The sequence below is a fragment of the Pinus tabuliformis genome, chromosome 9 (assembly GCF_031772625.1).
Source record: "Pinus tabuliformis cultivar Carrire ecotype Pingquan chromosome 9, CPIR1, whole genome shotgun sequence".
Classification (NCBI taxonomy): Eukaryota; Viridiplantae; Streptophyta; class Pinopsida; order Pinales; family Pinaceae; genus Pinus; species Pinus tabuliformis.
This window is the reverse complement of record NC_142307.1, coordinates 179,899,135-179,971,223: the sequence shown is the minus strand read 5'-3', so window position 1 is coordinate 179,971,223 and position 72,089 is coordinate 179,899,135. Positions and strand designations below refer to the sequence as shown.

At 35.2% G+C, this 72,089-nt stretch overlaps 2 protein-coding genes across 2 annotated transcripts; one reads left to right on the top strand and one right to left on the bottom strand.

The window, feature by feature from the left end:
• Window positions 1–18,423: 18,423 nt before the first annotated feature.
• On the bottom strand, window positions 18,424–19,110 carry LOC149147699 (protein EXORDIUM-like 2). Its single transcript, XM_089440981.1, has one exon. The coding sequence runs from the start codon at window positions 19,108–19,110 to the stop codon at window positions 18,424–18,426; it is 687 nt and encodes a 228-aa protein (XP_089297107.1).
• A 14,093-nt stretch (window positions 19,111–33,203) lies between these two features.
• On the top strand, window positions 33,204–34,417 carry LOC149147698 (uncharacterized). The gene is made up of 2 exons (XM_089441393.1): window positions 33,204–33,966; window positions 34,224–34,417. Exon 1 carries the CDS (start codon window positions 33,262–33,264, stop codon window positions 33,922–33,924), a length of 663 nt encoding a protein of 220 aa, XP_089297519.1. The 5' UTR covers window positions 33,204–33,261; the 3' UTR covers window positions 33,925–33,966; window positions 34,224–34,417.
• The last annotated feature ends 37,672 nt before the right edge of the window (window positions 34,418–72,089 follow it).

The following is a 72,089-nucleotide window of genomic DNA, read 5'->3' as shown; positions in this document are numbered from 1 at the left end:
TTGGTCAAAGATCGAATGGCACAGGTTCAGGGGGAGCATATCATGCATTGTTGGCATTATGGAGGAAGTACAGAATGAGATCATGGATGCTGGTCTGAATATTGCTGCAATACGTCTCTATCTCTTTCATGGTCATGGATTATGGCTCTTCTTTGCAGATCTAGTTTATAGTCAGGGGGACCATGTTCTTAGGGGGAGCATAACCCTTTGCCCTTGATGTCAAAGGGGGAGAGTGATTGGTTGTTGTTGCCATCAAGTCCAAAGGGGGAGATTGCTGGCATTATGATACATATGTTGTACTAGATGGCAACCCACTCATCTCAGATAATAAATTATAGTGTAGAGAAAAGTTCACGCACTTTTATGCAGAGAAAAGTTTATTTCATGTAGAGAAAAAGTTCACGCACTTTCATGCAAGGAAAAGCGCGTATATGTTGGAGAACTTACCTTTGGTCCATGGTAGTTAGTCCTTGGTATTTGAACCTATGAGGAAAAGCACGTATACGTTGGAGAACTTACCTTTGGTCCATGGTAGTTAGTCCTTGGTATTTGAACCTATGAGGAAAAGCGCGTATATGTTGGAGAACTTACCTTTGGTCCATGGTAGTTAGTCCTTGGTATTTGAACCTATGAGGAAAAGCGCGTATATGTTGGAGAACTTACCTTTGGTCCATGGTAGTTAGTCCTTGGTATTTGAACCTATGGTTTTGGACCATGGTACTTCATCAAAAGTGTTGATCTCACGTACTTTCATGGTTGGTTCATGGTATTAGTCCAACGGTTTTTTTGATCCTATGGTTTTGGCCCGTGATATTGTGAAAGGCCTAAGCCTATATAAAGCAAAGGAGATCACTTGGCTAATTCATTCTTGCAAATCGAATATCTTAAGATCTGAAATATTGGGTTATTGTTTTAAAAGTTTGATCTATGAAAGGGAAGTTGAAAGCGAATCTGTGAAGGGTGATCTCTCGAGCACTGCAGCTGTGGAAGTGCGGAGGCGCCACAGAAGGCGCAGTGCGGAGGCGCCACAGAAGGCGCAGTGCGGAGATGCCATAGAAGGCGCAGTGCGGAGACGCCACAGAAGGCGTAGTGCGGAGGCGCCACAGAAGGCGTAGTGCGGAGGCACCACAGAAGGCGTAGTGCGGAGGCGCCACAGAAGGCGTAGTGCAGAGGCACCACAGAAGGCACAGTGCAGAGATGCCACAGAGGCGCCACAGAAGGCGCAGTGCGTAGGCGCCACAGAAGGTGTAGTGCGGAGACGCCACAGAGGCGCCACAGAAGGCGCAGTGCGGAGGCGCCACAGAAGGTGCAGTGCAGAGGCGCCACAGAAGGCGTAGTGCGGAGATGCCACAGAGGCGTCACAGAAGGCACAGTGCGGAGGTGCCACAGAAGGCGCAGTGCAGAGGCGCCACAGAAGGCGCAGTGCGGAGGCGCCACAGAAGGCGCAGTGCGGAGGCGCCACAGAAGGCGCAGGTGCGGTGGTCGCGGCGCCACAGAAGGCGCAGGTGCGGAGGTAGTACAGATATCCGTAGATCTATACCATTTGAAAATTTATGAAAAGTGGTCCTTGAAAGAAAAGAAGTAGGGGGTTGTAGCTCCCTTCTAGGAGAGACTGGAAAACGAGAGAGAGTTGTAGCTCTCTGCAGGTTGCAGCCTGCGTACTGGTAAAGGACTGCACCAGTACAAAACCATTGTAAAAGGAGTTTCTAATTTGAAAGAAGATAGAGACATATTGCAGCAGGTGGTTTTCACCCACATTGGGTTTCCACCTTACATCTTGTGTTCTTTGGTGTGACTATCTATTTTCTTTGTTCATGCTCATTATTTTATGGTATTGACATGCAAAAATAATTCAAAGAATAAATAAGGAAGATTTATTAAAAGAACTTGATAATACTGATTCACCCCCCCTCTCAGTATTATTTCCAACAGTAATCATTTGAGGATATATTGATTGAGAACCTATGTTTGGATTGTGCAGTTATGGTGAGTGTATTTCCCAATTAATTACAAGTTAATTCTCTGAGGAACTGCGCTAGGAAATAGGAGCTTGGCAGGAAACATATTTGGCTAAGTATTGGCTTGAAATGGTTTGTGAAGTAGTGAGATAGATTGTACTTGTGTAGAGATTGTTCAGGCTGAAAAAACATTGTATTTTATTCCCAAATTTTCTGGTTAATTCAATATAGATAGTTAGGGTTTTTAGCAGTTTCTTTCCCCAAAGAAATATTGTGTTATGTGAGATTTTTATTCTTACTTTTGTGCTTATTATTTTCGTCGATCAATTTTGGTTTCCGCTGAAGAGTAGAGTAGATTCTTGTCTTGTGTTTTATAATATCACATATGTTGTTGAATCTACAAGTAAAAATCTACACCATTACATCTGTATCCTTTTTTACAGAGGAATTGAAGAACACATTATGGAGAGATTAAGAGCAATGTATCTTTAGTCAATTGGGAAATATTTGACGCAAAGGTATAATTAGGGATCAAATTCAAGAATTCCAAAATTTGAGTCTCAAGGTAAACAATGTTTCATAGGATTATTTGTTAGACATATTTATGAGAGCCATAAAGGAAGGCATCCAACATGAGTTGTGTCTATCTGAACCTAATCTCTAGAGTATTCTTTCACTTTGGCAAGGAAAGATGAAAACAAAAATATGGTCAATAGAAAATTAGTCTTTAATTATATAAAAGTCATGCTCCCTCCCCCAAACCGACAAGTATGGATTCTCAACAAATGGAAAAAAAATGAAGAGAAAGGGGACTATGATTCTATTCTAACAAAAATATAGTAAGGGGAATTTTCTGTAGTGAGAATAAATTATTCTACATAGATTGTGAAGAGGAAGAATATCAAGAAGTGGAAACCTCACAAGATATAGAGCTAGAAGAGACTAATCCAACAATCTCTTGTCAAGCATTGGATAGTATTAGTACTCTATAAACTCTCAATATAGAAGAATATATCAAAAAGAAAAAAGTAATAATATTGATTGATTTAGGTAGTTCCCATAATTTCATTAGTTACAAATTGGAAAAAATTATCAGTTTCTTTGTATATGCAACATCATAATTTTGTTTTAATGATTGTAGAGATAGGTACCATACATTAGTAGGAAGTTACATAATATTAGGTAAAATACGGGGGATTATTTGTTGGTTAGCCTCTTGATTTAAATCCAAATTAGTGGTATTGGTGTTGTATTAGCGTTCCAATGGTCACAATAATTCAGAATAGTGGCCTCTAACTTTCAAGATCCTTTCATAATATTTTTATCAGAAGGAAAGAAAATTGCTCTTAAATTTATCCAAGGGATTGTTAGTAAAGTTATTAGCTCTAACAACATGAAAACAATTCTAAAAAAGGGAGACCAATATGTAATTACACAGTTGTGTTCATTAGATGTTCAAACATTTATATCCTTTTCTCTAGTGGATCTAATCAATATTATCAATAATCATTCTAAGGTATTTGGAGATATGTTTAGGGGCCTTGTGCTTGTCTAAGATGATGATTATGCTTTTCATTTGTAACATGTAAATGTACCACCTAAATTTAGGCCTTACAGGTATCCACATGCATAGTAGAGTAAGAATGAATGTATGGTTCTAGAAATGTTAGAGGCTAACATCATTCAACCTAAACAAAGTGCTTTCTCTTCATTGGTGTTGATAGTTATAAAAAATTATGGTTCATAGTGTACATGTCGAGATTATAGAAAGATCAACAGAATGACAAGCAAAGATACGTTTCCTATTCCTTCTATCGATGAATTATTAGATTAATTTCATGGAGACAATTTCTATAATAAGTTGGATCTCCATTTTGGATATCATAAAATTAAAATTGAGGCAATAAGACATTACTTAAATAACCTTTAGGACACATTAAGGTCATTATGAGTTTTTAGTTGTCCTATCTAGACTTACAGATGCACCTTCAACATTTCAAATCTTGATGAATTATATTTTCAAACCCTCACAAAATTATGTTAGTATTTTTTGATGAGATACTAGTCTACAACAAATCTCGAGAATAACATATACAACATGGTGACAAGGTCTTAAAAATAATGAAAGAGAAAAACCTATATGAAAATCCTTCCTAGCGTGCCTTTGGGGTTCAAGAAGTGGAATATTTGGGTCATATTGTATCAAATGAAGGTGTGATCAAAACTATGAGGAAATTACCAATTCCAACAACCTTAAAGAAATGTCAGAGGATTATTATGATTTATAGGATATTACCAAAAAAAATTCAAGTATTATTACCAAGTAGAAGCACTCCTAACAAAATTACTGAAGAACATATATTTTCTTGGACTAAAGAAGCAACCAATGCTTTTGAATAACTTAAAGAGGCTACGTGTAAAAATACCATCTTAGTGACACCTGACTTCACAAAAGCATTCATTGTGGAGTGTGATGCCTCAAACCATATAATTGATGCAATTTTGATGCAAGAAGGAATGCCTCTTTCCTTTGAAATCAATGTACTTAAATGGAATAAGTTACTGAGACCAGTATATGAAAAATAAAGTTTGGTCATACCACATGCAATTGAGAAATGACATTCAAACAAAATAGGAAGACATTTCAAAGTAAAAGTTGAAAGTACTTCTTACAGAAAATAATATCATTAGAAGATAAACAAAGGGTCACAAATATGTTAGGTTATGACTTTAAAATTATCTACAAAAATGAAAAACAAGATATTGTGGCAAATACACTCTCAAGGAGAGAGGAAGACAAAAATGAATTACTATGTGTTATTTCCATTCAACAATATAACTAGGTGGAAGAAATATGAGAAGATATGTAATCTCATTCAACAACTACAAGAGGACCTAGATGATGTAGAAAACATTATGTGGAATTTTTTTCTTTTTTTTTTTTAATGGTATCACAATATTTTATACTTATGTCAGAATTCTCAAATCAAATAGGAGGTCCTTTTGTTGTTACCCACTTCTCCTGTAGTAGGGCATTTAGGGTTGTTGAAGACATGTCATAGGATCACGAAATATTATTTTGGGAAAATCTTAAAAAATATATGAAAAAGTTCGTGAAAAAATGTGTGGTGTGCCAAAAAAATAAGGGAGAGACAATGAAGATCACATGGCTCTTCCAACAATTATCCATACCAAGTCATCCTAGGGAATAGGTTTCAATAGATTTTATTCTGGGTTTTACCCAAAATATGAATGAAAGAGTGTCATTATGGTAGTGGTAAATCAGATGAAAAAGCATGAACATTTTTTTCTCTCTTTCTCATTATCTTAAAGCAATTACAATGGAATAAACATTCACAAAAAAAAAATCTAAAAGCTACATGAAATACCAAATATTATTGTAAGTGAATATGATCCAATTTTCATTGGAACCTTTTGGATTAATTTTTTATTTTTATTTTTTTTTTATACTCAGTTGGATCACAACTCATCTTACTATGTCCAATATAAAAGGAGAAGTGAGATTGTGAATACATAAGTATATTTAGTTTATTTTCATTTGATAAATAGACATAATGGTCCAAATGCCTTAATAGAATGGTGGTTCAATACATCCATCCATTCTTCATAAAAAAAGTTTCCATTTATAGAAATGTATGCATATAATCCCCCATCCATCATATCACCAATGAAAGTGACTATAGAGGCTTAAGAAGCAAAGGACCACATACGATACTGAAAATAGGTTCTCAAACTATTGAGGGACAACATGGTTATGGCATGAAATGGGATGAACCAACAAATAAATCAACATTGCAATGGAATGGAATTTGAGAATGGGGATTGCATATTTGTGAAACTAGAACCATATAAAGATATGTCCCTTAAGCAACAAAATAAGGACAATAAATTAACACTAAGGTATTATGGACCTATAAGGTGTTGTAGAGGATTGGAAGCATGGCTTAGAAATTGGAGCTTCCTCCATCTTCACATGTAGATCCAATATTCCATGTTTCTTGCTTAAAGAAGGTAATCAATGCCAAGATCCTAGTCCAAACCATTCTACCAAATATTAATGAAGAAGGGGAAATAATACTAGAAGAAGATTTATTTTGGAAATAAGGACTAACCGACTAAGAAATCAAAAAATTACTAAGTACCTCATCAAATGGAAGAAGCAACATGCAAAGATAGTTGTTCATGCAAATACACTCATATATATTCAAGTGTTGAGTACAAAACTTATTTGAAGGGACAAAAAATGTTAAGCCCTATATAAACCCCATGTTAACCCTAAAACAATTTATTAATCCCTAAAGGTTTCTAATAGTGAAACTTGGACCCTATCACAAAGGAATCTCGAGGAATTCTTTATTCAATTTTTTGAAGTTAGTTTAATACAATTTTAGAGTTATACCTTGTGGAAGTTAGGGTTTATGAATAGTCCAGAAATAATTTTTAAACAATCCAATTTGGTATTTTTCTCTATACATTTTTTATGAGACTTTGCAAACTATGAAATCTTTAAGGATTTGAGGAGAATTATTTGAGGTACCTCAAAAACAAATTTCTTAATTACATTTAAAAAATTATACATGTGGCATGCTATATATGTTTGCTCATCAGAAGAGGCAAAAAATCAACAAGTTTTGGAAAGTTACTATAATAATCACTTGGCACATATTATTCCATTCAAACTAGTGGAATTGAAAGAAAGGCATATTAGAGTATTACAGATCAAAAGTTCATGTCTAGAATGGTTTAAATTTCAAACTCATATGTCAATAAAACTTCAACCATTCATATATTCTCCAAATTAAGGTACGTTACTCACAAGTGACCTAACTATTGATTAGAAGAGGCCATTTTTTTTGGTGACTAGAATATGATAAAGAGAAGTATTGTTATTAGTTTCCAACATGCCTCTAAAGAAAGCTCCTACACTAATGAAATCTACTGGAGGATCATCCTTGATTGTTGAAGAAAGTGAAGATTTAGAAATTAGGCTATTTCAGTGAGAGAAGAAAGTTAATGAAAAAGATGGTAGAGTGCTAGAAAGGTGAATTTTGAAAGAGAAATGGAAAAGAATGTGAATGAAAATAAGAAATGAATAGAAAAAAGATGAACAAAAATAAGGAAGAATTAGAAAAGAAGATGAATAAAAATAGGAAGAAATGCAAAATCCCATTAAGGAAGAAATAAAAGAATAACAAAACATTATATTAAAAGATCCCCCTAAAAGAGATGCAGAGATACAAGGAAATGATGAACATAAAGAGAATTGTGGTGTTGTTGAATCAATCACATATGGGGAATATGGTATCACAATTATAGAGAACAAATTTTAAATGACAGAACCATAATCATGACCTTTCAATCTAAGATACCCATCATCACGCCTTCAAGTTAGTACCAAGGAACTAATATATTCTAAAGATAGACAAGAGGAATTTCAATGGTAATGATCCTATAACATGTATATTTTAGATGGATAAATACTTTGATCTACACCAATTGGTATCCTTACAATAGGTATATTTTGCATCCACACTTTTACGACAAGGCTAACATGTATGGTATCATTGGCTTTGTGAAAGGAGAAAGGATTATGTTATATCACGGTCCATTTTTACATAGATGTATTCTTTAGTCAATTGGAAAATCTTTGAGAAAAAGGTCTAGTTATAGAGCACATTCAAGAATTCAAAAAGATGAGTCTTAGAGTGATGAATATTTAAAAACATAATTTGTTAGATTTATTCACTGAAACTTTAAAGGAAATCGTTCAACATTAGTTGCATATCTTTGACCCTAAATCGTTATAGCATGCCTTTAGTCTTGTAAGGAACATTGAAAGTGAAAATTTGACCACTAGGAAATTGGTCACTAATAATTATAAAGAAAATCATGCTTCCTCTCCTAAACTAACAAGGTTGAATCCTCAACAAATGGATGAAATGAGAGTAATGCGACTAGTTTTAACTATGACAGTAAGTATAGTAAGGGACATAAATGTAGTGGGAATAAATTATTCTGCATATAATCTGAAGATTAAGAAGATAAAAAAGTGGAAAATTTATAAGTCCTAGAGGTAAAAGAGACTACTCCAATGATATCATGTCATTCATTGGTTGGCACAAGTACTCGAAAAAACATTAGGATAAAAGGATATATCAAAAAGAAAAAAATAATTGTATTGATTTATTTATATACTAGCCATAACTTCACAAATTATAAATTTACAAAAATTCTTAATTCCTTTATATATCTTGCACCACAATTTCAAGTAATAAATGCAGATAGAGGTACCATAAATTTTTTTTAGGAAGTGCCATAATATTATGTTAAATATGGGGGAGTATTTGTTGGTTAGTCCAATGATTGTAATCCAAATGGGTGGTGCACATGTTGTAATAGGAGTAGAATTGTTACAATCATTGGGATTAGTGGCCCTCAATTTTCAAGATTTCTCATAAGATTTTTATTAGAAGGAAAGGAAATTGAGCTAAGAGGTATACAATGGAAACCTCGTAAAGTGATGAACTCTTATAGCATGAAAAATTGCTAATAAAGGGACACCAAGGTGTAGTTTCACTATGTGTTCATGAGATTTTTAAGCATCTATATCCTCTACTCCAGTTGATCAAAAAAATGTGTCAACAATCATTCTAAGGTATTTGGAAAAAATCCTAATGGTATTCCACTTACACGAGATCATGACCATGTTATTCATTTGCAATCTGGATGTGTACCACTAAACATTACGCCTTACAGGTATCTACAAGAACAAAAGAGTGAGATATAGCATATTTTTCAAGAAATGTTAGGGGTAGGCATCATTAAAATTAAGCAAAGTGATTTATCTTCACCATTGGTGAAAGTTATAAAATGAATGGTTCATGGCATATGTGCCCAGATTAAATATAACTCAATAAAATGAAAACTAAATATAAGTTCCATATTCTTGTCATTCATGAATTAAAAGATGAATTGGATGGAGCCCCTGGGGTTGTGACATTATCGTTGTAAAGGCTTTGAGCCTTAAAAAAGCACTCTTAGGTGAGTATCATTATGGGATGGCCTAGTACCAACAACTTCACTCTTGCCTTTAGACTAAAAGAGATGTCGATTTATTTTCTTGGAAAAAGAAATTGACGTTTTTAATATGTATTTTTAGATTTTATTTTAGCTTTAGTTTTTTTCATTTCAAATTCAAATTTTAAGTGGTCTTATTTAATATGTTAATTAAAAGTTTGTTTTGTTTTTCAATTATTATTTTAAAACTTATCTTTCCAAATACTTTTATTTTAACTTTTGTTTCTTTCTTTAATTATATTTTATAGCTTATTTTTCCTTATATTTTTGTTTCAATTTTCTTCTAAGTTGTTTTTTTCTTCCTTTAGTTTTTAAGGTTTTATCTTATTTTCATTTTGTTTTTTTATTATTATTATCTCTTTTTCAATATATCTCTCTTTCGTTTTTAATTTATAATTTAAAATGTTTTTTTTTTTCCATAAAATTTCTTCTTACCAAGTCTATTTTCCCATTTATATATATATATATATATATATATATATATATATATATAGTAAGTAACAAATAATTTTCCAAGTCACTCAGAGTGAATGAGGTGGCATGTTATAAGGTAGTCATCACCAGACAAAATAAATGTGGGTAGTGTGTTGCTTTCCTTGGCATAATCTCACAACTTGGGAACAGACGAGGTTTCAATGCCAAAGATGGTAAGTATGGGACACGAGACAAAACTTTAAGGAAATTATGTTGCTTACACAATTGAAAAATTGGAAAATAGTGGATTTAATGTATTTTCTATCATTTTCAATGTTAGTTCAACATGTGTTATTCATTGTGCAAAAACTCAATGAGAATTTGCAAACATTAACACCTTATGGGATGTGACTTCGTTGGATTTCCCCGTGATTGTTGATTCTTTGTTGGTCTCCTTTATATTCACTATTTATGAGTGAATTGCCTTTGCCTTGCTATCTCAACTATGCATTTTTGTAGTTTTTATGGGTTCTGATTCTCATCCTATTTTTAGGATTATCGTACATACAAAATTTTGGTTCATTGGCCTATTCAGGAACTGTTGGAATGGTGGTGAGGAAGCACATGCGATGTTATCATGGAAGAGATAGTCGAGGTGGGACATGAAGTGCTTATGTTCATGCCAAGGCAGAGGCATTAGCTCATTTATTTGAAGACTAGGTCCTTACCAAGGTTAAAGAAGAAATCTATGGTGTAGCTATCCAATAGGCATGTTTCTCAGACTAAAAGTCTTTAATGGACATCACAAAGTGGGTTCGTGATATTGAGCACACTATGGGCGGATAAAATCAGTACCTACTCACAAGTGATCTTTGTTAGAGGATGAAAATTTTTCTTGGAAGGGTTATATGGAGAGAAATGAGGATAGAGAGAAGATCATGTTGATGTGACACAAGATGGTGCTCCACAAACCAAACATTGGGGCTTGTCTCAAGCACGTTGAAGGTCAACTCACTCCTACTCCAGATCAAGGTGGTTATAGTAAGAGGCAAATCAACCCCATTTAGGTGGATGTCTCCACATCTCCTTAGTTTTTTGATGTATATAGTTCTATTAGTTCTCTAGTTGAATATTCTAGCTAGCATATGGTTGATTGGTAATTTTAGTTCTATTTGCATGCAATATGTTTCTCCATGTATGCTACTTTGATGGTGCTTATTTAAACACTTTGAACTCTTTTAGTTTTAGGTATGTTGGGTACATTTTAGAATATATTTTTTGTTTTATAACCTACTATATTTCCAATGGTTTGGTTTCCCAGGTGGATGTCCACTATTAGGAAAGACAATGTGAAACTATTGTAGCTACTATATGATTCTGAATTAATGAAATTTTATCTTACAAAAAAAAATAAAAAATACAAGTAACAAAAATTTCAATAGCAGACCATTTTACTATATTTATTTGTGATGGTATAAGTAGTCAAGGCCAAATTTTCAACTAAATTATAATTTAACTCAGAATAAGTGGTTATATTAGAAGCACAACTTCTCGATTGAGGGACAAGTTTCCATAATGGCATTGGTCATCAAGGCTACAATTTGAAGCAAGTCATAATTTTAAAACACCCTAAAAAACAAATATGCTACTAGTAGCACCACATTTTGATTCATCAGTTGATTTTGGTATATTTGACCCAAAAGCATGGTTTTTTTAAGCTAGAGTTCTTGTTTTGATTTCACACCTATATTAAGTTGGCAACCATGCGATGATGATATTCTCCTACAAAAACTAGTGTGTGTGTGTGTGTGCACGCGTGCACGTGCGTGTATTACAATTATGATGTGGAAGATTTGAGTTACATGAAACTAGATTCATGAAGTGGAGGTAGATGTTGTGCCACTTAATGTGTGTGGTGTAATTTTTGAAAGACACTAAACATGTACATGAGAAATGAAATCTTTAGAAGGACAACAAACAGTATCACTTGATAAAGGATTTGAAAATCGTTAAACGTCATTACTCACAAAGGTAGCTACAATATATCCTTGGTGAGTTCTACCTGAGTCGGTGAGCTCAACTAAGAAGTATGATCTCTTCTTGAGGTAAAGTCAATAATCAAATCAATTAGTCAAAGTAAATACATCTTTAGAGGATTCAATAAAGACAAAAAAAATATTTTGTAGGAAGAAGTGTTTGAAGTGCCTAAAGGTCACTACATAAGAGGGTCATGGATCATGAGATACAATTGCTTCATAAATATCCATTCCAAAACATAATATTGTACAAATAATTAATATTGGAATAAGTTGAAGTGAACATATAGTTGTAGTTATTGTACGGGTGGGGAGTATTTTAACTAAAAATTTCACCTTGTTACTCATGTATTGTCATTTTAACACAAAAATGATGGGATATGGAGAATGTGCATTAAGCACAAGTTATCATGAAGATAATCCTCAAGAATCAATTCCCTCTGTCTTTAGTTTCCCTCTATTAGCAAAGGGAATTAACACATGTCTGATAAGCCAAATTAGTTTCAATTACTATTAATAGGCTATTGTTGATGACTTATTAGATTATCTATAGCTTAACAAAAATTCATCAAAGTATATTTGAAACAAGGATACCAAAATGTGTAAGTCAACAAATAAGACACTTGGAAAACTACATTTCATATGAGGCATGGGCTATATGAGTTCTTGAAAATGCCTCTTAGTTTATGTTGAAATTCAAGTGTAATCTTGAACTTATAATCATGATAATTACTTGTGAATGTTTATATGATTTTCCATTTAGTGTTTTCTTCATTCATCAGGTCATCAAGCAATTATTGAAATACAATACAAATAGACAAGAGGCAATATATATCAGGCCAATAGCTAGGGAAAACCCACAACGGTAAAACCCAATAATTCTTTCCATATATAATCTTTGTCAAGAAGAGAAATCCCAGTCATGAACCTATTACCTAAGCACCAAGTCATCACTCCTCTAATCAATTGGCCACATGAAGTCTACCACATGTTTATCCATAAATAGTGTCACAATAAAACTCATTGATCATAACATGCATGTCTCAGGAAAAGTCACCATCTTCTATTATATCCTGCCTCAAAAACTTGTCTTCTATTTCCTTTTATTCATGTTATATCCTACCCGAGAAACTCCTCTTATTATTCATTAGATACCCGAGTTATCCTTCCATAGAAGTTGCGAGATAGAAACCAAAATGGTGGAGTGACAATGCCAATATATAGCTGTTTGCCAATGTGATAGGAAACAACTCTTTGGGAAGGATGAGCTCAGAAATGGAGGGTTGACTTGGTCAACTTGGAGATGCTAAAAAGTTAATTTTATTCTAAAAAAATATTTTTTTTTACTCATTTACAAAATTAGAATGATAAACATTCATTATGAAGGTTGAACCTAGTTACAACTTCAACACTCCCTCTTAATGAGGGAGGTATTCATAATAATTATCAAGATGTTCTCAAGACTAATACTTCTATAAGAAAGGATCATCAATATTGGGATAAGCATCATCATCAATATCATCACTAAAATCAACCACATTTCCATAACCAATTTAGTAACTCAAATGTATGGAAAAATAGGCTCACTCTAGAAGGAGATCAAAGCATGATGTTGGGAGGCTGCAACCTCTAGGACCATTCTCTCTAATCAATTCAAAATGAAAAATGGATTACCTTCCTAATTAGGTCACTATATAATGACACAAATAGAATGATTGTCCTCTCTGAGACCTTCTTCCTATACAGGTCAAAACGTTGGAAGGACTACAACCCTAATCATGTCACAATATAATGACACAGGAAAATGTTTTCCCACGGGACCATTCTTCCTAATAAGGTCAACGTGATACTTGGAATACAATGCTAATCAAGTCACTTTATAATGACACATGAAGAATCTCAATCCACTGGACCATTCTTCCTAATAATGCCTATGTACTTGACATAGGGATAACTTCCCTAGTTAGGTAAAAGTACATGACACGAGAATAATGTCAGTCCATGATGCTATCCAATCTTTCAAACCACTTTGTCTAATTCCAATCAATGTACTTGACATAGGGATAACCTTCCTAATTGAGGTCAAAGTACAAGACACAGGGAGAAACCATATCCATGATTTAATCATTACTCTTAATAAAAGAGGCATCTCAAACTTCTTTTTAGAAACAGGCTTCATCAACATATCAATTATCAGCCCATTAATGAAAATATATTCTAGCTTTAGTTTCTTCACAACTGTTCCCTCTGTTAGAGACAAATTACATATGATCATCCTTAATCACAAGGCTTCTTCATGCTCTTCAAAAATTTGAGGCAACTGAGTCAAACATCTTGACATGATCCACTCCCTCTCACTGGGAGAACCTTCTTGAATCTTGCCTCCATGTTGCCACCTGCTGCATGCTAGATCTTGAAAATCAAGGTATACTTTAAATTGTCTGCTCCCTCCAATCTTGGAGCTCATCTAGTAAAATATCCTTCAAGTAGCAATTCTAGAAAACATTCTTTCTTTGCTTCATTCTTCCACTTCTTCTGACCATTGTCAAAGCTTAGACAACCTTTTCCATTGACCTTTAATCCTCACTAGGAGGTCATGAAAGAAAAAAATGCAATTACCAAAAGTATACATACAAGAGACTATCAAAGACAATAAACATTGTAGTAATCAATGAGATGAGACATAAAGTGCTTATCTTTTGAGAAAAATCAGCTCCCTCTTAATTTATGGACTTCTTGCATACATCTGCAACTTAGTCAGCTCCATGTGGCATTATCATGCATAGGCTAGGGTTTCTTTTCTTTTAGTGGAAGTGACCATTCATAGGGTACAAACACTAGCCTTTTCTTGTCCAAACCCTTACCAGGGTTTATAGACAAGCACACTCATTGTAGCTTGATAATATTTTTCTCTTCAACCTTTTCTCAACTTGCTATGGTTTTATAGAGCCTAGATTCTCAATCTTGATCCTAAATGAGTAATGTCACAACTAAGCTTCAAGATAATTAATACTACATATATGTCATACACTATGTTGTATACTTCGAGGAGAAACTAGGTTGGATGTATGTAATATTTATTTTTCCCTACTATCATGTATAAAACATTGTATCATGGTTAATCTTCATGGAATTGTGCCATAGAAAAGGATATTTAGAGGTGAAGTAGTTTGAATATTTATCATAAACATGCTACTGTAATTTGATTGGACTTAGACCTTCTGGCTATATAGGGCTTCATGGCTTGAATTATTACTCATATTTCAGATTCCAGTTATAGGTCTTAGAATAATACTCAGAATTATGGACCAGATTTGAATAACTTCAAATTGTACATTAAGTGCCAAGTATAATCTTTGTTAGCAAGAGAAATCTATGCCACAAACCTATTACCCAAGTGTCAAGTCAACCCTCCTCTAATCAATTGTCCACATGAAGTTTGCCACATGTTAGTCCATAGGTAGTGTCACAATAAAACACATTAATCATAGAACACATGCCTTAGGAAAAGTCATCATATTATGTTATATCCTCCCGTTGAAACTTGTTTTCTTTTTCCTTAGATTGATGTCATGTCCTACCTCAGAAACACATTTTCTTTTGCCTCATATACCCAAATTATCCTTCCATAGAAGTTGCGTGATAGATACTAAAATGATGGAGTGACAATGACAATATATAGTTGTCTTCCCATTCAAAAGGACACGACCCTTGAGCAAGCCAACTTACAAATGAAGGGCCAACATGGTTAAATTGGAGACATAAAAAATTTAATTTAATTTACATAAAATAATTTTCTTTTGACTCAAATAAATTGATTTTGACTCTTTTACAAAATTTTAATGATAAATATTCATTATGAAGACTAAACTTAGTTACAGCTTGAATAGAGTGTGTAGTGCATCAACTAGATCTATGTCTTTAATAAATGATTTAGATATGTTCCTTCATAAATTAATGTGCTATAGTTTAATTGAATTATTTATTAAACTTTAGCTTTATATAAGAAAATGGTATCCTATGATAAAAGTGCTAGAGACACTCAAAATAAACTTAATCTATTAAAAAAGCCGCTGACGCCCATTTGGCAGAGGCAGAGCACTTTCTTTCCACAAACTGGTCTCGATAACGGTGACACCGACAAGTTCCCATTGCAGGTAGGAAAACGTGTATGTGCTAATCGTCCACATGTGTTGACTTTGGTGTGCATTTTGGGTTTACTACGCCCGTGGGATTATTGCAAATGGATTTCAAACGCTAAAATTTTAGATTTGTGATATATTTGTTTTCCTATCTTATTGTTTTGCTTATATTAAATAGTTTGATTTTAGTCACGAGATTGACAATAATACAATTTTAGATTTGTGATAGATTTGTTTTCCTATCTTATTGTTTTGCTTATATTAAATAGTTTGATTTTAGTCACGAGATTGACAATAGTACAATTTGATAAGGATATTTTTATTTTTAACAATTTTTTTTGAAATAGTAACAACTAGCATTTGCACCAGATGTTGCAAAGGAAACACCGTAAGGCATAAATTGACAAAAGCAAATAGAGCAAAAAATACTTTGATAAAGAATAAAAATATATTAAACATTGAAATCAATGCCCCATTAACTGGAACCACTTTAGTATATTGCTGGGTTTACCCATAAATTGCAGGCTTCACAAGCTGAAGATCAGATTAAACTTTGGGGAGGTTCAGTAGATTCAATTAAAAACAGTTTAAGGAAGGTAGATAAAGCAAACCCTTTATAATTTACTATGTGATATCTTGTATTATACAGAGATGTTTATTGTTCAGAAGATTAATCCTCTCATGTTATATAGAGATGTTTATTCACAAGATTAATCTTGTGGCAGGACACTGAAAGAGATGATAGAGAGCAGTTATCTTCTGAAGTATGAAATGAGGATTGCTACACTGTTACTCTGAAGTGATGCATGTACTCTAATCCATCCACATCACTAGTTTCGGCAGATAATAGGCATTTTTAAGTGTATTTGAAGAGGACAATGACTTCATGGTGAATTTGATTATGGTGTCTTCTTCCACAATCAAGGACAAAAAAAGTCATTTTTTCAAGCTGCATTCAATTGTCTAGACAAATTTTTAATTCCCTCATTCGTTGTTTTCGTGGAATCACCCTGTTCTTTTATTGCAGGCTTTGACTTTTATAAATGTTGATTAATGGTACTCTATTTTCCATAACATCATGTGATTATCAGGTGATGTTGAAAAATATACAATCTTCTACCACATTCAAGGGCATGGAGAGTCATTTTGTCAAGCTGCACTGACTTGTCTATGCAATTGTTTAGTTCCCTCATTCATTATCTTCATGGAACCACCCTGTTCTTTTATTGGAGACTGACTTTTACAAATGCTGATTAATGGTTTTCTATTTTCCCTAGCATTACGGGACTATCAAGTGATGTTGAAAAATATACAAATAGAAGGAAAACTTCACCATGTTTATGTAAATTTAAAGCACAGGACATATTTAAATGTGAAAATTATTTTTGTTTGTTTGTAGGGTTTAATCTTTATCAGGCTCTAGGTTTAAATTTCTTGGTGAAGGGTTGAGGATTGAAACTCTCCTATGGAACATCCAAACTCGATCAAACATTAGATACTTTTAATGACAACATCACACAATTGAATAGATTATTCTTCCATCCAACATAAAGCTGAACCGGACATGAAACTAGCCCAACCTAAACTCAACCTTCAACTTAATAAAAATATAAATAACAAAATTCAGATAGCTAAGAAGAAAAGGACTACTAAAGAGTGTATAAATAAAAAGGTATTAAAACTCTATAAACTCTATTCAAATAGTGTCTATATTCTAACTTCAAATAGCAAAGTAGCATAATTAATCTGTTCACGTACCTTGGTATCGTTTCTTGCCTCTTGGTTGATTATTCGGCTTTTACGTTGTGTGGGGGAACATTCGTGGATGTTGTTCACCACATCTACTCTCCTTTCTACTTGACTCGATGCCAAATGAAATGCCCAAATCGTTTGGGCAACCCTTTTGAATCAACGATCAACGGCTGAAATTGTTGCAATCGTCTAATATATAATCGTGTGGCTTACAAGATGACAGGTAGGCAGAGAGGGGAGTTGATCTCAGAGGGAACGCCTTACGGCGTAAATATAATCAAAACAATAAATAAACAATCTTCTTTTTAACCTTTTTATACCAGTTGTGATAGAATAAACCACTCGAAATAAGTAAATAACACCAAAATAATCACAAAACTCAAACATTTTATTGAAATAAATGATTGAATAGCTTTATAACCATAATTAGTTAATTGATTCCTTCATCATTGGGGTGAGGATAAATGATATATGACTTGAATTATATATATATATATATTAATAATATGACTTGATCTCAGAGAGAACGCCTTACGGCGTAATTATGGGAAAAAAATATGATTGAATGGATGTGCTATCCTGTTTTTCAAAAGAAAAAAGACTGCATATACAGGGCAGGACGCATCTACAGGCATAGCCGATGCCCCTTCTCCGATTCCTAAAAGATAGCTGTGTTCTTTTCTTCCCGTAAAAAAGGTAGCTGTGTATTTCACTGAAAGATAGCTGTGTTTTTGCCTTGCTGAAAGAAAGTATGCGGAAAATGAAACAGTAGATACTGGGAAGATTTTATGTGAAACAGATTGAAATTTTGGTAGACAACTCCCATTTTTTCTATGAAACAAACAAATTGACAAAATAGGTAGTGGGAAAATTTTAAGTGAAACAGATTGAAAGAATGTGTTATAATATATTTTCAAAAGAATAAAAGAATGCATATACAGGACGGGACGCATCTACAGGCATGGTGGATGCCCCTTCTTCCTACGCCTAAATGTAGGCGTGCAATTACAATTACAAAAATGATTATACCAAAGGCTGGCAAGATTTGGTAGTGGGATCCCACATAGCCGGCAGCAGAAGTGCCCGTCCATTAACTCTGCGGGCATTGTAGCTCGCCCCACTTATTTTATCCATCAGAAGCTCCCCAGGGAAGCCCGGGTAAGCCCCCTTTCCATATATTCCGGAGCAGGCGGAGACGGCCTCTAAAGGTGCAGCGGCATCCCCTTGGAAGTAGCCGGTGTTGAATGGATTGGTGGTTGCTCCTGCCAGAACGGTGGCCATGTTGATGATCATGCCATCAATGCCCACGTCTCCGTTTGGTGCCACCAGGGGAGGAGTCTGGGGTCCGTACATGGGCTGATGAAATGGCCACGCGCACTGTCCAGGGCACTGACTCGCAGAATTCCCAACCCACGCGTATGGAATTAGCTGCTCATGCTTCTCCTCCTTCCCCTGCATCATTCGGCTTCCTGTACTTGATAATACATTGAGATTGAGATTGGCATGGAATCCGCAGGAGCTCATGCAGAAACCCTCCACAGTGACATCCTCGGAGGTGAGCACCAAGTACACAACATTGGCATTTCCAGGTGATTTCCGAGGAGGCAGAGCCCCCGACTTGAGGGCAGCTTCAACCAGAGCACCAATGTCAGTCCTCTTGAGTGACTTGCCGAGGGAGTATTGTTGGTCCACCTTCTGCTTTCCAAGCATCACAACACTGGATGTGGATGTGGATGTGGATATGGATGTAGCGGCCTTGTTAGAGGGGGTGCCTTCATACTTGTGCGTGGTCTTCCACCAAGTGGAGGCGGAGGGCTGATTTTCTTTTCCCTCTGACGTCTTTGCCCCAAGAGATTGTACAAAATCCCCCACAATGGAGCGTTGAACAGGGGTGAACTACCCATACCATATCAGATGGAGAGGAATCACCCCACTGGCAGAGAGCAGAGGACCATCATGGTATGTCAAAACAACAGATGGCTCTTCCACCAATGCAGCAAGTTTCCTGGACTGTCCACCAGCAGCAGCGGCGGATGCCCACAATACCGCCATACAAAACACGCCCATTTGCAGGATCACAGTCAGTCGAAGCCGCGAACCACAAGCAGCCATTTGAAGGCAAGCTGATAAAATACCCTGCAACCTTCACTATCACTATGGATCGATCAGAAGAGATCCAAAGGAATCAAACAATGAAGAAAGAAGCTACAATCAAGAAAGAAGTTACTGGTAGGGAAGAAAATACGGTTGTGAGATTGAAGAGCAGAGTAAAGGGATGAGGTTTAAGTAGGGGGGGTTGTGGAAGCGAGGACGCGGTTACGCAGAAGGAGGTGGTGACAGCAATGGACAGAGGGGTGCCATGCTCGCCGGCATTACAGAAATAATTAAGATGAAACTATTCGATGCCAAATGAAACGCCCAAACCGTTTGGGCAACCCTTTTGAATCAACAATCAACGGCTGAAATTGTTGCAATCGTCTAACATATAATCCTGTGGCTTACAAGATGACAAGTAGGCAGAGAGGGGAGTTGATCTCAGAGGGAACGCCTTACGGCGTAATTATTTTGATCATAAATGTTATTATATTTTTTCAAAATAATCAAAACTTTAATGTTAATTTTGATTCTTTTAAATAATGAAATTCAAGCTTATAACATAATTTTTAATTAAAATTACCAAATAATCAATTTTGATTCTTTTAAATAATGAAACTCAATCTTATAACATAATTTTAATTAAAAATACCAAATAAGTGAGACTTTAAATGCTGATGTCCTGATGATTGGGATGAATGAATAAGGTAATAAGATTAATGATTTTAATTCTAAATTATTAAAAGTGAATTTTTTAATGGTAATTTTATTTTAAAAATTGAGGAGAAGTAATATCAAGATGTACTGATTTAGGCTTTTCGATCTTTTGGAATATGTAAATAGATTTTATTTTTGGAATAGATTAAGTTGGTTGAAAAATAAATTTATAGGATACTTATATTTTGTAGATTATATAACTAAACACTTGATTCCATAAATATAATAAATATAATGGAAAATAATAATCTAATCAAGTGTCTTATTTAACTTTTGTGGATAGATTTTCTAATAGCTTTTGTTAGAAATCCAATTAGACAGTGTATACTATCAAAATGTTCCATGACACTGACTATTTCTATACAATTTAAGAAAAGCTCAAGTTATGCAGCCACATTCAAACCCATACACAAAATGTCAACTGGTTAGACGTGACCGACTTGGAAATACAATACCCAACAAAATAATATGTCCAATCATCAAAAATTAGTACATTCCATTTTTAAAAAGTTACGCAAAACTTTCTAGTGTCAGTAGTCTCAGCATTATCCGGAGAATCAATAACATTATCATGGTGTCCCATGTGGTGACATATACGACTGCCCATATCGGAGAATGAAGTACATTAATAATTCTCCTAGATTTTCATTCACTAAAAAATTAAATATATTCAATGCGTAACGAGTTTAATAAGAGAAATACTTTTTAATGGAATACCAAGGAAATAGCTCAAACGACTCCCGATAACGATGAGGCCGCATGTAGGAAAACGCGTATGTGCAGAATCGTCAACGTGTAGACTTTGATGTGCATTTGGCGCCTAGTACACCGACAGCCCCGCTTATATTAAGTAGCGTCATTTCAGTCTGGAGATCGACAGTCATGCAATTTGATATGGCCCCCAAGGATGGAATTTGATGAGCATAGTACTTGTTATAAGGTATTTTGGCAGTTTTTGAGGCCTAGAAATTTTAGATAACGGGTTTTGTCAAGGTATTTGAAATGGTTGAAAAAGTATTTTTAAACTATTTTTCGAAAAAATCACTAATGTCTATTTAGTTTCACTAGATTTTCTAGCTACCAGTAAGTTGGCATTGGGCATCTTGGCATCTAGTTGGCGTTGGCATAAATGCTTAAGTTTCTCACTGAACCGGGGGTCGCGCTAGGCCAATCAGCACTGGGCATCTGTAAGATTTGTTCATTGTTGTCATACAAGTACAGCCTATAGGTATTTTTTTACACAAAGTATTGTTGACTCTTGAGTCTTTTAACGTTTAGGTCGAAATTGGAAGTTCTAATTAGGTCATCATTGACCAATCCATTTCAAAAGATTGATAAATTTTCATGCAAAACAAGATTGATAAACTCAAACTCTGACGCAAAACATAACGTAATTGTGAGTTAATTAAAACATAACCTAGCTGTGACTTAATTAAATGCCTGGTCGCTATCAACCTAGAAATAATATTTACTTTAATCCTTCTCTGAGGATAGAGTAATTTTCTCCCGTCTCCTGGGACATCACTAAAAAGAGGCAACATGTATCTAAAGTTGTCCGACACCAAGATTCAATACGGTGAAAACCAATGAAGCCTAAAGAGAATTAACTTACGTGCAAGATATATAAAAATGACTACAGACCTCATAAGTTTTATTCAATACGGTGAAAACCAATGAAGCCTAAAGAGAATTAACTTACGTGCAAGATATATAAAAATGACTACAGACCTCATAAGTTTATCCTAAGGTTACTGTGTTGCCAAATACTCACAGGTCCTTCTTATTGTAGGGAAAGTTTGTAGTTCAGGAAGGTCACGTATAGAAATTCAACTACTAGTCAAATGTATGTATTGCCTAATTGATAATATAGGAGAATGGAACTTCTAATTTTTTTTACTAGAGATATTATGTGTGTAGTTTGATTTTTTTTTCTGATGTACTAATAAATCTATGTTTTGTACTGTTTTGAACTATAGTGTATATATGCCGTTTTTTAGTTGCTTTTTAAAAAGTCACTTGAAGTAACTTTTTCTCATTAACATATTTTCTCTATTTTGGGACAGGAATTTGTGACACAAATAATGGAAATAATTCAATTCAAGAATGAGAAAATCCATTTGGGTGTTGGGTGGTTTTAAATTTGGGTTCCAATAGAATTGAAGGTTCACAACATATTGAAATATACGCTGGCTGGAACTTGGATTGGAGATTAGTGTTCACACTTTTTAACTTACTTTATTTTTACCTTTAGGAAATACTATATAGTTGAAAATACTAATTAGATTTGGAAGTATACCATAAAATGATTGACCAATTTTATAATTACCATAATGTTTAGGGAAGTCATATAAAATAGAGTTAACCTATTGTTTCAAATTCTATAATAATGAAAATAAAGTATGCATGGCTCTACAAGAGGTAAACCTTAATTCAAACTATGGCTTAGTAATCTATTTGTTGAGGCCAAAGAGAATTAATTTTTGCATCCTTGTACTTTTTATAAAGGAATTTATTACAATAATTGATCCCTCAATATTCAATTAATCTTAACCATCCACATATTTGATCACAATTGCCTATGTATTAAAATAATGATAAGAATTAAACAGCTACTTAATGGCTACGCTTTTATTCTAAGAATAAAATATTTCATTATTCACGAGAAACCGAAAACAAACCTCTCCTTCCCATGACTAATAGGTCCATTCACTTTGGTGATACATTAACCTATCCATTCAAAAATCATAAGGCATTTTTCCAATTATAGGACGCTTTCAACTTTATTATTTTAACCATTCTGATTGGGTGGTTAAAATATGTAAAAATCATAAATTTCAAATTAAAATTGATAAAAATTGGAAGAACATTAAACATTACATTGAGAAAATTTTTAATAATGACTAAAATAAATAATAGTAAAAAAGTAGTATCGAATTAATGAAGAACAAATTAAATTAAAATAAAATAATAATAAAATTAAAATTAAAATAATAATGATACAAAATATGTGAAATTTTGTTTTTTGCTTGTCATAAATATGTGAAATATTTTAACATAATTTTGTTATTGAAGGCTAATTTTTTAATCAAGTCTTTATTGGTGAAGGGTTAATTTGTTAAGAGAACATCATTCTTGAAGAGCCAAATTTTAAACATAATGCTATTTTGATAGAAAACATAAAGACCTAAAATGTCAAAAAATATTGGTAGGTAAAGAAAAATCCAAATTCCAACCCTCTATATGGGCAATTAGACTTTCCTTTTTCATTTTGAGTAAGGTATAATTTTCATTCTTTTCCTTATCCTTTTTACTAATTTTTTTTTTTATGGTAACCATTATTTTAGTCATAACTAGCATTATGATTTTTCAAAATAAATCAAAACTTTTAGTCCAATTTTATTAACAAAATTATTTTAAATAACGAAATCAAATTTATAACATAATTTTAATTAAAATTACCAAATAAACAAACTAATCATTCAAATGATGTTTATCCCAATAATTGAGATGAAATAATAAAGCAATAAGCTAAATTACTTTAATTTTAAATTATCAAAAAATCAATTTTTTTAATGATAATTTTATTTTATAAATTAAAAGGATATGAAAAGTTACATTATAAAATTTATAACATAATTTTAATTAAAATTACCAAATAAATGAGTTACTTTAAATGTTGTTCCTCCTTGAGATGAAAGAATAAGATGATAACTTAAATGAATAATTTTAAGCTATTAAAAATCAATTTTTTTAATAATAGTTTTATTTTATAGATTAAAAGTTTAGGAGAAGTTTCATAAACTATTATTTTAGGGTTTATGGTTTTTTATTGATTTTTTTTATTTTTTTAATAAAATATTTTTTTTGAAAAATAAATTTATGAAATATTTAAATTGTAAATTATATAATTTAAACAAGTGCATTATAAAAGAAAAAATAATTTAATTAAATAATTTATTTAACTTTTCTAAATAATTTTTCTAATAATTTTCATGAGAAATCTAGTGAGAAAGTAAAATGTGTATACAATCAAAATGTCCCATAACAATATTTTTTTATAGAATTTAAAAACCAATAAGCCATTAAAACACTCTATACCATCAAAATGTCTCATAGCAATGTCTATTTCTATACCATTTAAAAACCATAACTTTTGTCAGAAATCCTATACCATCAAAATGTCTCATAGCAATGTCTATTTCTATACCATTTAAATACCATAAATTTTGTGAGAAATCTAGTAAAAAAACTAGAACAATTTATACAATGACAAAATATCCCATAACACTGACAATTTCTATACAATTTAAAAACTATAGATTTTGCCTTATGCTGTCAAATTCAAACCAAGCAACCGAAATGTCTAACTGGTTAGACTGGAGTGACTTGGAATACAATACCCACTAAAATAATAATAATTTCACTTTATGTCCAATAATCAAAATGTAGAGCATGCAGATAAAAATGAGACTTCAATTGAAAAAGGAGTTATAGCTCACAGGTGAGTACTGCACGTGGATACTGCACTCAAACAAAGAGAAATCTCTCTGTACACTCTACTTACATCAAATGAGCAATTACATCATTAAGTACATTACTAAAACTCAGGAGGCTGCAACCAAACTCCTAAACTCTAGGAACAAATCCTAAACAAAGGAGATACTTTACAACTTGTGTAACCATTTCTCCATTAATACAAAATAATATTAATTATTTTCAACTCCCCCCCTTAATGCAGAAAGGATTATCCTGAACTCCTAGCATCCCTCTAAACAATTCAAACTTTACACGCCCAAGAGGCTTAGTAAAAATATCAGCCATGTTATCACAAGTTTTACAATATTCAACACATATCTGTTTTGACTGTTGTTTCTCTCGAACAAAATGAACCTGAGTATCGATATGCTTGGTATTTTTATGAAAGTCAGGATTGTATGCAAGCTTGATGGTACTCTGGTTGTCAGTTTTGATAATAGTTGATTCTTTCTGCTCTTCTCCTGCATCGTTGAGAAGTCTTCTCAACCAGATAGCTTCACATGTGGCTGCGCACAATGCTTGGTACTCAACTTCACATGAAGATAGAGCTACAGTGTGCTGCTTTTTGTTGCTCCATGCTATGACCCCGGATCTAATGCTGAATGTGTAACCTCTGATAGATCTTTGATCATCTAAGTTACCTGCCCAATCAGAATCTAAGAAACCTACTAGAATAACATCAAAAGTGTGAGTGCACAAAAATGCCACAATTACTGGTACCACTAAGATACCTCAACACACTTTTTGCTACGACCCAGTGACTTTCGAGTGGTTTTGACATGAACTGGCTCAACACACTAATTGAATATGCCAAATCTAGTCTAGTTGTAGTCAGATATATCAAACTTCCAACTAGATGTCTGTACATGGTAGCATCCACCTCTTTAGTACCATCGTCACTGCTCAACTTTAAGTTCTGATGTAATGGTGTTGTTGCTGATCTGCACTGCTCCATTCTGAACCTTTCCAGCAAGCTTCTGGCATACTTCCCTTGAGTGAGAAAATTTTGTCCAGAATCTTTCCATACCTCCAATTCCAAGCAATAATGAAGGTTTTCGAGATCTTTCATCTCAAACACTTGTGACATCTACTGTTTGATTTCTTTGATCAGATTGTTAGCATTCCCTCTTATGATCATATCATCTACATACAAAGAAATCAAAATAATTTGCCTTTGTTTATTAAACTTGGTATACAGATTTAGATCATTCAAGCTCTTATAAAAGCCATGCTGTACAAAAAATGAGTCAATTTTCTCATACCAGGACCTGGGTCCTTGTTTTAAACCATAAAGTACCTTTTTCAATTTACACACAAGATGTTCCTGCCCCCTTTTCACAAAACCTTCAGGCTGTACTAAATAAATTTCTTCCTTCAAGTCACCATTCAGAAATGCAGAATTGACTTCTAGCTGGTGTAGCTTCCATTTGTGTTTTTTTGCTAAGGAAATTAGCATTCTAATGGTGTTTAATTTGGCTACAGGAGCAAAGGTGTCATCGAAATCTATTCCCTCTTTCTGTGAGTAACCCTTTGCTACCAATATAGCTTTAAGTTTCTCTATACTCTCATCTGCATTTATTTTTGGTTTATACAGCCATTTACATCCTATGGGGGTTTTACCTTCAGGCAATTCAACTAAATCCCAAGTATGGTTTCTATTTATTGATTGTATTTCCTCATACATTACAGCCCTCCATGCATCAGATTTACTTGCTTCCTCATAATTTGCAGGTTCTACAATGTTTAAAATATTTGACATTAATGCATAGCCTTTCAATTTAGAAGATAATCGAGTCTTCCTACCTGATCTCCTTGGTAGGGGACTTACCTCAATTCTGTCTATTTCAGCCTTTTCTGGGCTTGCATCATCATTGATTACATTGTCTGTTACTTCTTCTTCTTGTTTCTCCTCCCGCTCTTAATCCTCCTCACTGTTTTCTTCCAATAGCAATGGAATGTGCCAATCACTGTTAGAGTCATTCTTTCCTTCTTCAACCTGTTCATGAAATATGACATCTCTGCTTGCAAAAACCTTGTGAGTCACAGGATTAAATAACTTATATGCCTTGAACTCAGTGCCATATCCAAAAAATATACATTTCAGGGCTTTAGGATCTAACTTCTTCCTATCTGCCTTAGGTATATGAGCATAAGCTTTTGACCCAAATATTCTTAAGTGACTCACTGCTGGTTTGAATCCAAACAATGCTTCAAAAGGGGTTTTGAAGCCTAGGCATCTAGTAGGACTCCTATTCTTTAAATACACAGCAGTGTTAATAGCTTCTGCCCAAAGACCATTTAATAGACCCTTACCTTGAAGCATGCTCCTTTCGCACTCCACAAGAGTTTTTTTCTTCCATTCTGCCAATCCATTCTACTGTGGAGTGTGGGGCACTGTAAACTGTTGCACAATCCCATGATGCTTGCAGAAATCCATGAAATCTCCCAACCTGTATTCTCCCCCTTGATCTGAGCGGAGAATTTTTATCCCTTTTCATGTCTGGTTTTCTACCATGGATTTAAACTCTTTAAAATACTGAAAGGCTTGACTCTTTTTACTCAGAAAGTATATCGATGAAAATCTAGTGCAATTATCTGTAAATAAGAGAAGGTAATATGCCCCTCCTAATGACCTGGTTTGCATAGGTCCACAGATGTCTGTATGCACCAGTTCTAAAATGTCTCTTTCCTTTCTATTAACATGCAAAGGGAACTCTTCTCTATGCATTTTCCCTAATGCTCTTCCATCACAATCCAGCTTAACATTATGGAAAATAGGGAGTCCATCGACCATACCTTTTCTCTGAAGTAGGATGAGGTCTTGTAGATAAGATGGCCGAATCTCTGATGCCAGAGATTTTCGGCTGTTGATCCAGCTGCAACCATTGCTTGTTGTGGCATACTCTTCACATCTAGTCTGTACAGGCTCCCCACGCGCACTCCTGTTGCAACTGTTTCCATCTGGCTATCCTTAATGACACAGTTAGTCTTGAAGAATTGAACTTGCATGTCTTGATCAATAATCATTGAGACAGAGACCAAATTTTTCTTAATTCCTGGAACATACAATACATTTTTAAGGTGTCTAATGTCTCTGCTAGGTAATTTTACAGAAATGTCACCATATCCTTTGATCTCATGTCCACTATCATCTCCTAAATAGATTTTCGACCCACATGAAGTTTCTTCAAGAAATTCAAACCAATCCTTCTTACCAGTCATATGTGAGGATGTGCCCAAGTCAACATACCATATGTCGTCCTCATCTCCCTTTGAAGCTAAAAGAGAACAATCGACTATAAACAGTGAAGTTCGTGGCTATGTTCCTCTTCTTCCTTAAAAAAGTAGCCCTTATGTTTTCTCTGTTTGTTTCTTCCTTCGTATGCCTGCCTCTTATAACAATCTTTAATCTGATGTCCAGGTTTTCCACAGTAAAAACATTTCTTGCTGGGAAAATTGTTAGCAGACATACCTTTAAACGGTCTCTTCTGAAATGTGTTGGCTCCTTTTTGCTGCTGCTGCTGCGGTTGCTGATGCTGCTTCCCTTTATACTGTCTCCATTTTGCCATCAGAGCAAGGTCATTGCTTTGTGATTTCAAATTTTGTCGTCGCTCTTCTTCCTGTATCAGAATCCCTGTCAGCTCTTCAAATGAAGGGGATTTCTCCCTTGCTGATAGCCCTGTGATAAACATTTGGTATTCATAAGTCATTCCATTCAACGTGATCGTGACCACATATGAATCAAAAACTTTCTCTCCGATATCTCCCAATCTGTCCTTCAGGTCTTTGACTCTAGCAATGAATCCAACAACAGACTCATTCTCCTCCATCTTCAATGCAAATAGCTTGCCTTTGAGTGACAAGACACGATTTGTATTTTGCGTCTGGTAAAGGTTTTTGATCGTCGTCTAAATGTCAGCGGCCGATTTACAGTCTCTAATATGTGGGATAACATTTTCCTTAACAGACATCTTCAACATGACCTTTTATTTTGTCTCCCTTTTATCCCATTCTTGTTCTTGTGTGGTTGATCCTGATCTCAGCTCATTTCCTGTAACGATCGACCACGCATTTTCACTTTCAAGTAAAGTCTGCATCTTGAATTTCCAGTTGGTGAAATTCGATCCATCGATTTTGCCAGACTCATGGAGATACAATTCTATACTGTTATTCATATTAGATCGATAAAATTTCTGATCCTCTGATGAATAAGGCTATCCAAATGTACACTTTCAGGACACACTAAAAAAGAATCACCACATACCAGATCCGAACCTCTGTTTTTCTAAAAAAAAATTGTATCTTCAATGAGCCACCATCGGGCAAGTCCGATCTGCTGCCACCAAATAGATCCGGAACTCCAATGCGCCACCACCGGGCAAGTTCGATCTGCTGTCACCGAGTAGATCAGGAACTCCAATGCGCAGCACTAGGCAAATCCGATCTGCTGCCACTGAGTAGATCAGGAACTTCAATGCGCCACCACTGGGCAAATCCAATCTGCTACCACTAAGTAGTTCAGGAACTTCAATGCGCCACCACCGAGCAAATCTGATCTACTGCCACTGAGTAGATCATGAACTTCAATGCGCCACCACCGGGCAAATCCGATCTGGTGCCACCGAGTAGATCAGGAACTTCAATGCGCCACCACCGGGCAAATCCGATCTGCTGCCACCAAGTAGATCAGGAACTTCAATGCGCCACCACCGGGAAAATTCGATCCGTTGCCACCGAGTAGATCAGGAACTTCAATGCGCCACCACCGGGCAACTCCGATCTGCTGCCACCGAACAGATCTGAAATTTCAAAGTGCCACCACCGGGCAAGGCCGATCTGCAAAAATTTTAGATTTTCCACAGAAAAAGAGGTTGGCGCTTCTTGACAATGAAATACCCACGCCGAAAACAAAATTGACACGTCTCACGAAATTGGCGCGATTGTCGCTTGATTTTCCGCGCCAATAGCGCTTCTTGGCGTGCTGGCGTGACTATCGCTCTCAAAACTGCGCCAAATGGCGCGACTATTCCCTAATAAACCGCACCAACCCTTTCTTCTGCTCAAAAATGGCGCGACTGTTCACGACGAAACCGCGCCAACACTATTTTCCGCTCAGAGATGATCAGTCATCTAAGACCTGTCTTTAGGTGTTACTGCAGTCCACCTGATTCTACGAATGCTTCTGTACACTCCACCGCCACTATAGTTCTGTAACCAATGATGCATCCTAAAAAAAAATTAAGGCTATCCCTACTCTGTGCTCTGATACCAAGATAAAAATCAGACTTGAATTGAAAAAGGAGTTACAACTCACAAGTGAGTACTGCACCTGGAGACTACACTCAAACAAAGAGAACATTCTCCGTACACTCTACTTACATCAAATGAGCAATTACATCATTAAGTACATTACTAGAACTTAGGAAGTTGCAACCAAACTCCTAAACTCTAGGAACAAATTCTAAACTAAGGAGATACGTTACAACTTGTGTAACCATTTCTCCATTAATACAAAATAATATTAATTATTTTCAACTCATGCCATTTTAAAAGGTTACGCAAAACTTTTAGTGTCAACATTATCGTGACAACCATAAGATAACATTATCATGGTGTCCCAAGTGCTGAGATGACTCCCATATCGGAGAATGTTGTTTTAACTTAGAAGACACATTAATAATTCTCCTTCAAACTTTTATTTATGAGAAAACTATAGATATTCAATGTGTAACAACGTTGTATTGTAAAAAATAACTTTCTGAAGTTAGAAAGTGTTGGTATTGGATAATGTTATCAAATATATTATTTTTTTTAATTAACAAACATAAAAATTATCTTAATCAAAATAAAAATTATTGTACAAATAATTTATAAAATTAAAAAATAAATAAATTTAAAATTTAGATAATTAGTAAATAGATTTAATTTAAATAAATTTAAATTTTATTAAAAAAATAAGTATTTATTTAATCAGTGAAAATATTAATTATGATTTTATTTTTTATTTTTCAAGAATTCGATTTAATTAAAAATAATAAAATTTTACATATATATTTATATTTGAAATTAAGTTAAGTAATTGTTTAATCAAGCTATATTTAATATGGAAGATTTAAAATATTGGATAATTTATTTATAAAATTTAATTACTTAATCAATAATTTTAATTTAAGTTTTATTAAAAAATTAGGTATTTATTTAATTAGAAAAATAATTAATTATAGATTTTAAAAAAAAATTGTTTAACTAAAAATAACACAAATAATAAGAATTTCAAATATACATTTATATATTTGAAATTAAGCTAAGTAACTATTTAATTCGATTAGACAATTTTGAATCCTTTAGATTGTTTAGTTTGAAATGACCAGAAAATAAACTCAAGATAGTGGGAAGGAGAGATCACTTTAAAAGTTGGTGTGAACTAAATATAATGCAATCTCCAAATAAAATTATAAATGAAGAATATCAACTGGAATAATTAAAATTATGAAAAATATAAAGTTTATTAGACTATAACATTAAAAAATTACAAAACTTTACAAAATTATTACTTATTTTAAATCAAGGATATACTATAAAAACTTAAAATTTCTCATAAATAATTAATTGTTTAAAGCTTTTTCACACCATAAAATAAATTTACAATCCAAAGAAGTTTATAAAACTTTTCTAGATATATAAATGGACAACTTGGTGTTCATATTTTTTGAATTTTAAATAGTAGTATAAACAATTTGGTTTCCTATTTTTTAAATTTTAAATCAATATCATCTTATTTTTACTTAAATTTTTATTTTTATTTTTTAAATTAAACCATAACCATAATTATTTATATCACTTCCAAAAATGTGTTTTTTTAATAATTATTCCAAGAAAGTTGATAAAGTATAAATTTCTTACTTTTTCTAATGATCTATATTTATAGCATAATCATTTAGTCTAATTCTGATTAAATTACATAAAACATTCTAATTAAATTACATAAAACATTTATGTTCCTCCTCTTTACGATATTTGCGATCTTGGTCATAAAATTAAATTTTTAAATATATGTAGTTATATTCCACAATTGCGATCTTGGTCATAAAGCTTTAATCATATGTTGTCTTTGATATTATCAATATATCTCACTTTAAACATATGTAGTCTTTGATATTATATCTACATTTTAATCTCAACATCTTTGATAATTTAAAAAACCTGTGTATCTATATTTATAATGGCGTTGTCTACGGATGGTGTGGTTGTCTAATTTCAAAAAAAAAATTATATTATTTTTTTAATGGTCTAAATTAATTCAATACAATCAAAAATCCTAAAACACTCCCAATCTTAAAACTTGACAATTTTATTATAAATCCTAAAACATTTAAAACTTTAAAGCTTAACAACTCTAATCAATTTTTTTTTAACTTTTTACATAATTTTTTCAAAATCCTACTCTTATATTCCTTATATTCCGGATAAAATTATAGCTGGCATTTACAAGTGATATTCCAAATGTTGAACTCTTATTCGAAACTTTTATTTCTTCCTATGTACAGGTAAGTTCTGTCAATGGTTTTATTTCAAACATCTGACTGAATCTACATACTGTTTTTTATCTACATACTGTTTTTTATCTGGCTTAAGAATTTTTTTTTACAGAGAGATGGTTTGGATCATTTTATTTGTACAGAACAATAAGAACTGTATCTCCTGGACAGCCGCTTCTTTTATACAGCAATTTGTATTTTGTATGCAACTGTTTTATTATATCTTTTTAATATAATATATTTGGTTTTTTCTTCTGAAAAAAAGCATGTTGAAAAATCATGTTGAAAAATCATCTTTGTGCTTGGCGAATATGTAAACTTGGGCAAAGGCAATTTTCCTCCTCGTTTTCCACACTGAACTTCATATTTTCAGATTCGTTGTTAGATGTCTGTGGCTGTCACGGTGATTTTAATGTCCAGCTGTCTATTTGTAAGATGTAGATGTGTAGATAGCCTTTTTGACTTAGATAAGGCTGGAAATTTTTAAATTATTATAAAACACTATTTATTTTATTTTTAAAAGCTTCGGAAGCGCTGATCGCTGCACATGCAATTGCCTACCGACAAGATCCGAATAGCGAATGAATTACAAAAAGAAAAATATATAGTCTGGTAATGCGTCCAGATGGAAACGCGAAAAAATAAAGTGGAAAACTCTGAAAGGGTCTATGACTAAAAATAAAGGCACGTGAAGCAGGTAACCACTTGCACACGACTTTCAGACCTCCAGGAAAGGTTTCTGGACATTTACCAACTTTACTTTTAAATTCATTTAAATAGTAACACAATGTCCAGGAATGTGATGTGACAGGCAAACCCGCTTTACAAGATTATTAAATACCACGTTCCATCCGGAAACTTCTCATCGAACATCCTCATCCCCTAAACCTCTCTCGACTGCTATAAATATCAATCATATGTGACAATCTTATACGACCCAGTTCGGCTTCTCGATCTCTTTACTGCCGAAAAAAGGATGAGTAGTCTTGCAGGGATGTCTTTCATCTCCAAGTTATTGGTTCTTTTGATTGCTGGTAGCATTAGCGCTGCAAATCCATCAGCTGCTTCATACTATAAATCCCCACCGCCGAAGCCATACCTTTACAAATCTCCTCCCCCTCCCTCTCACATTCCATCTCCAATCTATAATAAGCCGCCCCCTGCACCCACACCCAAGCCCCCAGTAGTGGAGAAACCACCACCGGTACATAGCAAACCTCCTCCTAAGGCGGTGCCAGTTTCTCCACCATACAAGTACAAATCTCCACCTCCTCCCAAACCAACTCCTGCTCCATATGCCAAGCCTCCACCAGTGGAGAAGCCCCTTCCTCCCCCTTCACCACCAAAATCATGGCCAACTCCTCTTCCTCCCCATCATGAACACCATGAGCACCATGAACACCACGAGCACCATAAACACCATAAACCTTCTCCAGTGACCAAACCACCGAAAGCTGCTCCAACTCCACCACAAAAACCATACGGATACAAATCTCCACCTCCCCCAGCCTACGCAGTAAGCCCTACTCCTCCCAAAGCAGTACCTACATTTCCTCCCCGGCATCCCAAACCACCAGTCTACCCCTCACCACCTGCACATCACTACTCGTACAAGTCGCCTCCTCCGCCCCCATATTAGATTCTGCAAAGCAATTCTGGAGCACCGTTGCGTACTGATAGGGTACGTTACTGTTCTTTATAAGTATTATTTGATAGATCTTACATATTTCTCCATGATATATGGTTTCATGCCCTTCCGTAAAATGTTACTGTCCATAAGGGTTGATTATTCCAAACAAGTTTGTATGCTTTACTCCTGCTACTGTAGATTATTGTTTGCATTATAATTATATATTTCTGGATGTGTGATATAGATTAACTTCATTGCAGTCTTTTGTTTCATCTGCAGCTTATCACATGTGTGTATTTTACTTGCAGATGAATAGAGATTAGAGAGAAACGCCATGACGTAGATCGATATATTACTCTAGCTGTAGACGCTGTTGAGCAGCTGAGTGCCGAGTTGGATCTCTTCGTCAAATTTGTCTTTGATCTCATTTTGCTATTTCTGTAATAATTTCGTGTGATCGTTATCAGAATATAATAAAACCATCTGATGATGTGAGAAAATATATATGGTTCCTTTCAGCAGCCAAATAGTTTCGTATTTTATTGAATTAAGTAAAAAGGTTTAGGATTTTATTGATTTAAGGTTTACGGTTTCGTGATCTCAAGGGAAAAAATCACTAAATAAAACATAGTGACGTATACTTATTCAAAGCAAAGGTTCGCATATATTCTCCAATGGGCCCTGATTTCTATTTTCAATTGCACGTTGAGTTGAGCAGCGTATTAGTGGTTGTTGACTGAAAATATAAATTATTGTGCAGCGAAAGTATAATCTGTTAATATAACATAAAGATTTTTTTTGGAAATATTTATAGAGTAATAATAATCCAACAACTAATTCACATGTATATATTATTTAATGATTCAATTTATTGTTTATTTGTTTTTAAGTTTTTTTTATTGCTTTTACAAGTTTATATGGGTAAACTTTTTTACATAAAATAAAAAGGTTTCTTTTATATGTTTTTTTCCAAAAACTGAGATTAAGAAAAACAAACTAAACTGAAGAAACCAAATTTTGCTATTATCTCAAGAATATAAAGAAATAGTTAGCAACTTTTAACAATCTTTGCCTTTAACAACAATTTACCAGATATATCATGTCCAAAATATTCATCACCTTCCTTGCAAGCCAAGAGAAGCTATGCACCATTTTAGCTTCTATGACAAGACTAGTTTTGTCAAAATGTCTTCACAATTTTGTTTTGTATGGAATTTTTCGAGCCAGCACTAAGCCACTTTCATCAATAACCTATCTTACAAAATGGTATTTCACAGGTATATGTTTTGCATTACTATGATAAGCTAGATTCCTTGCCAAATGAATAACAATTTGACTATCACAAAATGCTTTCATCTTGTCCTGAATTCTTCCAAACTCACCAGAAAATGTTTTAACCAAATTGCCTCTTTGCAAGCATGTAAGACAACAATGTATTCTTCCTTACTAGTGGATAAAGCGACTATGTTCTAAAGCTTTGACATCCAACTAATAACTCCACCTACAAGAGTAAAAACATATCCAGAAGTGGATCTCCTCTTGTCCAAGTCACCTACAAAATATGAATCAACATAAACATAGAGATAATCACTACTACCATGATAGGTAATACAGTAATTACTTGTGCCTTTAAGATATCGAAGCACTAATTTCACTGCTGCTCAATGCTCTTTACCTGGATTTTCCATCTATCTACTGACAACACCAGTTATAACTCCACCTGCAAGAGTACAAACATATTTAGAAATGGATCTCCTCTTGTCCAAGTCACTTGCAAAATATCAATCAACACAACCACAAACATAATCACTACTACCATTATAGGTAATACAATAATTACTTGTGCCTATAAGATACTAAATCAACCATTTCACTGCTACCCAATGCTCTTTATGTGGATTTGCCATGTATCTACTCACAACACCAATTGCATGTGAAATATCTAACCTTCTACTAACCATCACATACATTAAGCGTCCTACTGCATCAGCATATGGTACATGAGACATATACTCTTTTTCTTCATCATTACTAGGACACAAACTTGAAGAAAGCTTGAAATGGGAAGCTAAAGGGATTTGAACAAGTTGCAAATTATTCACAACAAATCTCAGAAATATTTTCTCCAAATACTTCTCTTGCGATAAGAATAAATTACCATTTTCCCTATCTTTGTGTATCTCCATGCCCAAGATTTATTTTTCTACTCCAAGATCCTTCATTTTGAATGTGCTAGCCAACTAAGTCTTTAACCAATTGATCTCAACCATGTTTTTTCTTACTACAAGCATATCATCAACATGTAACACCAAAATAACGAATATGCCATTTTCCAACTTTTGAAAGTTAACAAAATGATCATACTCACTTCTAGTAAAATTGTAGCTCATAATGAAGGAATCAAACTTCTTGTACCATTGCCTGGGAGACTACTTTAGTCCATACAGTGATGTCTTGAGTTTGAAAACAAGCCTCTTGTTGTGATTTTGAACAAACCCTTCTGGTTGTTCCATATATATATCCTCCTCCAAATCTCCATGTATGAATGTTGTTATAACATCTAGTTGCTCTAACTCCAGATCAATTAATGCAACTAATGCTAACACAACTCTAATTGAACAAGATTAAAAACTCGTGAAAAAATCCCATGGAAATAAATACCTTCCTTTTGAGAATATCCTTTTGTAACCAGTCTTGCTTTGTACTTCTGAACAATATCATCAACTTCTTTCTTCAATTTCTAAACCCACTTGCAACCGACAACTTTCTTGTCCTTAGGAAGTTCCACCATATCCCATGTTTTATTTCTTTGTAAGGCATCCATTTCCTCTTTCATTGCTACCTTCCATTTATCACTATCAGACACTTCCATTGCTTATTGATAACAACTATATTCTCCATCATTAGCAATTAAAGCAACAAATGTAGCAAAATCATCATACCTTTTAGGAAAAGATATGATCCGTGTAGACCTTCGTAAAATTTGTTGTGGTATTTTCTCATTTTCCCCAGAAATTTATGTATCCACATCTGCTTATGTAGGATTTTTCATTAACATATTCATGATAATCCTCCCTTGAAGATGATTGAGTTTCCAATTTAACTCATTGAATCTGTTGTAATTTTTCTTGTTTCATTTCACCAACTACATCTGATTTCATGAGTGATGATTCATCAAATTTGACATCTTTTTTAATGATGATTTTGTGGGTAGTAGGATCCCACAATCTATATCCCTTAACTCCATCACCACATCCAACAAAGATTAGTATTTTTGAATTTGGATCTAACTTAGAATGCTAATTCTTTTAAATAAGAGCATAGGCATCACAACAAAAAATTTAAGATTTGAATAATCAAAAGGTTGACACATCCATACCTCTTCTCAAATATTATAGTTAATTTCAGTTGGTGGTGATTGATTTACTAGATAAAATGCAGTAAGAATTGCGTTTGCCCACAATTCCTGCAACAACTTGGAGTTACTCAGCATACTCGCTCTCTCTAGAAGAGTCATATTCATGCATTCAAAAAAACCATTTTGTTGAGGAGTATAAACTGTGGTTTTATGTATTTTGATCCCAGCTTCATTGAAATAATTTTTGAATTCCTTTGAAGTAAACTCTCTTCCATTGCCAATTCTCAAACATTTAATTGACCTGCTAGTTCTCTTTTCAACCAAAGCTCTATACTGCTCAAAAGCATTAAATACATCAGCTTTCTTGTTTCAGTAAATAGATCCACACTTTCGAAGAGTAATTATATATAAATGTTACAAAATATGAAAATCCTCCAAAAGAGACTTTAGGAGATGGTCCCCAAATATCTAAATGGATGTAATCAAGGATAACTTTACTAACATGTTTTCCTGTATTAAATTTATGTCTAGATTTCTTTCCATAAAAACAATGCTCACAGAAATTCAAACTCAGAGATTTCAAGTTTGGAAGTAACTAACAATCAACCAATACCTTCAACCCTTTCTTGCTCATATGACCCAAGTGCTAACGCCATAAAAAAGTAGGGTCACCTCCACCTTCAGATGCTACTATTGCACATTCTATTTATGTCCTTCCTTCAAGCCTATAAAGGTTCCCAAACGATTTATCCTTCATGACTACCAAGGTTCCTTTCGTCACCTTCATAACTCCACCTTGAATTGTACATTTATAACAAGTAGAATCTAACACTCCCAAAAATATTAAGTTCCTTCTAAGCTCAGGAACATGCCTCACCTCTGTTAACATTCTAAAAATACCATCATACATTTTAATCCTAATACTAACAATCCCAACAGTTTTTCATGTAACATCATTACCCATGAAAATCACACCGTCATCAATAGATTGGTATGAAGAGAACCAATTCCTATGAAGACACATATGATGCAAAGCAACAGAATATAGAAACCAATTATGATGATGTTGAGAAATGGTAGAAGTGGACAATACCTCATCAAAAATACAAGCACTTGTTTCAATTGAATTATCTTCCTTTATAGAGTCCTTTTAGCATCTTATTCCTTTCTTTTCCAACAACCCTTCTTAATATGTGCTGATCTGTTACAATACCAACACTTCAACTTCATCTTCTTGCATCTTGACTTCGATCTTGATATGTCTCTTGAAATCTAATATTTTTCTTTTGATCGACCTATTGCTACCATTGCTTATGTTGTTGAGGTTTCAAGGCTAGATTTTTGTTAATTTTCCTTAGATAGTAAATCTCCCACAATAGCATCAAAGTCAATGGTATTAGTAGAATTAAAACTGATAGAGGTTAAAGAATGATCCTAATACTTAAAGAGAGAACACAATAGTTTATTTTCTTTTCTTCGCCTTCGATATTTATATCTAGGCTACAAAACTAACATAAAAGAGTATTTGAAGAATTCAAATGATTAGAGATCTTTGTACCTTCCTTCATTCGCAAAATGTATAATTTTTGCTTCAATTAGATTTCATTTGTCAAGGAACTCGTCATATAAAGGCTTTATAACTTGCTCCATAAGCATGTAGTTGTTTTCTCTCCAACGATGTTAAACAACACATCATCTGCAAACCACAAACGAATAGCACTGAGGGCTCTTTCATCCATATCCTCCCAATCTTCATCATCCATGTCCACAAGTTTCTGTGCCCTGCCTAGCAACGCCTTTTCCACTCCTTGCTACACGAGCATATCTCGCATCTTAACCTTTCATAGCTCAAAGCTATTACTCCCATTCAAATTTTCAATTTCAAACATCACACTCTACATCTTTTCCATTAACACAAACATTTCCCAAAAGATCTGATACCACTTATTGAGTTCAGCAGTGAAAGCATAACCTACAAATAAATTGAAATTGCAAAAAATTATAGCAAAGAAATACGATAGAAGAATACTCAAACACATAGATTGACACAACGTTTTACATGGTAAAACCCTCCTTGTGAGGGAAACATCCACAGGGAAATAATAATCAATATTCTCATCATTCAAGGGATAACACAACCAACTCATGAACATACATTATCCAACCATTCAACCCACGCTCCATTCATTTTTATGTTTTCTTCTTGCCTCTATAGCAACATGTCATATTTTTTTCTAAATCCGTCCACAACTTTTAAAGCAGTTACATAAGAAACTTTTTACATAAAACAAAAAAATTTCATTTTATATGTGTTTTCCAAAAACTTATATTAGGAAAAAAACCAAACTAAAGGAACCAATTTTAGCTATTATCCCAATAATATAGGGAAATAGTTGGAAACTTCTAACAATTATGAAAACAATTACATGTAATTTTTAAGTCAAAGCAATATCACATAATTACTCGAGTAACATACATGGAGGATCTAGTTCTTAGTGACTCACACCGTGAATCACATTAATCTCAATATAGTGTAATGAACACAAAACATGCAATAATATTCAAACAATTATGAAATATAGTTGTATCAATGTTGAAAACAATTTGATATGAGTTAGTGCAAACTGAAAGTAACTTTGAAAATATAAAATGTATATTGTCCTGGTCTGGGGTATGGACTTTTAATTTCATCCACAGAGTTGTACTCATTATATGTACAATATGATATATATTTTACGAAGTATCATAGTCACCATGTATGCCCATTTAACACTACTACAGGAAGGACACTTTTAAGACAACTTTTTTAAGACAAAAGAAATCTTTTGCCTTAAAAAGTTACTTTTATTTATTTTAGTTATTTTACATTAAAATTTAATATCAATTCGATTGTCTTAAATCTAAAATTTAAGACAAAAATAGTTTGAGACAAAAAAAATTTGAAGGCAAAACATTATATTTAAGACAAAAACAATTTAAGACAAAAATATTTTAAGACAACTTTATATTTGAGACAAAAAACAGTTTGAGACGAAATTATTTTAAGACAATGACCGCTTAAGAAAATGACAATTAAGATGAAGCCAATTTAAGATAGTTAACAATTAAGACAAAACCATATCAATTTAAGACAACATTATCTAACACCTGCAAAACTGGATCTAACATTTGTGCCCTTAGTCTACCTACTTGAAATCTACTATTGCATCATGCCTCTACAAAGGCTGGTATTTCACTTATCATTTACATTATCTTATATAAAGACAACGATTTGTTGGGCTCTTCGTTTTGTGGGGGTAACTGACATTGAAGAACGTTACAAATTTTCCTAGCAAGATTTCTTGGACATCAATTCCTCTTTTGTCCCTTCAATCTCTACTGATATGATTAGAGACAACTTGTCTATCATTGCATTCAAGAAGTTTTCCTACAGTTTCCATGAGTGGATATGGGATAATTATATTTTTTTATTTTTGAAAATAGATATTTAAACTACATGAAATTTAATCATATCAATTTGTTTCTTTTATATTATATTTTTCCATTTTCATTAATAATTTTTAATTAAATATAAAAGTAGAACATGATAATTATGTTAAAGAGGCTTTTGAATAACTTAAATAGGCTACATGTACAAATACCATCTTAGCCACACCTAACTTCACAAAAACCTTCATTGTGAAGTGTGATACCTCAGGCCATGGAATTAATGCATTTTTTATGCAAGAAGAAAATTAGCAATGCCCCTTTCCTTTGAAAGCAATGTACTTATTTGAAATAACTTACTCAAAACAATCAATGGAAAATAAAGGTGGGCCATATTACATGCAATTAAGAAATGACATACATACAAAATAGGAAGACAATTCAAAGTAAATATAGGAAGTACTTTGTTAGGTCCCTATAACACTAGTGTAGGCCCCATATCATTATTGTTGTGCCCCATAGAAGCCCACTATTACTATTGTTGTGCCATTACATTATTATTGTTATGTAGGCCCTAATTATATTTTAACCCCTTAGACTCCTATATGTACGAAGGAGGTCGTGCCATTTGAATCATCCAACAAATGTTCATTTATGTGATGTAAAAGGAGATTTCCCCCTTGAGGAGGCTTATTCTCAAGTCAATGATTTATCTTTTCTTCTATTTTGTGATCTAGTTACATAACATTTGGTATCAAAGCTTTGGATCCTAGGGTTTTGCTGCTTCAAGCAGGCCATCTTGGTATTTTCACTATAACTTTGTTTTAGTGAGACTTCATAAGTTAAAAATTTTATCAATGGAGTCAAAATATTGGTGAACTTGATGTTAAAAATTATACATTTTGTTCCCTATTTTTTTAGAGATATGGTCCAAGGAATTTATTGCTTCTGCATGCTTCAAAATTCAGTGTCAAATAGGTGACCTAGGGAAAATCATCATACGTTTCTCTTTGAGTATCAGATTTGAATTACATTAAAAGTATTTGAAATTGAATTAGAGGTATTTTCTTGAGGATTATTTGAAGGGTCAAAGGTTAAAGTAGTCACACATGGTAGTCCATACAAGTTCACTATATTGAACCTGTCTATAATTAGGTCATCTTGTATAGTTTGGTATAACTTTATATTGAATAATCCAATTTCAGTCTACCTTGTGGGGTTGGAAATAAGACACATAAATATACCTCAAGACAAAGTTTCAAACCTTGGGAGGAAAAAGTTATAGAGATATAACAATTTCAATATCGAGCTCCTAAATGAAAAAAAAAGTGTGTATTCTTTTTAAATTTACATTTTTGTTTGAATATCATCTTGAACCGATTCAAAGAGCATATTGAAGCATATATGTCATTGTTTTGTTTTGAAATGTCTCGAATAAAAAAAATGGATACACCTAGTAAGCCAACAAAAATCTCTACTATGATGCAAGATGAACAAGAAGAAATTCAACATGATATATCAAAATTACCAAACCAAGTGCAAAAAATTTCGCTCTCACAAAGAGTAACCAAAAATGAATTGGAATCAATGATGAATGTTAAGATGGATGGTTCAAAAGGGGACATGGATGGTTTTGAAGAAAAAATAAAAGGGACATAGAAGGTTTGAAGGATGGTTTAAAAGAATAAATGGAAGGTTTGACAAAGTTGCTACAAGAAATTATTCCTAATGGCGACAAGGTATTCCATGAAACTCATGATGAGAACAAAAATAACGTGAATCATGATTTTAGAGACTCTAATTTTGGGTTTTAGACCAAGAACATTTAAAATATTAATATGAGGAAATTTTATGGAAAGGATCTGGTGACGTAGATACTATAGATGGAGAAGTTCTTTGATCTACACGATGTATAACAAACACAAAAATTACACATTACATATTTATATTTAAAACCCAATTAATTTGTATGGTATCGATGGATTTGTTCTTGTAAAGCACTAGTCACTTGGACACTTTTTATGGAGGAATTGAAAGCACATTATGAGGATACAAAGAGTAATACCTTCTTTAGCCAAATGATAAATCTCAAACAAGAGGGTTCAGTTGGGGAGAACATTGAGGACTTCCAAAGATTGAATATCAAGGTAATTGATATTCTAGAGGAGCATCTGATTGATGTCTTCATGGGTACTTTAATGGATAACTTCTGACATCAGGTTCGTCTTTGGGAACCTAAGTCATTAGAGAATACATTCAAGGTGGAAATAAAAGTTCAAAGAAAAATTATGCAAACAACCACAACTCTAAAGATGGAAGTATTTATGCTCCTAGATTCCCAAAATACATAATGTTGACACCACAACAACTAGAAGAAAAATATGAAAAATAGATTTGTTATACTTGTGATAGAAAATAAACTAAAGGTCATAAGTGTGCTAAGAAGAAATTATTTTACATAAATTGTGAAGAGGAAGAAGAAAATGAACAAGAAACATCAAAAGGAGAAGATATACACTAGGAACCAACCCTAGGCACTGAAAAAGGAGAAATGAATTTGACCATATCTTGTAATGCATTGGTAGGAATTACCACTCCTCAAACACTCAAGATAGAAGGATATATCAAGAAGAGAAAGGTGTTGATTAATTCAAGTCGTACTCATAATTTGATTCATTGTAAGATAGTGAAGGATTTGAACTACTTTCTATATCCAACAACAAAGTGTCAAGTGATGGTTGCAAATGGAGGAACTATAAATTTATCAAGGAAGTGTCATAATATCAATCTAACTTTGGGGCAATATGTATTGAATAGTAGAATTCTTTCCATTCCAATGGGTGGTGTGGATGTTTTGTTAGGAGTATGATGATTACAATCTTTGGGGACAATAAATTTTAATTTTCAAGAACATTTCTTGAATTTTTTATCGAAAGGAAAGGAAATTGAATTAAGGGGTATCAAAGGGAAACCTGGGAATATAATGATCTCTAATGGCATGGCAAAGATTCTGAAGAAGGAAAAATCAGGGGTATTTTCAAAATTATGTTTATTAGATGTTTAAACATCGAAGTCATCCATTTCCCTAGATCTCCAAAGGGTCCTTGATAATAATTTCAGTATATTTGAGACTCCCAAAGGTCTCCCACCTATTTGTGATCCCTATCATGCTATTCACTTGATTCTAGGAAATGTTCCTCCCAACATTAAACCTTATAGATATCCTTAGGCCCAAAAGAGTAAAATTGAACGTATGGTTGCAAACGTGCTAGAGACAGGTACAATTCAACCTAGCTAAAGTTCTCTCTCTTCTCCACCAGTATTGGAGCATAAGAAGGATGGATCTTGGTGTATGTTTCCATATTATATTGAGCTAAAAAAAATCACTATGAAAGATAAGTTTCCCATTCCCCTCATTGATGAATTGTTGAATGAACTACATCGAGAAATTTACTTCACGGAGTTGTATCTTTGTTTAGGATATCATCAAATTAGAATGAAGACAAAAGACATTCCAAAAAATCTGTTTAGAACTCATGATCAACCTAGCCAAAGTTCTTTCTCTTCTCCACCATTCTTGGTGCATAAGAACAATGGATCATAGCGTATGTGTCCAGATTACATTGAGCTCAAAAAAATTACTATTGAAGATAAGTTTCCCATTCCCGTCATTAATGAATTGTTGGGTGAACTACATGGAGAAATTTACTTCATGAAGTTGTATCATTGTTTACGATATCATCAAATTAGAATGAAGACAAAATACATTCCAAAAACACCATTTAGAGCTCATGAAGGTCATTATGAATTTTTGTGTTGGAAATAATACTGAGAGGGGGGGGGGGTGAATCAGTATTATCAAATTCTTATCAATCTATCTTCCTTATTTATAATTTTAATAATTCTTCAAATATTGATCATTACTTTGTATGTCAGTATCATAAATAATGAGTAGGAACAAGAAAAAAAAATATTCACACAAAAGAACACCAGATATAGGGTGGAAACCCAATGTGGGTGAAAACCACCTGCTGCAATATGTCTCTATCTTCTTTCAATTAGAAACTCCTTTTACAATGATTTTGTACTGGTGCAGTCCTTTACCAGTACACAGGCTACAACCTACAGAGAGCTACAACTCTCTCTCGTTCTCCAGCTTCTCTTGGAAGGGAGCTACAACCCCCTTACCTCTTGTACTAGCCAAGATACTAGTACGTAGGTGCTGGCCTACTGAAGGCTACAACCTTCTCTTTCTTCCAGGCACCACGTTTCATAAATTTTCAGACTAGATCCATGAACATCAATCAATCATCAAGTATATCTGCATCAAACAATCTCCTTTCCCAATTAGCACTAAATCAAGTAAACACTTCTCTGACAGCTGTACCCAGAACACAGTAACAGTAACCACACACCAAATTCTAAACCCAGAATACTGCAGCAATAGACAGAGGTAGCTAGATCATAATTTAAAGATATACGCTACTTCAACAACCTGAAGCCTGCGTGCAGATCTATAAAGGATAATTCCTTCTTTCAAATATTCAGACACTAATTAACCTAGATTGTCAGATTTATAGATCAAGAATGCGACTCATATAACAAATCAAAATCATGCAAAGATACTATTATTCAAGCATAAAGATTATGACCCATCAAAAGAACTTATCCTTCTTTATGTGCTAAGGTTCCTCCATTCAGATCCAGATCTGCACCATAACCCAATCACAAATATTTCAGATCTAACACTTATTAGATATTCAATACATTCGATGATACTTTGCCAAATGATCTCCTTCCTCTTTTATAGTCTTAGGCCTTCCACAATACCACGGTCCAAAACCATAGGATCAAAAAACTGTTGGACTAATACCATGAACCAACCATGAAAGTGCGTGAGATCAACACTTTTGGATGCAATACCACGAGCCAAAACCATAGGATCAAAAGTTGTCGGACTAATACCATGAACCAACCATGAAAGTGCGTGAGATAAACACTTTTGGATGCAATACCACAGACCAAAACCATAGGATCAAAAACTATTGGACTAATACCATGAGCCAACCATGAAAGTGCGTGAAATTTTCTCTTCATGAAATGAACTTTTCTCTGCATGAAAGTGCGTGAACTTTTTCTCTACATGAAATAAACTTTTCTCTGCATAAAAGTGCGTGAAATTTTCTCTACATGAAATAAACTTTTCTCTGCATAAAAGTGCGTGAACATTTCTCTACATGAAATAAACTTTTCTCTGCATAAAAGTGCATGAACTTTTCTCTACATGAAATAAACTTTTCTCTGCATAAAAGTGCGTGAACTTTTCTCTATATGAAATAAACTTTTCTCTGCATATAAGTGCGTGAACTTTTCTCTACATGAAGGAAACTTTTATCTTCATGAAAGAAACTTTTATCTTCATGAAAGTGTGTGAACTTTGCTGCACTATAATTTATCATCTGAGATGAGTGGGTTGCCATCAAGTACAACATATGTATCATAATGCCAACAATCTCCCCCTTTGGACTTGATGGCAACAACAATCAATCATTCTCCCCCTTTGACAGCAAGGGTAAAGGGTTATGCTCCCCCTAAGAACATGCTCCCCCTGACTATAAACCGGATCTGCAAAGAAGAACCATAATCCATCAAACACCATAAATGACCATGAAAGAGATAGAGACATATTGCAGCAATATTCAGACCAGCATCCATGATCTCCTTCTGTACTTCCTCCATAATGCCAACAATGCATGATATGCTCCCGCTGAACCTGTGCCATTCGATCTTTGACCAATCCGCAACCCAACACATGTACGCTTATACTTCAGATGAACCTTGCGTACAACCAACAATCAGAAGAGATTCAACAACAAGATGATGCATCAACAACCCCCAGCTTTTGCATGAGGTATTCAAAGGTCTCCCTAGGCAATGGTTTGGTGAGTATATTAGCAACCTGTTCCTTAGAAGGAACATACTCCAACTTGACCTTTTGTTCAAGCACTTGTTCCCGGAGAAAGTGATACTTGATTGGTATGTGCTTGGTTTTTGAATGCATGACTGGGTTCTTTGAAATGTTGATTGCACTTGTATTATCACATAAGATGGAGATGGGTGGTGTACAAGTGATTTGAAAATCCTTCAAGGTTTGCATCATCCAAAGGAGTTGAGTGCAGCAAGATGCAACAGCAACATATTCTGCTTCAGCTGTAGACAAGGCAATCGAACTCTGTTTCTTGCTGAACCAAGATACTAATCTGGAACCCATAAAGAATGCACCACCACTTGTGCTCTTCCTGTCATCCACGCTTCCGGCGCAATCTGCATCAGTATAAGCATGAAGTGTGAGATCTGTATCTCTAGGATATCATAAGCCATAATTTTGAGTCCCTTGAAGATATTTGAAGATTCTCTTTACTGCCTGAAGATGAGTTTCCTTTGGATTTGCCTGAAATATTCCAACTATTCCCACTGCATGCATGATTTCTGGTCGGGTACCTGTCAAATAAAGTAGACTTCCAATCATAGATCTGTAGGTTGGTTGATGTACTGCTGCTGATTCATCATTTGCACTGAGGCTACATCCTGTGTGTTATAGACATTTTTGTGCCTTACAGCATTGAGCATGAAATGTCCATAATCCAAGGGATCCAAAGTCCCTAAATGAGTTGTTCCTACCCCTAAAGGAACAAGGTCAACCAATGACAGCTTCTCCCAGAAGTTCTCCACCAAAAACAACTCAGAAACAGTCAATTCAGGATCAATTCAGAGGCTCCACTAGCTGTCTGCGCTGAAATGCAGAGATTACACTGGCTAGGTGCACTGCAACGCAGGTAGAAGCACGACCAGGGTGCGCTGAGCGGGAAATGACAAATGGAAAGTTCATTCAACGAGGTGGAAAGACCCTAGAAGCTTCCAGAATCTTCCTCAATGACACTTGCCTCAATGAATTCGACTAGTGATGAGTAAGAGGTTCTCAACCTCCAAGTGGAAGCAAGAACTGACAGAGAGAATCCACAAGTCAAAACATAAGCTGACTTATCCTCTCTACTTACATCTATATATGGATCTCTCACCCAGAGGTTCAGGAGGCTGGAATTTTGTACTTTGCAGAGAATTGCTGTAGGTTTGAGATTGAGATTAGTACATTGGGTGATTTATGCTTTGTTGGAGGAGAGGAAGGGATTCCTTTGCTGGGAGGTAGATGTTGGATCGGGACTCACTTGGTTGTATCTCCTCTTGAACTTTGTTATCATATCAATAAAGCTATTTGAGTTTCTCCTATATGCTTGTATTTCAATGATGTTTTGTTATATTTGCATATTTAGTTTATATCTGATCCTAAACTAGTTATGAATGTGAATCTATGTCTTTTGTGTAGTTTTCCTCTCTTGTGATCTTGCAGGAACTGGGTGAAGCTAGACCAGTGAAAGAGCAGGCAGCGGGAAGCGAACAAAAGAGAGAGTGATTGGATCGACAAACTAGCGGAAGACACCGGTTAGTTACATCCTTCTTTCTCTATTTACATCTCATAAAGAAGAATACTCAGATAGTTTTCCTTGTTTGTTGCTAAGGCACTATCACCTCTTAGAGTGGGATAGGGACATTCTGAATTGGATACTTTTCCCAACAACAAATTTGTGACTCCGCTGGGGAGAGTATCTTGTTAGTTTATTTGTGTTTCTATTGCTATTCATTTCATAAACTCAAGAGTGCCGAATCGAACTGCATTTTCTATTTACAAATGCAAAGTAGAGATAAGCTACTCTAGTCCACTCACTGGGCCTGTTTATGATCTGAACAGCTGATCCACAAGTGTTCTAACAGCCCCTTGTGATAGATCTTAGTCCTCCTATAAATCATCCTCCTAATTGTACCTAATTGATAGCTTTTATCCGGCCAAAAACTGTAGATTAAACTGCAAACCGTAACCCAGAACCCAGAAACAACTCTCGTTTCTGCTTCAGCGCAGACTCTGTGAAGAGGTTCTGCATTTCAACGCAGGTCCCGTGAAGCCTACCTTTGCTGAAGGTCAGATCCTCTGTGTTGGGAGTGCGCTGATCAGTCTTTGCCTTGTGCAGCTGTGGTTCCCTGCTTCCTTTTGCTCAGTTTTATCTTTGTTTTTTGCAGCCTGTTATCAGTTAGTGTACCTGTCTAAAACACCTTTTCTTTGCCTCAATTCCGCCTCGGTTGTATAAAGAAACTGTATTTGTTCTTTGTGTATTTGTTTCATCATTTGCAGTTTCCCATTACAAAAGTAAACTAGTCATACTGTCGCCCCTAGATCTAGACCTGTCGTAAGTGTCGTTTTGATCTTAGGAGTGAGTTTGTTTGTTGTTCACAGTTGATTTAGATTTTACTTTTGTCTTTTGGTTTGAATTTATGCATTTCAAGTGTCGAAACAAGTAAATCATAAAGTTTCGTAATCGTCTTTTTGATTTCGAAAAAGGAATTGTTTGTGTTTTCACTTGAAATTGAATTCAAATTTATATAACAGCTTTCTTTTTAGGCATCAATATTAAGAAAGTGAAAACAAATACATGCATATGTGCATTTGCATTTCGACAGTTTGTATGTTGATTTAGGGAAAAGTGCATTACTATGTGCTCTATGCTCTTTGAGAAAAGATGGTGTCTTTCTTTTCCCCTTGTAGCTAGGATTTTCATTGTTGAAAAGATATAAAAGCTTGCTTATCATCTTTAGACTGCATTTAGGAATTGTATCATACATCTCGTGGTGATCCAAAAAGGAAAACTTCTAAGAAAGATCAACCTAAAATAAATTGAATGAACTTAACAACGCTTTGTAACATAACGCACAACATAGAGGTCTAGGCTAGAGACGTGTTCCGGCGTCGTAAAACCTGGTCACTGGTCGCCTCACTGATGGTTGGGTGATTCCTCCTGAGAGACAATAAGTGCCAGTATGGATTGTGCTCCCATGTACCGTCACGTATATATTGGGAGACCCCTATAGGAATAAAACCTTTATCCATAGGAAGCCGTGTCGGCCGCCCTACTGATCGCAATGCACTGAACACAGCATTCAGGAAGATTGACCACCCGTACCCTAAAAAGTATTCTGCGGTTTTGCGAAAAGTTTGGCACACCCTCTACCTAGAACTCCAAAGCAGTTCCTTTTGGCCTTTTTTAGACTCTATAACAGAAAAAGTCCATCCGAGCATTTGTCACTTCGGGCTCGTTAAAACATCGAAGGAGACTAGAGTCATCTTTAGCTTTTTCTCGACTCTTTAAAATTGAAAAATCAAGTTGTGTCTAAGCGTCGTTAAAATTTATTTTAAATGGAACAATCACCCATTTTTCCTGCGTTGACCTTTAGGTTGAGAAAATGGAGCCCACCAACCAAGGAATTCCCCTTGGTGGAAATCCTAGTCCCTTCTCCTCTTGGGGAGATGTTGGTGCGCCCCATATGGCCACATTGTCGCTTCCAGGACTGACAATTGGCCTGCCGGTCTGGCTCTTCTCAACCAATGTCGTTCAGAACACCACTATTCCTGAACAGTCGAATAAACAATTAGACGAGTCCAGAATTTCCCACCAACCTTCTACTTCCTATAATTCTTCCTCTCTTCCTTCCTCTTCGCGTGACAGAATTGGTAAAACTAAAAACCAAGTTCCTAAGGAGAAGAAGGAAAAGAAGAAGAAAGAGAAAAAGAAGAAGGAGCCAAAGGCAAATAAGGGAAAACAAGTGTCGTCTGATGAAAATCCACACACAGCACTGACCAGGCCTAAATCGCCATGTGTCATCTGCAAGGGAGACCACTTTCATAGAGATTGTCCCTACATCCCTCGGATACTAAGGGACTGGTCTCCCCGTTTGCACAATCCGGTGTCGTCAACCTTTGATAGCCATGTTGAAAGTACACCGTCAACTAGCGAAAGTGAAGTTCCAAGACAGCAAGGGAGGGCTAGACCTCCCTGCAGGCTGTGCGAAGGCAACCATGCCCTCCACCGTTGTCCCTTCTTAGAAGAGGCTAAAAGAGTCTTGGAAGATCATCCGGTCTCGCCGTTACGACTTCCTCCTGGATATCAAAAACTCTTGCCAAGTCCTTCGTTAGTTGAGAATCCAGCTGGCCCGATCAGTGATCAAGTGACTATTTATGCAAACCTTTTGGAATGCAAACCTTTTGGAATGCAAGCAAGGGGCGACTATTTATTTTTAAAATTTTTAGGTCCTCCCTTTAAACCTGTAGGTGTAACCCTTTAAACTCGTAGGATTAGTCATTTCCGAACTTGCATAAAGAAAGGATGTGGGGCAAAAATATAAAAGTTGCCGTTTTTGTATGAGACATTCTTATCATATGACTGGATTAATCGAGCAGTTTTAACACATAGTTCATGCTCGTTAAAAAATAAACATAAGATCGAGCAAGTGTTTCAATCCGCGTTTAAGCTCGTTAAAAAATGAACTACCCGGTAAATAACCACCATGAATGTAACATTATCAGCCATTAAATCCTTGGTCGTGTTCGCACCATCACCTCCACTTTTCCATTGGCCGATCATTCACCTCCTTTTGATTGTTTACCCATTTTGAGGAACAGCTGCGAAGAGTGATTTCACTAGCCATCCTTGTGACACTGCCGTGATTGGAAAATTCCAACCCTTACCTGGAATCAGCTGCTAACCCGTTTCAACACTCGTTCCTCAAAAGACGAGTCTTCTTTAAGCTCTTTTCATCTGACTCGTAAAATATGAAAAGATTGCCGAGTTTTGGCCTTCTAGCTCGTAAAAGCGACCGGAAGTGCTATCCCTCCTCTAGATTTTAATCTTTTTGGACCTGAGGGATTATTGCACAAAAAGATCGAGCGCTTGTTTTGTTAGGCTCGTTAAAACTATCGAAAACTCATCCCTTCTGTATTGTTTTATACTTTTTCGGACTTAAGGGATTAGATGACAAAAAAGGAACTTTGGAGTTATCTTTACGTACCTTTTCAGACCCTCTAAAATTGAAAAGGACCGAGTTATCTTTGTCGTTAGACTCGTTAAAAAACATTAATAGCGACAAACTTGTCTTTAGATGAGAACAAGTTTCACTATCGCTAGGCTCGTTAAAACATAGCGATGGGTTTGCCCGAAGGGCAAATTATAGAACAAGCATATGTTATCCTCCTCAAGCTTGACAAAAATAAAGAGGTACTGGTCAGAAATGACTGGGGAAAAATTGGGAAGAAACTCAAAGAACTTTTATTGGTAGCAAGTCGCTCTTGAACATGACACTTCCACTCCGTGCCTGAGTCGGGTTGGGTTGTTTCATTCACCGGTCACAACACCATGGTCTCGCCATACCATCCATCTTTGGGGTAAATTCTACCAATCCATCACACAAGTGTCGCCGATATGTTCAAGAGAAGTCATCCAGAGAAGTCAACCATGTCCCATCCACTACCATACATTATCCTTCATCCTTTCATGACCGCCACCCTGAACCATATATCATCAGACCGTTTTCACCTCCATCAAAATCATTTGCTTCGTTCCGTGTCACTGATGTGGGATACATTAAGGCCGTCCTTTGACAGATCGCTTCTTGTCGACATCAGCTCATTATCCAAGAAGTTGATCTAGGAACACCCCCTTCAGTACTTTGAAGCTTGCATGCCTCAATGGCAAGTTTCTCACTTCCGGCGACAGGTTTACATCAATGACCTTCGACCGAAAGATTTTGCATGGTGTTCGACGCCAAGTCCTTTATTCACACCACGTGAATTGTACTACAGTACCTTGAGGGTCATTATCATTATCGGTGACTCCTCTCGCGCTTGTTAACAGTTTACATCATTGACTGGTAATCAAGCGATGTCTTTCCATGTTAGACTTCAGAACATTTCTCACATGGATCGACTTGTACTTAGAGTGAAGATCGAACGAGATTGAAGACCCCGGATCTAGTTACATCCATCCGGGCTACGATATATATTCAGGAAAAATAAAGACATTGACATGTATAACATTGCAGTAGATAATCATCCTACCAAAAAGGATGATGATTTCATCAAAATCATCGGTCTACCATCAGACGATTGTTTGTTCTATGTACAGAAAAATGAATTTATAAAGCTGAGCATGGGAATGCCCGCCTCAGCTAGATCATGAAAGCAGCATGAAAAATAATGTATTGTATTGTATCTTATTACAGGTCTCCTCCCAGCGTTGGAAGAACTTCGGATCCTCCTAATAAAGCATTTCACCCGATAAACGGCCTCATACTTTAGGGGGCAACTGTTATAGACATTTTTGTGCCTTACAGCATTGAGCATGAAATGTCCATAATCCAAGGGATCCAAAGTCCCTAAATGAGTTGTTCCTACCCCTAAAGGAACAAGGTCAACCAATGACAGCTTCTCCCAGAAGTTCTCCACCAAAAACAACTCAGAAACAGTCAATTCAGGATCAATTCAGAGGCTCCACTAGCTGTCTGCGCTGAAATGCAGAGATTACACTGGCTAGGTGCACTGCAACGTAGGTAGAAGCACTACCAGGGTGCGCTGAGCGGGAAATGACAAATGGAAAGTTCATTCAACGAGGTGGAAAGACCCTGGAAGCTTCCAGAATCTTCCTCAATGACACTTGCCTCAATGAATTCGACTAGTGATGAGTAAGAGGTTCTCAACCTCCTAGTGGAAGCAAGAACTGATAGAGAGAAGCCACAAGTCAAAACATAAGCTGACTCATCCTCTCTGCTTACATCTATATATGGATCTCTCACCCAGAGGTTTAGGAGGCTAGAATTTTGTACTTTGCAGAGAATTGTTGTTGGTTTGAGATTGAGATTAGTACATTGGGTGATTTATGCTTTGTTAGAGGAGAGGAAGGGATTCCTTTGCTGGGAGGTAGATGCTGGATCAGGACTCACTTGGTTGTATCTCCTCTTGAACTTTGTTATCATATCAATAAAGCTATTTGAGTTTCTCCTATATGCTTGTATTTCAATGATGTTTTGTTATATTTGCATATTTAGTTTATATCTGATCCTAAACTAGTTATGAATGTGAATCTATGTATTTTGTGTACTTTTCCTCTCTTGTGATCTTGCAGGAACTGGGTGAAGCTGGACCAGTGAAAGAGTAGGCAGCGGGAAGCGAACAAAAGAGAGAGTGATTGGATCGACAAACTAGCGGAAGACACCGGTTAGTTACATCCTTCTTTCTCTATTTACATCTCATAAAGAAGAATACTCAGATAGTTTTCCTTGTTTGTTGCTAAGGCACTATCACCTCTTAGAGTGGGATAGGGACATTCCGAATTGGATACTTTTCCCAACAACACTGTGACCATGGGTGTGCATACTGGTTTTACATCTTCCATGCCATATTTCTTCAAAATCTGCTTGAGATACTTGGTTTGAGACAAGAAGATCCCTCCTTCCCTTTGTTGGATTTGCAGGCCAAGAAAATATGTCAATTCTCAAAGCAAGGACATTTCGAATTCTTTCTGCATCACCAAGGCAAAGCTTTGAATCATAGATTCTTCATTGCTGCCAAAGATAATGTCATCTACATACATAACAAGTATTATCAATTTGTCATTTTCAATTTTGATATAAAGATTTCTATCTGCTAATCCTTTTGAAAAACCTTGTTGATGAAGATATTTGTCCAAACAATAGTACCAAGCCCTTGGAGCTTGTTTAAGACCATAGAGAGCCTTTTTCAGTCTGCATACAAGATTTGGATCATTTCCAAGAATGAAACCATCTGGCTGCTCAATGTATACTTCTTCTTCTAAGTCTCCATTTAGAAAGGCTGATTTCACGTCCATTTGAAATACTTTGAACTTTTGAAAGCTTGAGAGAGAAAGGAACATTCGGATGGCCTCAAGTCTTGCAACAGGAGCAAAAGTTTCCTCAAAATCTATTCCTTCTTGCTGCGCATACCCTTTACAAACAAGTCTTGCCTTGTGTTGACACCTAATCCTCAGCGGTTGGGTGAACCTGGAATGTGAACAGTCATCAAGAAGATGAACTGATCAGTCACATTCATGTATATAAACAATAGCTACCTAATGAAATAAATGAATCAGTTTTTCTACCCAGTTTGGAGTTACTCCTGGTCTGACATGGTATCAGAGCCAGCTCCTTTTTTTAGCCTTTGTGGCTTTGTAACTCCTGGTCTGCTTCATATTCCATTACCTACATTCTGCCTGCCATCCCTGAGCTGTACCTGCGCTCTGCTTCATATTCTATTACCTGCACCATACAGTGCGCTGCCCTTACTGTCTCATCCGCCATCTGAATGAGCCTGAGCCTGTCGGTATCGGATCTGGTATCGTAACGTATTGCTTGAATGCTTCGAATACGTTGCCAAACGCGGTTTGAAACAAGTGGTCCCCGTATGTTTCTCGGTTCTGAGCCATTTTAACTATACCACTATTCAGATACCCTTGGAACTTAGAAACGCTCGAGCCAGAGGTTTTTACCTCGGTTTATGGTAGCCTAGAGCCGAGACTTTGGAGGTCGATTAATCGTTGTGGAGCCGAGACTTTGGAGGTCGATTAATCATTGTGGAGCCGAGACTTTGGTGTTTTTGAAGCGCGGTGGTTTTGAAGCGTGGTGGTGACATGGCGCCCATCGTGGGGAACAAGTAGAGCTCTCTGGTTCAAAGCAAGCCCGGCAGTTTTCCGCTCTACATCAGCGAACAGGCCTTGTTTAAGCGAGGCTCAATTTTCACAATCTAAGCTAAAGCATGTGGCCTGGTAAATTAACGTGCTTTTAAATGATTTAAACTCCCGGCTCTTACCTTTAATTGCAAAATTTTTTGATATATTTTCTGGAGTTAAGGTGAATTCACATTCGGATTTGTGAACTGAGTATAGTTTTTGAGACTTTGAAACTAAGCTCGTGGAGATCAGAAGCACGAACCCGAGCAGGGATATTCTAGTTTTTTGTTTTTGCGTGATCAATTCTTTGTATCTGACTACGTAAAGTTCTGGCACCATGCGTTGAGCTATGGAGCAGCTGAGAATATTCATGAGATTCAAGTAGATCTGTGGGTAGTAAACAGTTACATCTTGCAGACAGAATTGATAATAGACGGGTGCATTGTGTCAGTGTTGTGATTTTTTTTTTTTTGTGATCTTTCTGCCAAGAGCGACATGCTTCTGCCATTACAAAAGCAAATTTTTGAATAATGGATGTGCTGACCGATTGGTTTCTGGTATCAATTGGTTTCAGTCTTTTTGAATGAAATACTCTTCAAACTCTTTGAACATAGATTTTATCATTTAATAGCAGCAATTAGTCAAGAAAACAGAGCTCCCGCCTGTCATCCTTTCTTGTGAAATTTGGAGAGAATGTCTGAACTTTAACACCGCCATATTTTATTACTGTCTAGAGAATCAAAGGGATTTATGGTGATTTGATTGATTATTTCCCACAGAGATTTTTTTTCACTGTATATCAGCAGAAGTAACTTTTTTACAGAATGCATTCAATCATCTCTATGGTAGGAATAGTTCTCACTGGCAAGGAGAACTATCCTGAATGGTCCCGGATGGTAAAACACACCCTCATCTACAATGAGTTGTGGAAAGGAGTATGTGTCGGAGAAGAAGACAAAGACCCTATGCAGCCTACATCAGATAAAGAGCTTGTCATTTGGGAAAACAAGAACAACAAAGCCTATGCATTGATCGCAGCATCTGTAAATGAAGAAGTAAGTCGTCATATTTCATCTTATTCAACTGCCTTTGAAGCTTTACAAAAGCTGAAAGAACTCTATGACTCACATTCTCCACTTGAAGTTGTTCAGCTCATGATTAGACTCTTCACTCTTGAACTGAAAAATAATGATCCTCTTGCTCTTGCATCTGAAGTAAAGTCTACAATGCATGATATTAAATCCACTAAGGTAGAGCTGGATATCCCTCTTATTGCTTTTTTCAAGGCACTCTATCCTACCTACTCCAATTATCTTGAGTCATTACAAGAAAATGGAAATCTTAAAGATATAACCTTTGACTCCCTTGTGAAAAAGTTTACTGAAAGAGAGAAAGCCTTTAGAAAGAAGACAGTCCCTGAATCTTCTGAAGAGACTGTTTGCCTTGCTCATAAAGAAAAGCATCCTGCTCAAGATTCTACAAGAGGAAGAGGTGGACGAAGAGGAAGAGGAAGATACTTCAGAGGCAGGGGGGGCAGACATTCTCAAGGAGAAAAGGCAGATCTGCATTGCATTTGCTGCAAACGAAATGGATCACATGATGCTTCTACATGCAAGCTACCATGGGACAAAATTGAGCAGAGAAGAAATCAGAAGAAAGGTAAAACTGATGATACAGACAAAGGTAAAGCACCTGAATCCGCTCACTATATTGAGGCACAATGTAACATTGGAGTAAATGAAGATTTGTTTAATGCTTCACTTACTTCTTTGAAAAATGATTGGTTGCTTGATTCAGGAGAAACCTGTCATATGACTCATAGGAAATATTTTTTTGAAGATTTCACTGACAATGTTGATGGAGCAGTATACTTTGCAGATCAGTCAAAAATCAAGCCATCAGGGCTTGGCACAATCAGGCTTAAACTGCCTGGTCTTCCAGACTTTCTTCTGGATCATGTTCTATACCTCCCACAGCTCAAGAGAAACTTGTTGTCCTTGGTCCACATCTGCCAGCAAGGTCACTCCATTCATATGTTTGATGGAAAGCTTGAGGTAAGAAAGGCATCTGACCACTCACTTGTCATGAGGGGAATAGAAGAAGAAAGACTTCTTAAACTGCAAGGAACCTCTGCTCATGCACAACATTTCTCATATATTTCTCATCATGAAGAAGGTACACTTCCATCAAGTTTATTATGGCATGCTAGATTTGGACATTTAAAATATGACAATCTTCGCTTATTGAAGAAAAATGGTGTTGCTGGTTTGCCTACAATTCCTAGGAAACATAAGCAATGTGATGCTTGCATTCTAGGAAAGCATAGCAAACAGTCTTTTCATGATTCACATTCAAGAGAACATAGGAAGCTTGAACTTATTCATTCAGATTTATGTGGTCCAATGCATGTTCCTTCTACAAATGGAAATAAATATATCATGACATTTATTGATGATTACACCAGAATGTGTTGGGTTTATTTATTGAAGAACAGATCTGATGCTTTTCAAACATTCAAGAATTTTCATAAGTGGATTGAAAATGATGCACAATCTCATATTGGGTCTATTCGCACTGATAATGGAAAAGAATATACATCAAATGAATTTGAAAACTATCTTCGCCAACATGGGATCAAACATCAAACAACTGTGCCTTATAATCCCCAACAGAATGGTGTAGCTGAAAGAATGAATAGAACAATCTTGAATATGGTACGATCCATGCTTTTCTTCAAAAATGTAAAGATAATGTTTTGGGCTGATGCTGTTCTATGTGTTGTATATATAAAGAATAGATGTCCATCTAGTGCTATAAGAAACAAGAATCCTTATGAATTGTGGTATGGACATGTTCCTTCGGTAAAACATCTTAGGATTTTTGGTTCCACCTGTTATGCTTTAATACCAAAGGTACATAGAAACAAACTTGGTGCTAGAAGTCGTAAGTGTATCTTCCTGGGGTATTCAAACACCTCTAAAGCATACCATCTCTATGATGAAGTAAATAAAAAGTTTGTTGTATCTAGAGATGTCATTTTTCTTGAATCATCCAAATCTGACAGTGTTGTTGAGCGGCAACTTGATCGCTTGGATAGATTCACAAAAATGAAATCATTTCAAGAGTTTGATAATCAGATTCCACATCTTGAAGGGGCGATTCCTATACTAGATCAACATGTGGAATCTTCTTCTGAAGAACAATCTCCCTTGCATGAAACTCCAACACCGAATGATCCTTTAAGTGATGTAATTGATAGAATTGGGAGACTCAATCTTGATTCAGTCCCAACTCAATCAATAGAGAAGCCTGGACCATCTCAGAAAGGTCCCCCAAAGTGGCTGACAAAGACACTTGAAAGTGTTCATCCTGATGAAATTGGAAAAACAGGAACCAGAAATACAAACCGACAAGATGGAGGTGATGTAGATAACTCTAATTCACCTGTTGATATGGATGTTACTTATGATTGTGAATTGAACTTGTCTACAGATTTTGAACCAACTTCCTTCAAAGAAGCTGCTTCTCATGATGAATGGAAAGAAGCGATGCAAAAGGAGTATGATGCCCTCATAAAGAATGGCACTTGGAAGCTGGTTGATCCTCCATTTGGAACCAAACCAATTGGCTGCAAGTGGGTCTACAAGAAAAAATACAAAGCTGATGGCTCACTTGACAAGCACAAAGCTAGGCTTGTGGAAAAAGGTTTTGCACAGAAGGAAGGGGTCGATTATGAGGAAAATTTTGCCCCCACAGCAAAATCGGCCACCATCCGGACACTCTTTGCACTAGCTGCTCAGAACGGTTGGAAAGTCCATCAAATGGATGTAAAAACTGCATTCTTGAATGGAGATCTAAAAGAGAATGTTTTTATGTCCCAGCCTGAAGGATTTGCTGTGAAAGGACATGAACATAAAGTATGCAAACTTGTGAAGTCCTTGTATGGCCTCAAACAAGCACCACGAGCCTGGTATGAAAAACTAACTGAGCATCTTCTGAAACTCAACTTCAATCATTTTGATCTTGATGATGCAACTTTATTTGTCAAGAAAGTTGGCAAAATAGTTGTATATCTTGTGGTATATGTAGATGATCTTTTAATGACAGGGAACAATGAAAGCTATATTGCATCCATAAAGAAAGAATTAGGAAAAAGTTTTGAAATGACTGATTTGGGCTATGTTCATTACTATCTTGGCATTGAAGTAACCCAACATCCAAAATCCATATTTCTTTCTCAAAAGAAATACATTGGAGATTTTTTAAACAGATTTGGCATGACAGAGTGCAATCCTCTTTCTACTCCAATGGAACAAAACTTGAAGCTCACATCTATTGAAGGAAAGGAATTTGAGGATGCAACAAAGTATAGACAGCTTGTAGGAAGTCTCATCTACCTCACTACTACCAGACCAGACATTTCATTTGCTGTTGGAATCCTCTCCAGGTTTATGCAAAAGCCTTGTGAGGGACATTGGTCTGCTGCAAAAAGAGTTCTAAGGTACTTGAAGGGAACTCAAGACCTTGGAATCAAGTATACACAGGTGGACGACTTCAGCTTGATTGGATACTCTGATTCAGACTTCGATGGAGACAAAGAAACTGGGGTATCTACTTCAGGATATGCTATGAGTCTTGGATCAGGAGCTGTCTCCTGGAGATCACGCAAACAATCAGTTCCAACAGATTCCACAACAGAAGCAGAATACGTGGCAGCAGCTGAAGCAACGAAAGAAATTGTGTGGCTCAGGAAAATTCTTGAAGATTTGCAGGTAAAACAAGTACAATCAACTCCACTGATGATTGATAACACCTCTGCAATAAAGTTGGCCAAGAACCCAAAGTTCCATGATCGTACTAAGCACATCAATACTAAATATCATCTGATCCGACATCATGTTGAGGCAAAACAATCCATCTCCATCATTGTTCCACAAATGAGCAAATTGCAGACATCTTCACCAAAGCGCTTGGAAGAGAAAAGCTTGAAAGATTCAGAACGATGCTTGGACTCACCAACATCCCTTCAGATTAAGGGGGGGAATGTTAACACCTAATCCTCAGTGGTTGGGTGAACTTGGAATTTGAACAGTCATCAAGAAGATGAACTGATCAGTCACATTCATGTATATAAACAATAGCTACCTAATGAAATAAAAAAATCAGTTTTTCTGCCCAGTTTGGAGTTACTCCTGGTCTGACACCTTGTTTCTAATTACTTTCCCATTTTCATTCAACTTATTTTTGAAGACCCATTTTGTCCCTATAACATTCTTATCCTTTGGTCTAGGAACCAACTCCCAAGTGTTGTTCTTTTAGATCTGCTCAAGTTCTTCATCCATTGCTTTGACCCAACATTCATCTTTGCATGCCTCTTTTACATTTTGTGGTTTAGTGGAGGAGAGTAATGCCAAATAGCTTGAAGCTTCTGCAATTGTTCTTCTTGTTTGTACACATGCTTCTTTCTGCCCCAAAATCTGAGATTCTGGATGATTCTTCTGAACGTACTGGGATGGAGTCTTCTCTTCTATCCTTATCTGTTCCTCTGGTGCTTCTTGAGGTTCTTCTTCTTCATCATTCCGTCTTTGAGGGTATTCTTCATCTTCTTCGATATTTTCATGATTTACTTGCCTAGGAATGTATCCCTTTTCATCAACCACTACATCAATGCTGTCAACAATTCTTCCAAGTCTTTTATTGTAGCACTTATATGCTTTTCTGTGTGGAGAATAACCAAGAAGAATGCCTTCATCTGCTCTAGGTTCAAGTTTGCCAAGTTTCTCTTCAGTATTCTTAATATAGCATTTGCTCCCAAAGATTTTGAAGTGCTTTACTGAAGGAGTCTCACCATACCAGAGCTCATGAGGAGTTTGAGTGTTGTTCACTCAGACATTTTTTTTGTTGAGAATAACAACCGCAGCATATGCGGCTTCACCCCAGGAAGTTGCGGGAGTTCCAGACTCATCCAGCATAGCACGAGCCATTTGTTGGACTGTTCTGTTCATCCTTTCCACCACTCCATTTTTCTGAGGAGTTCTAGCTATAGAGAATTCTCTTCTTATCCCATGTTCTTCACAGAAATTGAAAAATTCATTTGAGGTAAACTCCCCACCTCTGTCAGACCTGAGGCACTTAATTTTGTAACCTGATTCATTTTCAACCAAGGCTTTGAAGGATTTGAATTTCTTGAATGCTTCGTCTTTGTGCTTCATAAGTCCTAACCAAACAAACCTGGAGAAATCGTCAATGAATAATATCAAGTATTCTTCTCCTCGAGGTGTCCTTTTCCTAAATGGACCACATACATCTGTATGGACTAGCTCAAGAGGCATGCTAGCTGATCCTTCCTTCTCTGGAAAGTTAGTTCTGGTTTGCTTTCCAAACTGACATGATTTGCATATGGTGTTGTCTGGAATTTTGATATCTGGAAGACCACGAACTTCCTGATATTTGCATGCTTTCCTTATTTGTGAAAAACTTAGATGCCCCAACCTCCGGTGCCATAACCAGTGTTCATCATCCTTGCTCAAATAGCATTGTTGTTGTCCTTCTTCAAATATGTATAGATTATTTGGAGTTCTTCTACCTTTGATCACTGTTTCATCTGTATCAAGATCACGAACACGACATCCGTTTGATCTAAATATCACCTCAGTTCCTTGATCACACATCTGGCTGACACTTAGAAGATTATGCTTCAATCCATCAACATACAAAACATTTCCAGCTTTGACCTTTTCTTTTAACTGAGCAGTGCCTTTTCCTTTTATAGCTGCAGGAGTATCATTTCCAAAAGAGACTTTCTTTCCCTTTTCTAAAGCAGAATATGATTCAAGTTTTTCTTTATCACCTGTCATATGTTTCGAACATCCACTGTCAATGTACCATAGATTTTCTTGTCCTTCTGCATAAAATGCTATCCCACATCTTTCTGTTTGTGGTTCCTTTATTCTCCATGTTCTGGTGCTTGAGGCTTGTTCCTTTGTCTGCTGAAACCTGCTCCTGCATTCAGAATCTTCATGACCAAAGTTATTGCAAATATAACATTCAACTTCATTTTCAAGAGCCGAAAAGTTGTTATAGGTCCTTTTTGTAATCCCGATCATACTTCTTTGTTTTTGAGCTTCTCTAGTCATGATTGTTTTATATGCAACACATTGAGCTGCTTTGTGACCAAAGTTATGGCAAGAGAAACATTGCCCATTGAAGAAACTTCTGCGATTATCAAATCTACCAGCCAAATGATTGTAATTTCTATTGTCATCCATTCTTGAAACAAATTGAGAAGATTTTACCTGTGGCTGGTTGTAGCTTTTGTTCAACTTACAACAGATTGCCCCTGGTTTACCTGATAGTCTTTGTTCATTCTTCATGTAATTCGTCCCTGCTTTACCTGGTGATCTCCATTGTGCTTTTGCTCATTCCTTCTTGCTGCATCAAGATAACTCTTTGAGGTGGATGCTTGAGATGTTTCTCCATTATACCCCAGACCTGTCTTGTTTAGCGGAGAACGCTGGACATTGATGATCTCATCCAGAGTTTTAGATCCTTTGACAAACTTAAGATTAATAGCCTTTGTTTTCTCAATTTCGTTTCTAAGGCCAACAATTTCACCTTCTAACTTTTCAAGATATTTTTCTTTTTCATCAATTTGAAATTGTAGAGTATCAATGATCATATTCTTTTCTTCTATACATGTCTTAAGTCTAGAAATCTATTCATAAAAACTATCCACATCTATAGCATCCATGTAATCATCATCTTCAAATGCCATTAAAAGTTTATAGTCATTACCTCGTTCATCTTCATCACTATTTGATAGACCATCACTGTCTTCATGAGTGTAGTAGCTTTTCTTATTTGCATTCTGTTTCTTGTTCCATCTGGCAGGTTCCTTTCCTTTGTCAATCTTATCCTTGGCAGCATAATGACCTACTCTTCCACAAGCAAAACATTTAAAAGGTAGCTTACCTCTAAACCTTCCAGTACCCCGTTGAAGATTTCTGACAAAATTTGATTCTTCTTCTTCTTCTGACACGTGACTTGATTCATAGTAGTCTCCTTTGCTTGAAGCCTTAAAATCAGCTTCTCTCCTGTCTGATGGACCTCCTTTTCTCATTTCATAAGCAGTTAGAATTCCGTGTAGCTGAGACATAGTAAGAGTTCGTAGATTTTCCTTTTCTTCTATTGCAGACACTTTAGATTCAAACTTGGGGGACAATGATCTTAGGACTTTTTCAACCACAACAGCCTCTTTTATTTCTTCACCCAAGTTTTTCATACAATTAACAATCTCATCTACCCGAAGGAAATAGTTAGCCACAATTTCATCATTATACATTCTGAGATTCTCATACTGAATCTTGAGGGTTTGAAGTTTTGCACGTTTTACCTGTTCATCTCCTTCGTAGCTCAAAACAATCTTGTCCCATATTTCTTTTGCGGATTTATATTGCATAACCTTCACGAATTCAGATTGAGATAGACATCCTAGAAGAGTATTAACCGCCTTTGCATTTGTTTCATATTTCTTCTTCTCAGCTGAATCTGTAGGAGTAGATGATGGAAAAGTATACGCTGTTTCTATAATGTCACATACTTCTGTACCCAAAGATTGAAGATAGGCAGTAACTCTTACCTTCCAATATACGAAGTTTGTTCCATCAAAAATCGGTGGCCTGATTGATGCTTCCCTCTCGTAGTTGCTCATGATGTTAGATCTTCCTTCAAGCGATCAAGCTTCTTCAGAAGGACCTGCTTTGATACCAATTGTTGGAAATAATACTGAGAGGGGGGGGGTGAATCAGTATTATCAAATTCTTATCAATCTATCTTCCTTATTTATACTTTGAATAATTCTTCAAATATTGATCATTACTTTGTATGTCAGTATCATAAAATAATGAGCAGGAACAAGAAAAGCAAATAGTCACACAAAAGAACACCAGATATAGGGTGGAAACCCAATGTGGGTGAAAACCACCTGTTACAATATGTCTCTATCTTCTTTCAATTAGAAACTCCTTTTACAATGATTTTGTATTGGTGCAGTCCTTTACCAGTACGCAGGCTACAACCTGCAGAGAGCTACAACCCTCTCTCGTTCTCCAGCTTCTCCTGGAAGGGAGCTACAACCCCCTTAGCTCTTGTACTAGCCAAGATACTAGTATGTAGGTGCTGGCCTACTGAAGGCTACAACCTTCTCTTTCTTCCAGGCACCACGTTTCATAAATTTTCAGACTGGATCCATGAACATCAATCAATCATCAAGTATATCTGCATCAAACAATCTCCTTTCCCAATTAGCACTGAATCAAGTAAACACTTCTCTGACAGTTATACCCAGAACACAGTAACAGTAACCACACACCAAATTCTGAACCCAGAATACTGCAGCAATAGACAGAGGCAGCTAGATCATAATTTAAAGATATACGCTACTTCAACAACTTGAAACCTGCGTGCAGATCTATAAAGGATAATTCCTTCTTTCAAATATTCAGACACTAATTAACCTAGATTGTCAGATTTATAGATCAAGCATGCGACTCATATAACAGATCAAAATCATGCAAAGATACTATTATTCAAGCATAAAGATTATGACCCATCAAAAGAACTTATCCTTCTTTATGCGCTAAGGTTCCTCCTTCATTCAGATCCAGATCTGCACCATAACCCAATCACAAATATTTCAGATCTAGCACTTATTAGATATTCAATTCATTCGATGATACTTTGCCAAATGATCTCCTTCCTCTTTTATAGTCTTAGGCCTTCCACAATACCATGGTCCAAAACCATAGGATCAAAAAACTGTTGGACTAATACCATGAACCAACCATGAAAGTGCGTGAGATCAACACTTTTGGAAGCAATACCACGAGCCAAAACCATAGGATCAAAAACTGTCGGACTAATACCATGAACCAACCATGAAAGTGCGTGAGATCAACACTTTTGGATGCAATACCACGGACCAAAACCATAGGATCAAAAACTATCGGACTAATACCATGAGCCAACCATGAAAGTGCATGAAATTTTCTCTTCATGAAAGGAACTTTTCTCTGCATGAAAGTGCGTGAACTTTTTCTCTACATGAAATAAACTTTTCTATGCATAAAAGTGTGTGAACTTTTCTCTACATGAAATAAACTTTTCTCTGCATAAATGTGCGTGAACTTTTCTCTACATGAAATAAACTTTTCTCTGCATAAAAGTGCATGAACTTTTCTCTACATGAAATAAACTTTTCTCTGCATAAAAGTGCGTGAACTTTTCTCTACATGAAATAAACTTTTCTCTGCATATAAGTGTGTGAATTTTTCTCTACATGAAGGAAACTTTTATCTTCATGAAAGAAACTTTTATCTTCATGAAAGTGCGTGAACTTTGCTGCACTATAATTTATCATCTGAGATGAGTGGGTTGCCATCAAGTACAACATATGTATCATAATGCCAACATTTTGGTCAACCCTTTTGGCCCTACTAATGCACCTTTCAACATTTCAAGGTTTGATGAATTCCACTTTAAAACCCTTGCTTATAAAATTTGTGTTAGTATTTTTCGATGATATACTAATCTATAGAAAGTCTTGGAAAGATCGTATTCAACATGTTGATATGGTGCTCAAACTATTGGAGAAGAAACAATTGTATGCAAAATCCTCCAAATATTTCTTTGCGGTACAAGAAGTGGAATGTGTTGGTCATATTATATCCCATGAGGGTCTTAAGGAAGACCCTAAAAAAGTTAAGCCATCAAGGAATGGAAAACCCCCACAACATTAAGGTATCTTTAAGGATTTCTAGGGTTAACATGGTATTATCGGAAGCTTGTTAAGAATTATGAGAAGATAACAACACCTATAACAATATTACTGAAAAAAGATGCATTTTTTTGGACTCCATAAACAACTAAGGCATTTGAACATCATAAAGAGGAAATGTTTCGAGCTCCTGTATTAGCTAAACCAGACTTTACAAAATTCTTTATTATGGAGTGTGATGCCTCACGAAATGAAATTGGTGTTGTTTCAATCGAATAAGGGAGACCCATTTCTTTTGAAAGTCATCTAATCAAGGGAAATTATTTATAGAAACCTATTTATGAGAACGAAATGTTGCAATACTACATGCACTAAATAAATGACACCCTTACCTAGTGGGAATAAATTTCAAAGAAAAAATAGATCATGATAGTTGTAAATACTTATTGGAAAAATATTGTCTTTAGAAGAGAAGAAAAAATGGCTCACAAATATGTTGTGTTATGACTTTGAAATCATCTACAAAAAAGGGAAGAAAAATTTTGTTCCAAAAGTACTCTCAAGAAGGCATGAGGATGTGGAAGTATTGCTCTATGCCATTTCTATTATCCAACCTGATTGGATAACTAAAGCAAGGGATGAACGGAAGAATGATGAAGATGTATGGGCACTCATTCAAAAGTTGCAACAAGATCCTAGTGCATATTATTCATTCATTTGGAAAAATGATTCACTCTAGTACAAAGATCACTTATATCATTGTAAGAACTCCCAACATAAACAAAATGTTGTTTTAGAATTGCACACCTCTCATATAGGAGGGAAATTAGGATTCTTAAATACTTACAACAAGGTCGAGAAGGTTTTTTTAGGGATGGACTTAAACCTGATATTCAGAAGTTTGTGGTGGAATGTTTGGTTTTTCAATAACATAAAGTTGAGACATTTAAAACCGATGTGTTTTACAACCATTAGAGTCAATCCAAGTAAGTGTTGGGAATAGGTATCAATGGAATTTATCACAAGTTTACCCATGTCTGAAGGAAATAGAGTCATCATGGTGGCAATTGATAGACTTACCACGTATGCACATGTTTGTGCACTATCTTGTCCTTTCAAAGCCAATACAATCACTACTACATTTGTGGAAATAGTTCAAAATATATATGGAAATCCAAATATTATTGTAATTGATAGAGATCCCATTTTCACTGGAATGTTTTGGATAGAATTATTTTCTTGTCTTGGCACTCAATTAGCTTATAGCTCATCTTATCATCCTTAATATAATCAGAAAACTGAGATAGGGAACTAATTTTTGGAAGGATATCTATGCCACTTTGTATCTAATAAACAAACACAATGGATCAAGTGGTTACCCTTTACCTAATGCTAGTATAACACTTCTTCCATACCGCAACAAAAATGACCCCATTTATGGCGCTTTATGGATATCATCCACTGTCCATCACATCGTATTTAAGAGAAATTCTAAGTTTCAAGCAGTGGAAGATTATGTCGAGCATCAACAATAAGTTCTCCAACTCTTAAAGCATAACCTGACTATGGCACATAATATAATGAAACAACATGGAGATCAACATCACAGTGAAAGAAGTTTTGGTGTGAGTTATTAGGTATTTTTACAACTACAACCATATAAACAAATGTCCCTCAAGCAATCTAAGAAGGATAACAAATTATCACCCAAGTAATATGGCCATTACAAGGTGTTGCAAAATATTGGTACAATGAAATACAAATTGGAGCTACCGCATCTTTGCAAGTACACCCATTTTTCCATGTTTCGTTCTTAAAGAAGGTTATAGGTGATAGGCTTCCAGTTCAAAATATATTTCTAGAACTTGATGAGGAATGAAAAATCATTTTGGAGCTTGGATCAATCACATAAACAAGAATTTGGCAGCTACAAAATAGATCAATTTCAGAGTATCTCATTAAGTGGAAGAACTTACATGTTGAAGTCTCCAAATGGAAGAATGAGTATATTATTCAGAATCATCTATAACTTCTCAAGCGTTGAGGACAACACTTATTTGTAGGAGAGGGGCATGTGAGTCCCTATAATACTAGTGTAGTCTCCATATTGTTATTGTTGTGCCCCATAGAAGCCCACTATTGTTATTTTTTCACCCTTGCATTATTATTTTTATGTAGGACCTAATTATATTTTAACACCTTAGACCCTTATATATACCAAGGACGTATTTTCATTTGAACCATCCAAGATTTGTTAATTTGTGTGATGTAAAAAGAGGTTGCACCTCAAAGAGGCTTATTCTCAAGTCGATGATATATCGTTTCTTTTGTTTTCTCGATCTGGTTACATAACTTACTTCTTGGAGCAAAGAATTCTCTTAGAAGATAAACAAAAAAAAGGGTCACAAAAATTTTGGGCTATGACTTTGAAGTTATCTATAAAAATGGAAAATAAAATATTGTTGCAGATGCACTCTCAAGAAAAGAGGAAGACACAAATGGTTTACTATGTGTTATTTCTATTCAACGATCTAACCGGGTGGAAGAAGTAAGGATGGAATGTAAGCAAGATGAGAAGAGATGCAAGTTAATTCAACAACTATAGGAGGACCTAGATGTTGTAGAAAATTTGTTGTGCAAAAATGATTTTTTATGGTATCATGATCTCTTATACTTATGTAAGAATTATCAACTTAAACAGAAGGTCCTTTTGGAGTTACTGGATTCGCTTGTAGGAGGACATTTAGGGTCATTGAAGACATACCATAAGATTAAGAAATATTTCTTAGGGAAAATATTAATATATATGAAATTTTTTGTGGTATAATGTGTGGTATGCCATCAAAAAATTGAAGAGACAATTAAGACCACAGGGTTCATTCAACTATTAGCCATACCAAGCCAGCCTTGGGAAGAAGTTTCAATAGATTTTAGTATATGTTTTTATCAAAATCTAAATGACAGTGCCATTGTGGTAGTGGTAGATCAAATAAAAAAGTATGCACATTTTTTCTCTCTTTCTCATTCTTTGAAAGAAAGTACATTGAAACAAATATTCACAAAAACAATCCAAAAGATACATTGAATACCAAAGATTATTGTAAGTGAAAAGATCCGATTTTCACTAGAAACTTTTGGACTAAATTATTTTTTAGTTTGGGTACTCAATTGACTCACAACTCATCTTACCATCCTTAATATAATGGAAAATTTGAGATCGTGAATAAATGTTTATAAGGATATTAAGTTTCTTTGCATATGATAAATACACACAATCGGTCAAATGGTTTCCATACATCACATCACCCTTGAAAAAGGCTATAAAGGCTCAAGAAACACATGACCAGATATGACACCAAAAAGGGGTTCTCAAATTATTTAAGGACAACTTAGTTGTCGCATGAAATAGGATGAAACAAAAAAAAAATCAACATTGCAATGAAATCAAATATGAAATGAGGGGTTGCATATTTGTGAGACTAAAACCATATAAAGAGATGTCCCACAAGCAACAAAAGAAGGAAAGTAAATTATCACTAAGGTACTATGACCATATAAGGTGTTGTAGAGGATTCAAGTATGGCTTACAAATTGCAGTTTCCTACATCTTAACATGTACATCCAGTATTCCATGCTTCTAAGGTAATCGATGACAAGATCCTAGTCCAAACTATTCTAGTATATATTAATGAAGAAGAGAAAATAAAACAAGAACCTGAAACAATTTTGGAAGCAAGGATTAACTAACTAAGAAATCAAAAAATTACTAAGTACCTCATCAAAAGAAAGAACCTACTAGTGGAAGAAGCAACATCAAATATGAGTTGTTGATCCAAATTGGATCATTATATTGTTTGTAATACACCTTGATGCTTTCAAAGTGGAAAAAGTGGAGGAAATAACTCATAGGCCATTTTTTCCCAGCAGGACGCAATTTAGCAAAATGGGGTTTGAAACATTATGGGATCTATTTTAGCCATCAATCAATGTTTTTTTGGGGGTAAAACTTTGACATTTTAGTGTTACACTTCTTTATCCTATACACATCTACAGACCTTTCGAACAACTCATGAATCACGGAAATTGGAGTTCGTATGAAAACGTTATTCCACTGAAAAGTTGACATTCCTATTTTCACCACCATAATTCAAGAGGATGCCACGTCAACCCCCATTATTCATGAAAATGGGCTAGCCACATGATTATGATGAAGAATACTCTACGATTTTCTATATTTTAACTCTAATTAAGAGTTGAGATAGTTAAACCTAATGAATAGTAGGCTATTAAGATGTGTTATAACCGAGCCACCAGGAGAAAAAGGGGTTACATTCTTTCGAAAGAATTTCTTACATAGTTGAAAAAACATAACTGAGAGGTATAGGAGATAGAGAACATACAGAGGATATGGACACTGTAGTAACCCACTAGCGATAGACCATACTTCTTTGTACTCACAGACATTTTCTATTTAGAAAAGAGAGCAGAGAGACCTCACCTTCTAGTTGGGTTTTTGTCTTGAAAGAGTTTCCTATGTCATATCTTGTGTCAAATGTGTGTGCGCTTTTACTTCACTGTTATTTATTTTCTGCATAATTTTAATTGGCATGCATACACTATTAACATTAATCTATATATCTATAAGTCTAAAGAGAAATAAAATTGTAATAATGTAGATTTTGGATTTTTAAGTATAGTTTTATCAGGTCTGTTGTGACCAGCTATCCAATGCAATATCCATGAAAATTTACGAATCAATTGTTCATGCAAAGAAAACTAGATATTGTCAAGTGTTTAGTACAACACTTTTTTGAAGTGAAGGGGCGTTTTAAGCCCTATATAAGCCCCATGATAACCTTAAAACCCCTAATTAATACCTAGAGGTTTTTTATAGTGAAACGTGGACCCTATTCAAGAGACATCTCAAGGAAATTTCATTATAATTTATAGAAGTTGGTTCGCTAAAATTTTGGAGTTATACCCTATGGAAGTTAGGGTTTCTAAAGAGTCTTGAATTAAATTTTAAACTAGTCAGCTTAGTATTTTTGCTATGTGTTCTTTGATGGGACATTTCAATGTGTGAAATCTCTAGGAATTTTAGGATAATTTGAGGTACCTCAAATAAAATTTTCAAAATTGTATTTGAAGAATTGGACACATGGCATGCTATACAAGTTTACTCACAAGAAGAGGCCAAAAATAAACAAGTTTTTGGAAATTTACCATAACCTTTACTTCAGACAACAATTTCAATTCAAACTAGTGGAATTGTTGAAAAGGCTTATTAGAGTAAATTACAAATCAAAATTACAAGTCTATAAGGGTTGAATCCAAAAATTATATATCAAAAAAACTTCAACCATTCATATATTCTCCAAATTAAGGTACGTAAATTACAAGTGACCTAACTATTCTTAGAAGAGCCCATTTTTTTTAGTGACTAGAAGTTGTGATAAGGAGAAATAGTATTATTAATTTCTAACACAGATCTAAAGAAAGCTCCTACACCAATGAAATCTACTAAAGGATCATCCTTTATTGGTGTAGAAAGTGAAGACTTAGAATTTAAGCTATTTGAATAAGAGAAGAAAGTTAATGAAATGGATGGTACTATGTTGGAAAAGGTGGATTTTATAAGAGAGATGGAATATGATGTGAATGAAAATAAGGAAGGAATAGAAAAAAAATGAATGAAAATAAGGAATAATTATAAAATAAGATGACTAAAAATATGGGAGAAATACAAAATCTCATCATGGAAGAAATAAAGGAAAAACAAAGCATTATATTAAAAACTCTGCCTAAAAGATATGTTGAGATACAAGGAAATCATGAACATAGGGAGAAGCATGGTTTTGAGAATCAATCACATATGGGGAATATGATATCACAATTTGAGAGAATTTTTTTTGAATCAAAGAACCATAACCATGAATTTTCAATCCAATATCCACATCATCAAGGGTCCTTACCAACACCAAGGAACTAATATATT

Bases quoted from the DNA above. Each gene is read 5' to 3' on its own strand.
- LOC149147699 (XM_089440981.1), bottom strand. From the start codon at position 19,110: ATGCTTGGAAAGCAGAAGGTGGACCAACAATACTCCCTCGGCAAGTCA.
- LOC149147698 (XM_089441393.1), top strand. From the start codon at position 33,262: ATGAGTAGTCTTGCAGGGATGTCTTTCATCTCCAAGTTATTGGTTCTT.